Source organism: Pipistrellus hanaki (assembly GCF_964339955.1).
Source record: "Pipistrellus hanaki genome assembly, chromosome: 9".
Lineage (NCBI taxonomy): Eukaryota > Metazoa > Chordata > Mammalia > Chiroptera > Vespertilionidae > Pipistrellus > Pipistrellus hanaki.
In genome coordinates, this window is record NC_140511.1 from 40,479,925 (window position 1) to 40,550,046 (window position 70,122).

The window sequence follows — 70,122 nt, forward strand, 5'->3', positions numbered from 1 at the left end:
TGGATGATCCAGGATAAACTCCTCTCAAGATCTGTATCTGCATGGCCTATGTTGCCATTTCACCTCGTGCCAGATAACGTAATATCACAGGTTCCAGGGGGTTCTTAGACAGTGACTATGTTTGTGGGGAGAGGAATTCCGCCCCCCCCCCCCCGCCCCCTGCTACCACAGGGGCTGGGCAGTGGCCAAGAAAGCTGCCTGGAACTGAAGGGCAAGGCCTGAGCAGGCAGCACCCGCTGAGGACTAGCAGCCAGGGCTCAGACAAGCTGAGGGGAGGTCTCAGGGGACACCACTGTGGACAGATTGACGGCACTTGTAAGAACAGGACCGACCTGTAAGAACCAGGTAAAGGACATGGGGTGAGCTGTGTGGGTGGGTGGTGGTGGGGAAGCCACAAATGACTGAGATTAAGTTTTCATCTCATAAAATGGGGGTTCGCAGTAGACATTAAATTAGGGGAAATGAAGCAACCGCTTCGTTTTGCACTGCTGAGTCTGCGTGGCCTGCGATTGGAATTCACTCCGTGTACTCACCTACATGCATGATCACGCATGCACTCTCATGTATATATACCTAATTTTTAGGCTCTTATTTATTTATTTATTTATTAAATATTTTATTGATTTTGTACAGAGAGGAAGGGAGAGAGATAGAGAGTTAGAAACATCGATGAGAGAGCGTCATTGATCAGCTGCCTCCTGCGCACCCCCTACTGGGGATGTGCCCGCAACCAAGGTACATGCCCTTGACCGGAATCGAACCCGGGACCCTTCAGTCCCAAGCCGACGCTCTATCCATTGAGCCAAACCGGTCTCAGCTAGGCTCTTTTTTAAAACTTAAAATCCTGTAATCATTTCCCCCTGTCATCAAATTAAATATCCTTCTATATCACATGTGTCAAACACAAGGCCCGCGGGCCAAATCCAGCCAGCCAGGCCTTGCAATGTGGCCCGCACCGCGCTGTCATCACTGCACTCTGCTGTCAGTTTATGACATTGTCAGTTTATGACTGTTCAGTAAACCATTCGGCCTGCGATTTAGGCTGGATTTTAGATTTTGGCCCCTTCTCTGATTGAGTTCGACACCCCTATTCTACATCATCATTTTTACAATTGCCTTTAGCCTTCCATCGACGAGTATACAATCTGATGTAGACGCCATACAATTGTACAAGACTGGATTGAAACAGGTGCGCGAGGAAGCCTCCGGACCTGACTGTCTTCGGCTATGGCTGCACGGGAAAGTGGGTCCTTAGCCTCTGTTGAGAGGGGGAGGCCACCCAGAGTCCACAGCAGCCACGGACAATCCACATGCAGACAAGTGAGAGCTGACCCTGTGGCTCCGACTCAGGCAGGAAGGGTCTGAAGATGTATGCAAATCAGCATGGATGCCAACTAATCTCCCCACGTCTGTCTGACGATCTGACCAGAACAGCAAGCATGCCCATGTTGGAACACTGCCAATGTTGGGAGCTAAGTGAATAAAGGAGGGACTCGTGTGTATCATGAGACCAGGGGAGAAGGCAGCTGCCTGGAAACTGGTGACTTTCCCCAGCAGCCCCGTGACTCTCTCGGACTCTGCGGGCAACGCACTGCGTGGCCTTCAGCCAGAGCAGACCCTTCTGTGTCCTCTTACAGGAACAAATGTCGTTATATGCTCATTAGAGCAGTCGGTCAGCAGCCATTTCCTGGTGCCTGCTTTGTGCCCGGCCCTGGGCTGGGTCGTGGGACACACAGGTGCTTCAGGCATGATTCCTGCTCTCAGAGGGCTCACCCTCAGGGTGGCTGGGTGGGAGACAGAGTTTAGGCCTGCGGTGGAAGGCAGCATGGAGACCCTGAGTGGCTCGATGAGTCAAGATAGACTTCCTGCCGGGGTGAGGAACAGGATGGGTCTTGATGGGCGAATTGGAGTTTGCTGGCCAGGATCGATGTGGGGAGGAGGGGAGGAGGGCATTCCTTCTGCTCTGTTAGGGAGCACCTGCTCCACATGTCAGCCCCCCCTGTGAGGCAGTGGCTGTATGAAATGAGAAACACAGGAACGTGGTGTGAGGGACCTGAGTCCCAGAGCACAAAGTGGCATGCTCAGTCACATGGCACATCAGGGCTCAGACTCTCCAAGTCCCAGCCTCTCCCCACCCTTCCTGGGCATCACGCTGGAGGACAGCACCAGGCAGCTCCCGGGGTCAGGCTCCCTGCTCTGAGGGAACCCACACAGGCTGGCCCCGGGCCACCCTGTCCCCGACTCTGCAGCACAAATGGATGCTGACTATGCCTTTGATTTCTGTTTTCTGTGCCCGTGAGGTTGGAGGCTGTGAAAGTGTCTGCTCCCAGGTAAGACCGAAGTAGGTCTCCAGGCCAGGTGATCATGGGGGCAGTGGCAGGGGTGGGGGTGGGGGGTTTGTGCTGAGGCAGCTGGAGAAGTCAAGCTCAAGTAAACACTATCCCATTAGCTGAAACCGGTTTGGCTCAGTGGATAGAGCGTTGGTCTGCGGACTGAAAGGTCCCAGGTTCGATTCTGGTCAAGGGCATGGACCTTGGTTGCGGGCACATCCCCAGTAGGGGGTGTGCAAGAGGCAGCTGGTCGATGTTTCTCTCTCACCGATGTTTCTAGCTCTCTATCTCTCTCCCTTCATCTCTGTAAGAAAATCAATAAAATATATTAAAAAAACACAACAAAAAAAACACACTATCCCATTAGATGTGGTGAAGCCAGGGTCTGAACCAGAAAACAGCTGTGTCACCTGCCCAGTGCTAGGGGGTGGGCATGAGGTGGGGGAGAGAAGGCCAGAGCAGGGGATGGAGGCTGACCTGTTTGGCATTTTATGACCGAACCTTGGAAGTCCCATCGCATTGCTTTGGCTGTACCTTATTGGTCAAGGCAGTCACAGGGACCTGCTGGGTCCAGGGGGAAGAGGGTACAAACTCCACTTCCTGATGGGGCGTGGCCAGGTTCTGAAAGAGCCCTGGATGGAGGTGCTGGCGCCTCATCTTGGGGAAATGCGATTGGCTGCACACACCACTTTGCCGTTAGTGTTTTCACTTTCTTTATGGCACCTTTTGATGAAGAGAACTTCTAAACTCCATAGTAGTCACATTTAAAAAATATATATATATTATTGATTTTTTACAGAGAGGGACAGAGAGTTAGAAACATCGATGAGAGAGAATCATCGATCAGTTGCCTCTTGTACACCCTCCACTGGGGATGTGCCCGCAACCAAGGTACATGCCCTTGACCGGAATCGAACCCGGGACCTTCTAGTCCACAGGCTGATGCTCTATCCACTGAGCCAAACCGGTTTTGGCAATAGTAGTCACATTTATGGCACGTTTCTTTCCCTTTATGTTTGCATTTTTAAAAATATATTTTATTGAGTTTTTACAGAGAGGAATAGAGAGTTAGAAACATTGATGGGAGAGAAACATCGATCAGCTGCCTCTTGCACACCCCCCACTGGGGATGCGCCCGCAACCAAGGTACATGCTCTTGACCGGAATCGAACCTGGGACCCTTCAGTCTGCAGGCCGATGCTCTAGCCACTGAGCCAAACCGGTTTTGGCATATGTTTGCATTTTTTTAATGTATCTTTTAGGAAGTCCTTCTCAATCTTAAGTTCATAAAGGAATGTTCCTATATTTTCTCCTAATAGTCACAGAACATTGGCCTTCACGTTTCAGTCCTTATTCCTTCTGGAAGTGGCTTTTGTGTACCATGTAAGGTGCAGATCACATTTCATTTTTTTTTTTTTTTTTTAATAAGTTTTTATTTTTCATATTATTACAAATGTTCCTCCCCCCCACCACCACCATTGCTCTCCTCCACCAGGTTCCCACCCCACCCTCTGCCCTTTCCCCTCTCCCCATTGTCCTCATCCATAGGTGCACAGTTTATGTTCAGTCTCTTCCCACGCCCCCCTCTCCCCTTTTCCCCAAGAATCGTCAGTTCACTCCCCTTCCATACCTCTGATTCTATTATATTCAACAGTTAATATTGTTCATCAGATTTTTTTAATTTCCTTGGTTTTTAGATTCACTTGTTGATAATTACGTATTTGTTGTTCATAATTTTTATCTTTGTTTACTTTCTCTTCTGAAAGAACCCCCTTCAGCAATTCATATAATTCTGGTTTGGTGGTGATGAACTCCTTTAGCTTTTTTTTATTAGTGAAGCTCTTTATCTGGCCTTCGATTCTGAGTGATAGCTTTGCTGGGTAGCTTATTTTTGGCTGTAGGTTCTTGCTATTCATCACCTTGAATATTTCTTGCCATTCCCTTCTGGCCTGCATGGTTTCTGTTGAGAAGTCAGCTGACAATCGTATAGGTGCTCCTTTATAAGTTACTACCTTCTTTGCTCTTGCTTCTTTTAATATTCTCTCTTTATCTTTTGCTCTTGGAATTTTAATAATGATGTGTCTCGGTGTGGTCCTCTTTGGATTCCTTATGTTTGGAGTTCTGTGCGCTTCCTGGACTTGTAAGTCAAATTCTTTCACCAGGTGGGGGAAGTTTTCTGACACTATTTCTTTCAGTATGTTTTCGATATCTTGCCCTCTCTCATCTTCTGGAACCCCCATAATTCTGATGTTGGTTCGCTTGAAGTTGTCCCAGAGGTTTCTTACATTATCTTCAATTTTCTGGATTCTCTTGCCTTCTAGCTTCTGTGGAGGGGTGTCTTCTGGCTCTTTATGTTCCAAATCTTTGACTTGATTCTTGCGATCTTCCCTTCTGTTTTTAGGACTCTGTAGAATATTTTTTATTTCAGACAATGTATTCTTTATTTCTTGTTGATCCCTTATCATTTCTTGTTGACTCCTTATTAATTCTAGTTGATCTCTTTTCATATCCTCATAGGCCTTATCCATCTTTTCTAGGAAATTCTTGAAAAACCTTATAAGCGTAGATTTGAACTCTATATCCAGACGCTTTTTGTCCTCCATTTCTTTCGTTTGTGATCTATTTTGTTGTCGCATTTCGCAGTTACAGATGGGACGGGGTTTCAGGGTGGAGCCTGCAGCTTTGGCTTCCGTCAGCCCCGCCCTATGCGGGTCCTTCAGTGCTCGCTGCCGGCGCCTCTGAGAGAAAGGTGCCCTCGATTTTCGCCTGCTGCCAAACAGTCTATGCTCTCCCACAATGAGCCCGGTATTGGGGTTCAGTTCAGTTGGAAGTGGAGTTGGAGGTGGCGTTCACAGCAGTCTGGAGCCCCAGTCTCCTTCCCGTCAGGGCAATCCCGGGGCACAGCCGACCGTCCCTTCTCTGGGGGCAGTGTGCGCGCCTCCGGGACCTCCTTTCTCCGCTACCCCGGGGTTCCGACTTACAGCCCAGCTCCCTATGGCTGAGCCTGAGCCCCCGGGGTCTGGCCCAGAACTGGGGTTCAGAGCAGTCAGGGGCCCAGCACAGTCGGAGTTTTCTCTCCTTCCCGCTAGGGAACACCCGCCAGGAACTCGGCCTCCCTCCTCTCCGGCTCCGTCCTCTCCGCGCGCGCCGCGTGTCTCCGTACCTTAGGCTTTTACAGCTCCTCCGTGCTTCCTTCTGGTTTTCTCCTTGCTTCTTGTTGTAGGATTTCCAGTCAGTCGACTTTCCTGTAGTTCTGGGTAATGTCCATTTTATATTTTAGTTGTATTTTATTAAAATTGTTGTGTGCGGCTGCGGCTAGTTGCCTACCCGAGCAGCCATCTTGGATTCTCAGATCACATTTCATTTTTCCCCCCAGGATAACCAGAAGTGTTAGCACCGTTTTCAGTGAATTGTCCATTCTTCACCTGCAATGCAGCTCTCATATACCAAGGTTTTTTTTTTTTTTTTTTTTTTTTTTTTTTTTTTTTTTAAATCACAAATGAACATGGAAACTTATTGACTTTTTCTTTTTCACCTGAGAGAAAACTATGGCTTTTCTCCTTTGATCTACTATTGCTGGATATTAGTTAAGACAAGATTTGGCTGTGAATGGCAGAAACCCCCAAATAATAGTGGCTTAAACGTAAAAAGAGGAGTTTGTCTTTCTCCCACACAAGTCTGAAGAATGCAGTTCGGGGGTGGTTTGGCAACTGTGCCCCAGGAAGTCCTCAATTTTCCAAGCTTCTTCACAGGGAAAAACACTGCAGACAATTATTCATTTTTCTTATTTGTAATGAATGAGTATTATGTGGGGAAGTATTTTGAAACTACATAAACATTCCATTCCTCATCAAATCCTCCCTCGCTCCTCCTCCCTCCCTCCCTCCCTGGCAGTTTGGATTCACGGTCTCTTATTTTATTCAGTGAGTTATAATCTGTTGCTGTCACTATTTATTTCGATGCACACATCGTCCCAGATTTGACCAGAGACTTCTGTGTCCTCTTCCTATATCCCCATCGTTGTTTGAGCACTTCCTTACTTCCCTGACTGAGAGTCATGGCGACTTCTGGGATCTGTTGTCCACATTACGCCATTTCCTTCTTTGCCGTCAGCTCACATCTCTTACGCCTGCCAGCGTGCCCTCCTCCAGGATGCCTCCTCTGGATTTACTGTTTTACCTCAGGAGCCGAATCACGAGGATGGATAACAGCTTGCGGAAATGAAAATCACTGTGTTCATTTTCGTTCAGCCTACACCACACTTGCGCTGCTCTGCCTGTGGCCATGACCTGGATCAGGTAGAGGTTCTCGGGCCTGTGGCCATGCCAGGTCCCCAGCTGAGGGAGAAGCTAGGTGTTCTCTGCTCTGGGTGTCCTGGGTCTCCCTGCCACAGCACCCAGCCTCTGGGCCAGGTGCTGGCCCTCTTCCTCCTCCCTTCCGGCTCCTCTCCCCTTTGGGGCTTTCTTTCGGGCTCTCAACTTCTCGCCAAGTTTCTTTCTCCTTTCACTGTCTTTGTTGGCTGTCATCTAAGCCTGGTTCTGCTACTGATTTGCTGGGCCTCAGTTTTCTCACCTGTAAAATAGGAGAGGGATGACCGTGGTAGAGTCTAAAGCCCCTGCTGGCTCTGCGCTCTCCTAGCTCCTGAGTCTGACACATGGCCTTTTATTTGCCCCTCTCTTGTGCTCCTTGACTGACTTATCATATAGTCTTCCCCTCTGCCTCTGATTCTCTTTAGTCTCTCTCCTTCCTCTTTCTATGACTTTATTGCCCTTTCTGAACATCTACTTCCTATCTTAACTTTTCTTTCTTGAACCTATTTCTCTCTTTCTCTGTTTCCGTTGTTTCCAGCTCTACAGTCTCTGTCTCTTTCTGTCCTCTCCCCATCTTCCTACCTCTTCCCCATCTATGAGAAAGTTGTTCTGAATTCGGTGTCTCCTTCTTATCCCATTACTATTCGACAACTGCTCCTGGATTCCTTGCCCAGCACTGCTTTCTCAGCCTGTTCCTGAGTCAGTGTTTCTGGGTCCCCACCCTTTCCTATTCCTGCCCAGTGTCTCCTCTCTCATCCGTGCCCTGACCCGGGGCTGGGAGCCGGGAGCCCCTACCAGAGCCAGGTTCCTCCCTGTAATGGAAACAGCAGCTGGGAGACTGGCTCCAGGAGGCAGGTTGGGTCCCGTTTGGCTGCCTCTGTCTCAAGGGAGCTCAGAAAATCAGATGCGGCTCTCACTCAGACGCGGTGTCCCATTCTGCCAAAGCCCAAACCCAGGGAGCGGGCACCAGCTGCACAAGCAACCTCATCCCATGCTTGCATGCACCCGCACCTGTACACACACACACACACACACACACACACATGCACACAGAGCTAGGCCATGAGCACTGGCAATCGCCTCTCTGGGAAATGCTGCTGGCACTCAGGTTCATCTATTGTAAAAAGTGCTTCCTCTCTTTGAAAGCTACTCTGGCCGTAATTGCCAGTTTCCAGCCTTTGGAATGTTTTCCACGTGGACATGGATCAAGACTCAGTAGGAAGAGAGAATTCTGACCCATCCATGGATTAGGATCTGGCTTGGTTTCCAACAAACCCAGAGGTTCTGCACCTTGCACTCTGGCCCTATGCTTTGCAGAATCTAGATTTAACATTCATTTACTGAGCAACTCCCTACCAGTGCCAGGAGCCCCTGTCACACTACCCCCCCCCACTACCGCCCCCACACCTCACATCAACCCCGGAGGCAGGCACAAAGATCCTCCATTCCACAGTAAAAAGACTTAGGCTCCCAATGCCATAGGTTAGTCAGTCAAAGGCAGAATTTACAACCCACACACAGACTGAAAGGTCCCAGGTTCGATTCCAGTCAAGGACATGCACCTTGGTTGCAGGCACATCCCCAGTAGGAGGTGTACAGGAGGCAGCTGATCGATGATTCTCTCTCATCGATGTTTCTAACTCTCTATCCCTCTCCCTTCCTCTCTGTAAAAAAGCCAATAAAATATATAAAAAATAAAAATTAAAAAATAAAGTGTGTGGAACTGGGCCTAGCTTTCTGCAGGGTGCCGCCTGCCCACAAGCTCATTCTGAGGCAGTTTATCAGGCCTGGTCCCTGTGATGACTCCCTGGCAGAGATCAGGAATGACAGTAGCACATGACATAAACGCAGCAGGAAAAGCGCAGCCTCCTGAAACCCTCCGTTCAGACGGCAAATTCACACCTAGTGGCCGGAGGCGGTGAGCTCCCAGTTGCATCTTAAAAATGTTCATTTCCCACACGAAGAAGGGGCACTGCAGCTCCTGGGTGGGCTGTGAGGTGGGATTTGGTATGCACCCAAGGTGGCAGGATGAGCTCACTGGATTCTGTCTCCAAGAACCTTCCCTCCCCTGAGCAGCTGCTCCCACAAAACTCCCACACGGGCCCAGACCTGCCTTGGCTCCCCAGAACCACCTGTATCCTAACTCTCTCTATTCGCGTAGAGACCCCACTGGGGACTTTAGAGGCCCCTTTATTTCCCACCTTGCACTTGGAAGTCATACAAACCCGAATGAGCCACGAATGCCTCACCCACCGTGAGTGCTGCGGGCCTCCGGCGTATTGAGCATTGTGTGGGGTGTACCTCGTTTAATCCTCGTGACAAGAACAGGAGGTGCCCTTATTTCTCCATTTTACAGAAGGGAACTGGGATCTGGGCTATGAAGTGCCCTCCCCGAGGACCCCTTTTCCTGGAGGCAGGGCAGCTGGGTCTGTCTCTAAGCCTGTGCCTCCCCTGCTTTCCCTCTGCTCCTCACAGACTCTGACCCAGTCCTCTGTCTCTGATTCTTTCATCTGCCAGAGCTGCCAACAAGCTACAGCCAGGCCCGGTGCTGGCTGCAGGTGCGCCCTCCTGCAGGCAGCGTTCTGCTGCCAAGAAACTCTGGTCTAGGCCAGTTACTGGGGCCTTGGTGCCCTCTGCTGGATGAAGACTTCTTATGGCTCCATGCACACCTCGTGCTTCTACCAGGGCCTTCTCTGTGGAGGTGAGCGCCAGACCATGGCCCCCTCAGACACAGAAGCGTGTCTGACTGCAACTTGTCTGGCTGGGCCCCCAGGACAAGTTGGTTAAAGACTAGGTTTGGTCAGATGAGTCCTGGCAAGGCCCTGGCTACGGGGTGGATGGCAGGATAGAGTGAGTAGGGCTCCAGCTGGGGATGTCAGCCTGGATGGACCCTTGTGAGCCGAGTCTGCTGAGGTCTCCAGGTGCCAACGCGGGAGGCGCCACACCCGTAAGATGGACAGACTTCAGAAATAGGGTGTCTTCCAGGTGAAAGGGGACTTGGGCCCTGGTTTGACCCCAGGCCTGCCTGTCAGCTGCATGGGTTGACCCTGACCCTTTCCCTCCAGCACACAGCCAACGTCCGGATGTGCCTGGCACTCTCCGGTCTGCACATTAGCTTGTGTTACCCCTTTCTCCTTAGGTGACTTCCAGAGCTGCTGCTGGGAAAACCTCCTCTTTGTCGAAGGCCTGGACGGACGAAAGCTGCCCCCCATGGACTCTCTCAGGGAAATATTGTGCCAGTGTCTTCCATTTGCCCACCGGACCCCCTCCCTGCCTTTACTCACCCCTTCTGGGCCCCAGGACGCTGCTCTGCATAAGTGATATCCCCGGGGTCCTTGCTTCACTAAATGGTATTGAAATGCCAGAACGTCCTCGGGATGCTGGGAGGAGAGAGTCTGAGGCTCAGGAAAGTGGACACATTGGAGAGCATCTGTTACATGCAATCTGCTCACAGCCCTGGGAGAAGCCGAGGACCCCCCCTTCGCCAACACGCCCTTCGCCAACATTAGGGAACACATTCATGGCGGTGGGGGTACCTCAGCACCCTTGAAGGACTCTATGATGCTGGTCCTCTGTAAGCCAGAGGTGGCCGGGGAGAGGGAGGTTGTAATCCAAGTTCATGATCTCCGTGTGGATAACGGGAGCCAGATAGATGGCAGCACTTAACCGCCAGAAACAAGATGAACACAATGACCAAATAAGCCACAGATGTGGAGTGGTTCTTGATTCTTGGGGTGTGTTAGGGATCTGTGGGGGTGGCTGACTAACCGCAGGGTCCCCTGGGGGAAGTGCATGGAAGCCTTCCAAGGTGCTGCTAGACAAACACAGGAAGAAAACACCCAGGTCTGCTGGGTGGAGACCTGGAGTCATCACCATGTGGATGCATTGCCTGAGACCCAGGTCCCAGACTGAGCAGCTCGCAGGCTCAGAGCTCTGGACTGAGCGTCATCCTGGGTTTGAGGAAAGAGTATGCCATACATCTTCCTCCACGGGGTCCTGAGGTCATTTACCATTGACTGTTCTCTTGGAAAAGGGAGGCACCCGGCCCACCCAGGAGGTTATAGGTTCTGGCACTGTTGCTGGCGTTGATGAAGTGGGCTGCCAGGAATACCACTGCCAACACCCGAGGGGGTTTGGAGTGGATCCTTCCCTACTTGAACCTCCAGATGAGGACTTGCCCTGACTGGCGCCTGGATCGCAGCCTGTTAGACCACAACTAGAGGTTCCAATTAGGCTGTGCGCAGACTTCTGACCTACAGAGACTAAGACATACGTTGTTTAAGTCGCTAAGTATTGTGGTAAGTTGTTATACAACATGGAAAACTAATGCAACGCATGATAACTTAAAATGCTGGTTAAATTAGAAATGATCAGAATACTAAATGCTGAGGAGGATATGGTAAAATTTTATATTTAAAAATATATTTTTGATTGATTTCAGAAAGAGGAAGAGAGAGAGATAGAAACATCAATGACGAGAGAGAATCATCATTGGCTGTCTCTTGCACGATCCACACTGGGGATTGAACATGTAACCCAGGCATGTGCCCTGACCAGGAATTGAACTGTGACCTCCTGATTCATAGGTCAACATTCAACCACTGAGCCACGCTGGCTGGAGAAACTTGTACATTTTTAATGGGTATTAATGCTATTTTCTTTTATTATGAAAGTTTTCAAACAAACTCAAAAGTAGGATGAATAGTACAAGGAACCCAACTACAACCATGGTCTAGATTCTTTCCATACTTCATTTATTCCTCCCTCCTTTTTGTATAATAATTTCAAACAAACTCAAGACTTCTTGCCATTTTCCCTTACACACATTAAAGTATGCTTACTTCAAAAAATGTCTATTTTTTTTATATAACCACATTGCCATTATCATTCCCCAAAAGCTTAAAAGAAATCCATATAGCTAATGTTCAGCTCATATTAAAACATCTCCATTGCTGAAACCGGTTTGGCTCAATGGATAGAGCGTCGGCCTGCAGACTGAAAGGTCCCGGGTTTGATTCCAGTCAGGGGCATGTATCTGGGTTGCAGGCACATCCCCAGTGGGGGGTGTGTAAGAGGTAGCTGATCGATGATTCTTTCTCATCGATGTTTCTAACTCTCTATCCCTCTCTCTTCCTCTCTGTAAAAAATCAATAAAATATATTTTTAAAAAAATCTCCATTATTTAAAGAATATCTTGATCCAATAGATTTTTTTTGGAACTTGCAATATGAAACTATATGCAATAAAAGCCTTAATAACATTTCTATTCTTTGATCCAGTATGGCTATTTCTGAGGATTTATCCCAAGGAAAAAATTCAAAAGATTACAAAAACATGGTATCTATTAAAAAGTTGTTTACAATGGTGAGAAATTGCAAACAAATCAGATATGTAGGGTGTTAGTCAGGGTACATTCTGGAAAACAGTCCTCACCAGTAGTTGAATAGTGGGGAATTAGAATGGGGAAATGATGGCAAGGTGTTGGGATTAGAAGCCATTCAGAGATCAGTAACAGCAGGAAGCTTCTCTCACTCCTGCTGGGGAAGGACAAAGGGAGGAAGGAGGTGGTGGCACCTGATTCTAGACATTGGGGCCACATAGGAAGGGCTGAAGAGGCGAGCCCTTGTTGGAGAGGAGAGGAGACCCAGCCCATGTTGGCACATTGTCCAAGGTGCAGACACACACACACACACACACACACACACACACACAGAGGGGGGGGGGGAGTCTTCTGGCTTCTCCCTTTTTCTTGTCCTCCAATCTCCTGTGTGTCTCCAATTTGCTGAATCTGGTCAGAAGCCAGTGGCAGGGGGTACCAGGAAGTACTAGTAAAGTTTTCAGGGTTAGCACCTGCAGGACACAGGTCCCTTCCTAACTTCCTTTTTGGGAGCCCAGTAGGGTTTGTGAAGGTCAGAGAATAATCTGAGAGCGAACAGGCATATGTCTGGCACATCAACAGAGGCCCTAAAATCTTTCCAGCATAAACTAAGGGCTAAATAAAAATATCCAACAAAAATATAATTTCTAAATTATGATACATTCACTCAATGCATTTCTTGACCATTAAATTATAATTATAAAGCTTATGTAGAATGATGGGAAACACGTGAATTATAATATGACATTATTACCAGTCTTTTTTTTTTAGTGTCACCTATCATTTTCCAACATAAAAGATAAATCGACTTACTTATCATGTGTATTGCTTGTTGACACACACATCACTCTCTACTTCTGCTATAAAGCTCTGTATGGGACAAAAACTTGGGGTTTTTTGTTTTGCTGTTGATGTAGCTCAAGTGAACAGAGCCTGAAACATAGTTGGTGCTCAGTAAATATTGCTAAATGGATAAAGTGAGGTGAAGAAGGCAAAATACAACACTCAGGTCACAAGGTTGTTGTAAGGGTAAGGGAGAGGGGGCATGTATGAGCCTACCACTTGGTAGATGCTTATTGCACTTAGTGAAAGCTGATTTCACCGAAGTAGACGAGAGCAGGTGGGGGAGGAAGGGCTGACAGTCCACTGGAGAGTGGTGTCTATCTGCCCATAAGGTTCCACCCTAAAAGGGAAGATTGGAAAGCCTCCATGATAATTCCCAAAGGATCAGTGTGTGGTGATGAGCAGAAACCTGGATCTATCATCTCCCCTCCATTTACTAGCTCTGTGTCCTTGGTCAAATTACCTAACCTCTCTGAGTTGTACTCTCCTTATCTATAAAGTGGGAATACAGTAATATTAATACCTGTCTCATTGGGTTGTATAAATAGCGTTGGCACACAGTGGGTGTTCAATAATGCTGGGTTCTTTTAAAAATTATTTAATTTTATTGTTTAAGGTATTACAAATGGTAGTACATATGTCTCTTTTTCCCCCCCACTGACCTCCCCCTGGCCTCCCTTACCCCCCAGCACTTGCCCTCATCCCCCCACCCCCAGTGTCTTGAGTCTGTTGGTTGTGTTTATATGTATGCATACAAGTCCTTCGGCTGATCTCTTACCCCCCAACCCTCCCCTACCTTCCCGCTGTAGTTTGACAGTCTGTTCTATGCTTCTTTGCCTCTGTCAATTTTTGTTCAACTGTTTATAAGGTTCCTTATTATCCATAAATGAATGAGACCATGTGGTATAAGCGAAATGCTGGGTTCTTTGGTGCTGGCTCATCCTTCCTCCGGGGAGTCCCAGCCAGGCCTGGAGCTGTCCGGAGTGCTGAAGGCATCTCCCCTCCCTCCTTCTCTCCCTCCCTTCTCCCCTCCTTGCCTCCCTCAGGTCCTCTCTCCTTCATTCCCTCCTTCCTTTCTGGCTTGGTTCCCTGGAGCCCTGGAGTCTGTACAGATCAAATTTTCCAAATGGCTTCTTCAGGTTCCTGCGGGGGGACAGTGAGGGAATGAGCCATATATGAAGCCCTCAGGCAGGAGTCACTGGCAGCCTACGGCAGCAGGAATGGTGACACACAAGCTGTCGTGACAGCAGGGGCTCCCCAGCCCTGAGCCTGTTTGAAGAGCTTGACATCGAGGACCCTGGTGCGGGAGCCTAAGAGCCCCAAAGAGGCAGGGAGTCAGCCCCAACAGCGCAGTATGGCAGGTGGGTCTTCTTGTCCTGAAGGAAGGCAAGAAGGGCCAGGGTGGGGGGTCAGGAGGGTGACAGGAATCCCCCAGCCCCATTCCCTGATTCCTGTCACCTTCCCTATTGGGGGAGGGTGTTTTTCTGTTAATGTAGCTAAGGGCATCTTCATCTTTTTGGGTTATGATAGGATGGAGTTGACTAACTACTTGAACTTGATTCTATGAGCCAAGCAATCTGTGGTTAAAAATGCAAGTGACCGCCGAAACCGGTTTGGCTCAGTGGTAGAGCGTCGGTCTGCGGACTGAAAGGTCCCAGGTTCGATTCCGGTCAAGGGCATGTACCTTGGTTGCTGGCACATCCCCAGTAGGGGGTGTGCAAGAGGCAGCTGATCAATGTTTCTCTCTCATCGATGTTTCTAGCTCTCTATCCCTCTCTCCTCTTCTCTGTAAAAAATCAATAAAATATATTTTTTAAAAAATGCAAGTGACCTCTCTCCAGGAAGGTGTGTGTTAGCCCATTGTGCCAGAGGTGGGAGCACTGGCAGCCCACACACTCCTGGGAGAGGGGACGTAGCCAGCCTCAAAGACAAAAGTCATCTGTTTCTGATATTTATTAACAACCCGGACATCAGAGCTGAAGGGTCGCTGGAGACCTAAACATTTAAATTAAGCCCTTCCAGGACAAATGGAAAAGCAGAGGCATGGGTAGAAATATGAATTCCACCCCACAAACCAGCAGCAGAGCTGCCGCTAATGCTGGCTCCTGCTCTGACCCCTCTCTCCCCACCCCCCAGCCGGCTGACCCTGCTTCAGGCCTTGGCCTTCTCTGAGTGCCTGCAGGCCATCAGATGCAGAATTCCCAGATGCTGAGAGTGGCCAGCACGACAGTGGGGTCAGGGGAGCCTACTGCTGCTTTGTGGGACCTAGGGAAGGCCCTTCTTATTCCTTCTTTCTGTGCCTCAGTTTCCCCACCCGTACACAGAGGACTGGGTTTAGAAGTTTGGCTCTCCTAGGATATTTCAGTTTTGATGTTTGAGGTCATCAATAAAAGAGGTGATTTTTGCCTTTGCCTGGGCCATGGGAAGCTAAACCCTATTTCAGTTCAGCCCTAACTTTCGGAGAGACCTCAGTCACTGTCCCACTCAGTCATTTTGCCTCAACTCAGGGCCTCAGGGAATACAGGGACAGCAGTGGGTCACAAGTGCTTTGGAAAGTACAAATTGAGGGCAAGGTGGCTGTCATTAGGATCAGCCACGTACGCTTGCCTTCCCACCTGGGAATGACTAGCTCTCTGCGAGCCCAGAACAAGCCCGTCTCCTCCCAGGGACTCGTCCTGACGCCGGGATGCTAGGAGACCACGCGGAGCATCATGGCAGAAGAGGAGGGAGGGTGCAGAGGGCTCCCCAGAGGCTGCGGGGAGAGCAGCCACCCCCCCAAGTCACTTAGCCCTGAGCTGGGAGAACCCTGGTTTCACAGATCCGAAGGAGCCACAGTTGGCCAGATCTGCAAACTGGCTTCTTTACAGCTGAGGGGCAGAGGCAGGACTGGGCTGAAACTCAGATGCCCGCCTCCCAGCCAGCTCTCTGCACCGCAGTGCACCTGCCTCCCCGCAAAGACCCACAGAGAGTGATGTCTGTGATAACTGAGCTGTTTAGCATGGACCTACTCAGTACGTGCTGCTCACTTACCTACTTACGGCAGCGAGCAGCCCCACTGTGCTCTCCACACGGCAGTCTCCGCACACAGGACCGGGTGGCTGTTCTCAGCTCCCTGTTACAGATGAGGATGCCGAGGCTCAGAGAAGCCAGGCGTCTTGCCCAAGGTGAGGGGCTAGTGAGGGATGAAAGTAGGATGTGTTCACCGATGAGACTCCAAGGCCCTTCTTACTCCTCTGCTCTGAATGTCATCTCTAAGGAGCTGCTCTGCAGAAGCCATCCTCACTGTTGGCTTCAGGAGGGCTTACTCTTATTCTCTCAAGCTACACTCCCCAGGGTCAGCTAGTTCCCGTGCGGCCTCCCCAGGAGGCCCTCAGAGCCTCCTCACTGGCCCTGCCTGCAGCCCGCACTGTGGTCAGCTCTGCTCCTGGCTGGGGCCCGCCTCCCTACCAGCCTGGCAGCTTCTGAAGGGTGAGGAGGGATCTCACACCTTCCTGGGCGCCCACAGTGGAAGGCTGCTGGCTGCATGAGCGGTGTGGGAGGACTTGGTGGGGAAGGGCAATGCTAGGGGTGCAGGCAGAGGCCAGGCGGGAGTTGCAAAGCTGCAGGAGGGCATCGAGGTCCTGGCACAGTAGGACGGAGTGGGGAGTGTCCCAGTCCAGAAGCCCTCCCTCAGTTCCCCTGTGCTTCCTCACCTGTGCGGTAAGGACAGAAAGTCCTCTGTCTGCACAGGGCTGTGTGGGGGCCAGAGCGGGAATGGTGCACATGCATTGTAAGCCCCCCAGCCACAGACATGCGACGGGGGAGCTACCTGTCCCCAGGCCCTGCTTACACCGTGGGACCCCTGGGGTCCAGCGGGGTCAGGTACTGTGGAACGGTGCTGGGCTTGAGGTAAGGGCAGGGGAGGCACTGAGCACCAGGAGAACTCGACCCAGCTTGGAGGGCAAGTGCAGGGAGAAATAATAGCAATAGATGGACCAGGTAGGACTTACAGAACCCCTGAGCTCCAGGGACTGTGATGAGTGCTTCACATATTGTCCACAGTAACTCCACCAAGTGGCTTTCTTTTTTTTCTTTTTATTATTATTTTTTTGCATTTTAATTTCCTTATTGATTAAGGCAGTGGTCGGCAAACTCATTAGTCAACAGAGCGATATACTCGAGAGTACAACAATTGAAATTTCTTTCAAGAGCCACATTTTTAAAACTTAAACTATTAGGTAGGTACATTGTTATTAACTTAATCGGGGTACTCCTTCAATCGCACTGTATGTGTGTGTCCGCACGTGGTATTTTGTGGAAGAGCCACACTCAAGGGGCCAAAGAGCCTCATGTGGCTCGCGGGCCGTGGTTTGCCGACCACTGGATTAAGGTTACATATGTGTCCTCATCTCCCCCATTACCTTCCCAATAACCCTGCCCCCTATTCATGCCCTCACTCCCCTGTTGTCTGTGCCCATTGGTTAGGCTCATATGCATGCATACAAGTCCTTTGGTTGATCTCTCCCTTGTTCCCCCACCCTCTCCTACCTTTCAAGTAGCTTTCATCATCCAGGTTTTGCCAAAGAGAAAAATGGGGCTGGAAAACTTCAGACCCTGGTCTGGGCCACGGGGAGGGGAAGCAGTGAGCGAGTCTGGCCAGCTCCAGAGCCCAACGCTGAGCCACCGAGCGCCAGCCCAGGACCAGGCTTGGGCATCATGGGGGGCGGGTTGTCTCCCAACATCATGGGTCCAAATCTCTTGTTTACTAATGAGGAGGCTGAGTTTCTGGAAGTGGGGGGGGGGGGGGGGTGTTCCCTCCAAATTATGTTGAAAGTGCTGGCAGAAAATGCCAGAAACCTTGTCGTTATCCTCTTTCCCAGGACGGCAGGGGGGCTTGTACCCTGAAGGTTGGCACTGGAGGCTGCTGCCCGGGAGGACATGCCAGGGTCTGTGGGAATCCACATTCACCGGTCCGAGGGGCGCCCCCTCCCTGCCGCCTTTCTCTGTGGTTCTTTGGGGCGCCCTTCTGTGGGCCGGCTCCCTCCCCCACCTGGCCTGGGGGGTGGGGGCGTTTACCCTGGGGGTGCTGGGCCCCTGGGACTGCGACCCCATCTTTGCCCAGGCTCTCCCCAGAGAGGCCGCCCAGCTGGCCGTGGACCGGGCCAACCAGGACGCCTCGCTGACGCTGGGCTCGCGGCTGGCTTCCGTGGTCCTTCCCACGGGCTGTGACACCCCCCGCGCCCTGGCCGCGTTTCTGGCCCACCAGAACACCGTGGCTGCCTTTGTGGGCCCCGTCAACCCCGGTTACTGCCCCGCGGCAGCCCTGCTGGCCCAAGGCTGGGGCAAGACTCTCTTCTCCTGGGCGTGCGAGGCTCCTCCGGGCGGGGGTGAGCTGGTGCCCACGCTGCCGTCGGCCGCCCGCGTGCTGCTGTCCGTCATGAGACACTTCGGCTGGGCCCGCGTGGCCATCGTGTCCTCCCGCCAGGACGTCTGGGCGGCCACAGCCCGGCAGGTGGCCGTGGCTCTCAGGGCCCACGGGCTGCCTGTGGTGCTGGTGACGTCTCTGGGCCCCGGGGAGCAGGGGGCCGCGGAGGTGCTGGAGCAGCTGCGGGGCGTGGACGGTCTGAAAGGTAAGTGTACGCGGGGCCTCCCTCCCGTGGGCAGCCTGGACTCCATGTGGTCACTGATGGGGAGTTTCCTCCAAATCAGACACTGGGATTAGATCTTGACCCCGAGTTCAACACACCCCCCCTCCCCCCAGAAGCCCTGGGAGCTAGTCCTGCTGAGGCCTGCGCTTTGCAGCTCAGAGAGGGAAGTAACACGCCCGAGTCTCAGGGTTGGCAAGGAGTTTGGCGGAGTTTGAAATCTGGTTCAAACATCAGCGGTGGGGTGGGAGCCCGGGGCTATCTCAGGCCACTGTGCTGACTTTCAGGAGCCAGGATGCAGAGTGGTTAGGGGCACATTCTCTGGACTCAGATAGCCAGGATCCCACACTTGACCCACTTCCTGCCAGCTGTGTGACCTCAGGCAAGTCACTAAACCTCATCAATGGCATGAACTTAATAAAAGTACTTACTTCATGGGTTGTGAAGAGGAGATAAAGAGAGCATTGCTTACAAATCAATGCAGGCTTTTACCCATGAACCACCCCCAGTTTTGTGCATTCGCTCCCTCGTGTGGCCATATATAGAACAGCTCCAACTGCGAGTAAGAGAGGGGAGGTTTGGTGGGAAGTGGAAGGAAGCCAGGCAGAGGGAAAGGGACAAAGAAAGCCCTCGTTCCGTTTCCCTTCGTCCTGGTGGGTCGCTCTCCGAGGACCTTTCTTACTATTCTGAGGCCACGATGGGGTGGCTCCTGCCCATGTCCACTCAGCATGGCCACCCAGGGCTCAGCAGAGAGGGGCTGGGCTTCAGGCTCTGACTTCCACATGACAGGGGTCCCCAGGCCCCATCAGGGAGGCCATCAACCTTCCTCGGTGGCTCCATACTCCTGGATTTTTCAGAGAAAGGGATTGCAACAGGAACCTGGGGCCATTCCTTAACCTTTCTGGGCCTTGGTTTCCTGTCTGAAAGTAGAGATAATGATAAACATAGTTCTTAGCATGGTTGTAATAGCAAATGACTAAACGTTTGCAAAAGCACTTTAGGCTAACCCAGAGCAAGCTGTCAGCATACATGAGCAATGGCCAGAGACAGCAGGGCACAGGGAGGGTGGGAAGTGGGTCATGATGACTGGGTGTGCAGGCTAGAAGGGAGCTGTTCTCAGGTGAGACTGGGAGGTCCTGGATGTTGGGTTACAGAGGGAGCAGATGGAAGGGATATTTCTCCCCATCCCTCAGGGGGTGGAGCGGGGACGCTCGGCAGTGGCAGCAGAGGGTGGGGGTGGACCTCAGACTCTGGGCCACTGCCTTCCGGGCTTTAGGGAAGGCCTGCAAAAGTGAGCCTGCCATGTCTGCCTCCAGCCGTGGTGCTGTGCATGCACTCGGCGCTCCTGGGAGGCTCTGAGCAGGCGGCCCTTCTGAGACAAGCGCGGGCCCAGGGCCTGGCAGACGGGCGGCTGGTCTTCCTGCCCTACGACACCATGCTCTTCGCCCTGCCCTACCGAAACCGCTCCTACCCAGCACTCGGCCAGGGGGGGCCCCTGCGGGAGGTCTATGATGCAGTACTCAGCGTCACCCTGGAGTCTGGCCCCGTGGACAAGGTCGTCAGAGCTGCCGGGGCCAGTGAGGAGGGAGCCGCCCACCTGGATCCAGAGCAGGTAGGTCAGTGCAGCCCCTCACCGGGGTCAGAGCACGGGGCCAGGGGCAGGTGTGCCTGCTCTCCTCCCCCATGCAGGCTTCCTGGCCTGTCAGTCCCCCTCCCCTGTGGGCACAGGACCCATCCCTTACTTGACAAAGGGTCTTTGTCTGGTCCCTGGAATACTCTTTCTCTCGTAGTGTGTGTGTGTGTGTGTTCTTTCTCATATTATTCACTCTTTTGGCCTGCTGGGTCACTTCTCCTCTTGAGTCTCTTTTGCTTCTAATTTTTAAATCTCTGACTCAATTCTTCCATTTGTCATTTCTGGCCCAGCTGCTCTTTCTCTTACAGACGTTCTTCCTCTCCTTCCTCTGCATCTCTCTAGCAAGTTGTGCCGATGAGAAGGAGAGAGTGTTGGCAGGCTTTCTGGAGTCACCACGGTGAATCTGAGGAGTATGGGGTGGGGGATGTGACTGTGGCTCGACTTGGGTTCACAGGACTCAGGTGGCTCTGCTTCTTGATATAAGAAGGCAGTGGCGTCTAGAGGTGGTGACAGAGATTCAGAGGCTGATAAAGGGGCATTGAACCAGTGATTCATCTGACAAACGTGAAGTGAGTCCTTCTCATGTGCCACTGTGCCAGGTGGCAGGGACACAATGACGGACAAGACAGATTTTGCTTTCAAGCAGCTTCCATTCTGTTGGTGTGAGATGGACAATAACTGAGCAACCTGATAACAAAATTTTATAGTGATAATGTTGCCAATAAGGTAAAACAGGGTAACGTGACAGAGAGTGGCTGGCATGGATAGTGGGCAACAAGAGATAGGATGGGCAGGGAAGCCCGCAGAGGAGGTGGCACTTGAGCTGAGGGCCGAGTGATAAGGAGGCAGCCAGGTGAAGCTCTGGATGAAGAGCAGCCAGGCAGGGGGAACAGCAACTGCAAAGGCCCTGGGGCAGTGTGCACTTCAGAGCCAGAGGAGCAGGTAGAAGGAGTGGCTGGACTGTCCTGAGTGATGGGGAGAGGGATTCGAGGTGAGCTTGGGCCTCATCACGAGGGTCTTTCTGGACCAGGGTTAGGAGCCTGGACTTAACATAAGAAAAACCATCAGTGGGCTTTAGGTAAGAAATTATTTGATTTGTCTTTTTAAAAATCACTTTGGTTGCTTTATGGGAAATGGCCGGAAGAGGGCTAAAGGCAGGGAAGGCCCTTGGGAAGCTGCTGTGTGGTCCAGGTGAGCAGCGAGGGTAACACAGATCCAGGTGGCAGTCAGTTGAGTTTGGAATAAATTCTGAAACAAAGCCAAAAAGATGGGATGGTGAACTGGAAGCAAGAAAGAGAGGAGTCGGGAATCAAGGTGAGGTTTGAGACACCAGGCAGGAGGCAGTTCTATTTCCTAGAACAAGTGGGGGTGGGGGACACTTGGGGGATGGGTTTGGTGCGGTAGAACCAGGCAGGACCTTGCAGGACCGGGAGTTCTGTTTGGGGCATATTAGGTAGATTTAAGAAGCCTGGAGACGTCAGAGCCGGTGGTGTTGGTGGCCATGATGGTGGCAGTCATGGGGATTGTGAGGCTGCTGAGTGGGGACTGAGGTGATGGTGGGATCAAAGAGAGGAGTATGTTGGGGGTGATGGTTAGGGGGTGATAATCCTAGCGATGGCTGCTGGCTCAGACATTTCAGGGAGCCTGTGCCCGGGGCAATGGGGCTGAGGGACCTTCTCTTCCACAGGCGTCCCCGCTCTTTGGGACCATCTATGATGCTGTGGTCCTGCTGGCCCATGCCCTGAACCGCTCTGGGAGCCACGGGGCAGGGCCCTCGGGCCACCTAGGGGCCCACACAGGGGCTCTAGATGTGGCCGGCTTTAGCCAGAGGATCCGCACGGACGAGAAGGGCAGGAGGCTGGCTCAGTACGTCATTTTGGACTCAGATGGTCAGGAGAGCCAGCTGGTCCCCACCCACATCCTGGACACAGGCACGTGGCAGGTGCAGCCCCTCGGCAGGGCCATCCACTTTCCAGGAGGGGCCCCTCCGGCACGTGACTCCAGCTGCTGGTTTGACCCCAATGCACTCTGCATCAGAGGTAATTCATCTATCCATCCATCCATCCATCCATCTGTCCGTCACTTATTAAGGCTCCCCTGAGGTGCAGGAACAAGTACAAAGAAGAGACTTGGCACCTGTGTTGAGAAGATTGAACCACCAGTTGTGAGGTGCAGGGAAGGTTAGCAAGGCAGCTGCTCCACTGAGCAGGGCTAAAACACTCCCAGAGCATGTGGCCCCAGACAGCTGCTTCTCATTTGACTCCTGACATCAAGAGATTTGGATTTAGTGTAAGGAGGACTCTTCTGACAGTCAACGTGAAAGACAATGGCGCTGACTGCCAGAACAAGTAGTGAGCGGCCCATTGTGAAGGGCATGTGAGAAGACGTAGAATAACCATGGACAGGGAGACACAGCTTTATCCAGCACCTGCCGTGCCCAGGCCCTGTGTTAGCAGCCAGGGACGCTGAGATAACTGAGACACAGGCCCCGCTGTCCAGCTGCTCTCAGTCCAGGGAAAAGAGACCTGAATCTGGCAGACAAAGGGCCGTAGTGTGATCAGGACTCTGATGGGGTCTGAGCAGGGTCCTCCTGGCCAGGGCAGGGAGCCGGAGGTGAAAATCCAGGCAGCAGCCCTGGAATCAATATCTGTGTGTGATGATCTGGCCACAGATTGGAATTTCCTAACTGGGGGCCATTCTGAACCTCCCCCCTGGGGGGGGGGGTGGGCAGAGGTGGGTGTCCCCGTTTCCCAGAGGGGACCATGAAGAAGGTGCAGGGCTGAGTGGGGGGGCTGTACTCTTGGTGAGGTCGTTATTGTTAGGACTCACGTCTGCCCTCTCCTCCTCCCACGCCCCAGGTACCCGGCCCCCGGGCAGCTCCCTCGCTCTGGCCCTGGCCTGTGTCGTGGTGCTGGCGGGCGGGGCCCTCACTTGCCTCCTCAGGTGAGACTGTGTGCCTGAGCCGGCATCCCCTCTGTGCTCCTAGCCCCTCAGGGCCTCTCTCCTGAGGGCAGAGCCCTGGCGATCTGCAGGGGGCTTTCCCATAGTCTGTTCCCAGGACCTCAGGATGGTCCTGCCCTCCTGCCCATCCCAGGGCCTCTGTCAGAGCCTGTGAGACCCGGATGTCCCCTGAGGAGGCCCATGGGAGACTTGGGGAAGAAGCCTGGGCCTCACACGAGACCCCGTCCTCCCCGAGTTTCAGCCAAGCATCCGTGCAGTGGGCGTGGCCAGGGCCACCTTCAGCTTTGGAAACAGTTCTTTCTGGGTGTGAAAACGCCTGTTCCCTGAGCCTCAGCCACACCCAGGAAGGAGCAGGCCTCCTCCCCTCCCAGCCCTCCTCTCCCCTGGCTCTGGCTGCCCCCGAGGCCTCCAGGCGACATGGAAACACTGAGGCTGGGACCAGCAGGCACATCAGGCTGGGAGTCCAGCTCTGAGCCGGGCTGAGGGCCTCTGAGGCGGGCACTGCTTGCTGGTGCCCTCTCAGCCCGGCTGGGACTGCAGGAAAGGAAATGGAGAGAGGATAGGTGAGGGCTCTGGCCAGAGGCAGGAGTGACATTCGTGCCAGCCCCTCTGCCCTGCACTTCCTCTCCCCTCCAGACTGGGCGTCCGGCAGCTGCAGCTGGTGCGGGGGCCTCGCCGGATCCTGCTGACAGCCCAGGAGCTCGCCTTCGTCCACCCACCACTGAGCAGTCGGGTGGGTGGGCCAGGTGTGGGATGGGTGCGCAAGCAGGGGACTGAGGCCCCGTCTAAGCTTTTGACGGTGCCTGCCCCCTCCAGAGGCTGCAGTCGGATAGGGACAGTGCGAGTGAATCAAGAAGTGCGGCAGATGGAGGGAGCCTGAGGTCGGTGGCCCAGGGGTCAGCAAGGAGTTCCCAGGAGCCTACCAACGTGGCCCTGTACCAGGTGGGAGCCTCTGCCACCCCAATGCCCAGACCTGGGGAGCTGTGGTCGGGTTGGGACAGGCCTCCCGGGTCTCTGGGCCCCACCCTAATCACTGAATGGGAAACTGAGGCCTGAAGAAGGGCAGTGACTTTCCTGGGACCCTAGCAAGTGGGTGTCAGGGCCAGGACTGGGAAGCAGGACGCCCAGCTCCTGGTCCAGCATGGCTGGTGGTCTGACCAGCTAGCTCCTGGGCACTGTCAGTGGTGGGTCCACCCCAGGGCCCCGCTCAGCACCGGGGCCAGCCCAGATCACACACCTGCCTGCTCCAGGGACGGCCAGTGAGATCCTGGTCCCTGAGACCCTGTCTTGTCAGGGAAGCACCATCCCAGGACAGCCACTCCTTCTCCCAGCTGACAGGGAGGCTGGGGGGTCAGAGGTTAGACTGGGAGATTCGGAGGTCGCTGAGGACACTTGGATTTCTCAGGTGCTGTATCCTCACAGGTAGCAGTTCACCGAGGTTCCGCTTCCCTCCTCCCTGACTCACGCTAACGGTTCCTGCAGGAAGGAACATGCGGCTCTTGCTCCTTTTCTACCTTCTCCTCGGGGAATTCCATCTCTTTTTCTTTCCTGCTGAAAGGAGGCTTTAAAGAGTACAAAACACATTTTGTTTGCTTCTCCAAGTTGGCCCTCTGGCTGCCACTGAGGTTGAGGAGGCAGGAGCCCTCGCTGGGAGGGAGAGAGGGCTGAGGTGGCAGCTTTGGGCTGCAGGCCTCTGCCTCTGCCCCTGCCCTGGAGTCCCTGGGTCACACTCCAGGGTTTGGGGTGTCTGAGGCCCTGCCAGTAAAACTGACCTTGGAGCCAGGAGCTAATGCCTTGGTAGCCACCATCTTGTCAGCCTTGCATGGGGGTGGCATCAGAACTAAAAGGTGAAGCTCAGAGATCGGAAGCCACCTGCCCAAGGCCACAGAACTTGGAAGTGGTGGAGTTAGGACGGGAACTGGAGTCTGTCCGCCAAGCCGGGCCCCTGGCTCTTTCCCAGGGCCACGGCCCAAGTCCAGCTTTGTTCCCCTGGCCTCGGAGCACACAGAGAGAACTCATATATGGGGAAAAGCTGAGGCTGAGAGCGGCTGAGGGTCCGCCCAGGGTCACACACCTGGGAACCGGGAACCGGCCGCAGCTGAACTCGTGTTCCTTCCTGAGCAGGGGGAGTGGGTGCGGCTGAAGACGTTGGAAGCTGGCACGGCCCTGGAGCTACGGCCCAGCTGCCTCCGTCTCCTGAGACAGGTAGGGATGCAGAGGGCCTGGAGGGTGGGCTGGGGCAGAGTGCCATCAGGAGGCTCTGGTGGTCTGGATTGGTCCCTACTCAATGTGGCAGCTTCTTGCCTCCTATTACCACCATCGCCACCACCTGGCCACCACGTCCATCGCATATACATACACCCTCACTGTCACCATCACACACCAGCATCCCAAAGTCATGTCACCACCTTAATGTGATCGTCGCCATAACCACCAGAGCCACATTCCCATCAGTCTCACCACCTGTGTGTATTCAGCACCATCCAAGGGCCTCATCCTGCACTTGCCATCCCTCCATCCAGCCACCCACCCACCCACTATTTATTCGCTATTTATTGAGCATCCACTCTGCCAAACTGTGTTCTGGGTTTGGAGGATACGGCCATGGAGAAGAGACATCATCCCTTCCATTCACTTATCATCACGAATCATAGAAGTCCCTTCACCCCTGAGATTGACACCATCCTGAGAGGTGGGGGGATGGAGGAGGAGCCCAGGATGGGAGTCGGGAAGATCCCAAGTGGAGTCCTGCCCTCACAGGACACTTCGCTTCCTTGTAGAATGGAGCTAATAAAACCACCCCAGGGGAATGTTGAGGATGGGAGAAAATATACGAAAAAAACTAGCCATGCCCTGCCAAGTGGTACAGCTTTGATAAATTGTGAATTTTATTTTTATTCCCAACATCTGAAATTGGGTTTGCAGAGACTAAGTGACCGGAGGTTAGGCATTTCAGTAACCAATGTGTGTAGATGTTTCCTAGAAGGAAAGGCTCGACTGTGGCCAAATGAGTTTGGAAGTTGCTTGGGTTCGAGATAGGACTTCTCGGGATTTCTAACATGCTGTTCTTGCTATCTATGCCTGGGGGACAATTTAGCCCCAAATGTACTGGCTTAAAGCAACAACTAAAATAACCTCCAGGTTGCTTTATAGTGTCTTACAATCTTGTGGGTAGGAAATTTGGGCAGGGCTTGGCTAAACAATTTTCCTAGGGCCTCTCCCTGTGGTCTCTCTTGCATGGTGACTCTGGGTAGAGGGACTTCTTGTGGTCATTCAGGGCTCCCACAGACAGGAAATAGAAGCTGTCAGTCTTCTAAGACCCAGACCTGAAACTCTGGACCACTTCCACCATGGCCTGTTGGTCAGTGTCACAGAGCCTGCGCAGACTCAAGGGGAGGCCACAGAGGCCCCACCTCTCGACGGCAGGGGTGTCAAAGGATCTGAGGCCATTCTTACCTCCCCACATCTATAATAATAAAAGCATAACATGCTAATTAGACTGACAATGGAACCAACTTCTGGACAAAGCTGCGGCTGCAAGTGCTGAGCCCCTTGCATGAATTTCGTGCATCGGGCCTCTAGCATGTTAATATGCCTGTGAACCCCTAAGGGAGAGAGTGTTCAGCGCTCCGTCTCTTAGTTGACCCCTGAACTGTTTTTGTGAGGAGGGCCTTCCTAGGCAAGGGTTCCACCTTTTTTGCTTGAGCAAATGCTAGCATCGCAGGTTGGACTGCTGGGCAGCCATCAGGGAGGCTGCTTTCTGCTCGGCCCTGGTCCCTTCTGCACCTCTTCTCCTCCTTATCGATCACTGAGTCTTGGGGTTTTCAGGATCATGGTGCCACTTAGGTTGGGAAACAGGCTTAGGTCCCTGTACCATGGAACTGGTCACAGCTCATTCACTTATTCATCTATTGTGTTTTCACTCACTTACTCATTCATCCATCCATCTATCCATGCATCCACCCATCCATTTATCTTCCGCTTGTGCATCCATCATCCATCCATCCATCCACATGTCTGAAGCCTCTCTGTGCTCAGCCCTGTGCCGATGTGCTGAGAGTTGTGGATTTCACCTGGTCCAACCCCTGGGGGCCCCACGATGCTCATTGCCCTGGCAGATGCGAGAGCTGCGGCACGAGAACGTTGCCACCTGCCTGGGGCTCTTCGTGGCCCCTGGGGTGAGTGCCCTGGTGCTGGAGCACTGTGCCCGGGGCAGCCTGGAGGACCTGCTGCAGAATGAGGCTCTGCGGCTGGACTGGACCTTCCAGGCCTCCCTGCTGCTGGATTTGATCTGTGTGAGAACCTCCCCTGGGCCTGCAACTGGGGGGCAGGGAGTTTGGGTGGGGACTAACATACTGTTCTTGCTATCTATGCCTGGGGGACAATTTAGCCCCAAATGTACTGGCTTAAAGCAACAACTAAAATAACCTCCAGGTTACTTTATAGTATCTTACAATCTTGTGGGTAGGAAATTTGGGAGGGGAGGGAGACAAGATGCCCAGATCTCCCAGGCCCGGGCTCTCTTCCCTTTGTCTGAGACAAGTCCGAATGGTGTGGCAAAGGGTGAGGGAGGCAGGAAGGGTTTCTGGGGTGCGTGGGAATTCTGAGAGGACCAGGGTCCCCTTCACTCACCACAGGCGTGAAGGACCCCCGTTATGTCCACCCCTCCCAGGGCCTGCGGTACCTGCACCATCAGCGCTTCCCGCATGGCCGCCTCAAGTCCCGCAACTGTGTGGTGGACGAGCGCTTTGTGCTGAAGGTCACGGACCACGGCTACGCAGGGCTCCTGGGTGCTCGGCGGGCCCCCTGCCCACGGCCCGCCCCGGAAGGTCAGCTCAGGGTGGGCAGTTGGTTCTGAGGCCTCGAGTGCTTGTGAGGCAGGGGCAAAGGCGAGCTCTCCAGGCCTCCAGCACTCCAGGTCGGGTGACCTGGCGGCTGTCCTCCTGAGCCTCGGGCCCCTCACTGTGAACGGGGAGGAACCAGCTCCTCCCGGGGCTGAAGGGAGGAGGTGGTGACACCACGTGTGGGCAATGGCTGCCCTGCCCAGCCCAGCGTGGGTGGATGGAGGGCGACGTGGCGTGGCCCTGGCCTGTGATTGCAGACCTGCTGTGGACCGCTCCGGAGCTGCTGCGGGGGCCCGGGGGGCCCGGGCGGGGCACCCTCCGAGGAGACGTCTTCAGCCTCGGCATCATCCTGCAGGAGGTCCTGACCCGAGGCCCACCCTACGGGTCCTCGGGGCTCTCGGCGGAAGGTACAGCACCCCCCTGCCCCCCACGTGGCCGGGGAGCTCCGTGACATCACGGAATTCCGGCCTGAAAGTAACCACACGGACACACTGGCCTGTTGGATCACACGCTGCTGGGTTTCTCTGGCTCAAGCCAGGCAGCCTCCAGCAGCTCTGACAAAACGGCAGCTAAAGACACTGGTTTCTGGGGAGAGCCCCAACCCTCCCAGCCCCTCCCAGGGTCACTGCCGAGGGTGCAGACGCTCAGGCGGAGTGCTCAGCACACACTTTGTGTCCATGCAGACCTCGGTCCTTCCCCAGCATGTCCTTCCTGTGTGACCTGACACCGATCACTCGCCCTCTCTGAGCCTCCGATTTCTCCCCTTTAGAACAGGAATCAGACTTACGATGTGCCAGACACCCGGCCCATGTCTGATGCGGCAGGCTGCTCGGTCTTGGGGGCTTGGTTCTCTGCTGGGTAGGGCGCCTTCCAGAGCCTCTCTGTGCCCACACTTTGGGGTGGACAGGAGAATCTCACACCTTTCCCACTGTCACCCGGTCTGAGCCATTTTCTCACCTCTGACCCCAGGGCCAGGGCCCAACTTCAGAAATGTTTCCTCTCCTTCCGTGGTCTCTGCCAGGGCTTCCGGGCTCCAGGCTGCTCTTTCCACCCAGTCCCAGGACCCGTCCCCACAGGGGCCCTGGCATCTCAGCCTGAAGAGCTGGGCAGTGGTGGGGCCGAGCCCACCATCCCGTCCCCTCCGCCCCCCTCGCCGCCCCCCAGTGGATACTCTGCGACTCACAGGGAGGCCGGCCCACTTTCTCTCTCCACCAAAGCGCTGCTCAGTGACTAAGAAGCATTCCCGGCCCCACATTTATGAGGTGGAGAAGTGGGAAGGAGGAGGTTCATCAGGCCATTTGTTCAACATTCCCCAGCTGTCCCTCCTCCCCCGCCCCCTCTGCACTGATAGAGGGAAGACCAGCCAGATGGGACCCCCAAGCCATCTGTAGTCACACCTGCCTGCCAGTGCAGGACCCTTCAGCCGGGGCTCTGTCTGTCTGCCGTAGGTGCAGGGACCAGGCTTGGAACCCCGTGGTCACCCTGGGGTTGGGCTGTGAGACCAGAGTCTGCTACTGCCTGGGGTGCTTTTCCTGATCACAGGGAGTAAAATGCTAAGAGCACAGGCATAACATGTAGGGGTCACCCGCCTAAGTCAGCTCCACCCCACCTCACCTCACCTCGTGACTTTGAGTAAATCCCTTTCAGACTCCGAGCCTCAGTTTCCTCCTCTGTGAAATGGGGCCGTCACGCCTGCCTCCCAGAGTAGTTGTGAGGATTCAGGAACACCCTTCAGACAGAGTGCCTGGCTCCCTGTGGGCTCCCAGTAAAAACCCGCCTGGGCGGTTTTAGGGCTGTGTTAATGAGGCTCTCAGGTTCACTCCTGACTCCCCCCCTCAGACACAGACCCTGTTAGAAAGGGCATCTTTTTATTTTTATTTATTTATTTTTAAAAAATATATTTTATTGATTTTTTACAGAGAGGAAGGGAGAGAGATAGAGAGCTAGAAACGTCGATGAGAGAGAAACATCGACCAGCTGCCTCCTGCACACCCCCTACCGGGGATGTGCCCGCAACCAATGTACATGCCCTTGACCGGAATGGAACCTGGGACTTTTCAGTCTGCAGGCTGACGCTCTACCGCTGAGCCAAACCGGTTTCTGCAGAAAGGGCACCTTTTTAAGATCCTGTCTGTGCGGGGCACTTGGGAGGTGGGTGAGTTCGGTCCTTTCAGAGAGAGTTAAGTGAGGCTCAGAGAGGAGACTCCTCGGTGGGTCTGGGATTTGAGCAAATGTTCCCCGACCCACGCTCCGTGCTTTTGCCCTGAAATCTCGCCGTGCCTTCCACGGAGCATCTCCCCACGGGGCCGGGTGTGCAGCAGGCGCATCAGCCATGGTGAGGCGTGGGGTGAGGACAGCGGGCCGGGCCTGGGCCAGAGGTTCCAGCAGGTTCGCCTGGGAGGACTCCATTTCAAGGTCAGAAAAGGCTGGAGCCTCACATGCTCCTATCTGACTTTTAATATCCGCTGCCTGAGAGCCTACCCACAGACAAAATCTGCTCTGAACTCGGCGACACTTTGAACTGGATTTCTGTGTTAGTCATCGCGGCCCCCGCTGAGTGCTTTTGAAAACGTGTCGTGCATGTGTGCGCGGGATGGAATGATGGGTTCCATCTGCTCACACCCCTTTGTGAGCACATCCAGCTTCCAGACCCTCCCCTTGGAGGAGGCCCTCGGGTCTGGGCCGCAGGCTGGGAACCTCTGGGTGGATGGAGAAAATTGCCCAGGTCAGGAGGAGATGGGGCTCTGTACTGGGATCTATTTTTAGCGGCCCTCTGGCTGTGGGCGACTTCGGAACCTCAGTTTCCCTGTCTGTAAAATGGGACAGTGATGCAGGCACTCCCCCCAACCGGGAGGCCGACAAAGAGATGGGAAGGGGAGTGAAACCCAGAAAGACTCTTCTCCTCCCTGGCTCCCAGGATGCCCTCCTCCCACCAGGGGAGGAGGGTCTCCTCAGAGGGATTACTCAGAGCTGCCTGGAAACAGCCCTAGCAGGTCTGTGCAGTTATTCTGCCCCTTTTACCGGTGAGGAAACCGAGGCTCAGAGAGGTGATGCAGCTTGCAGAGAATGTAAACGGATAATGTCGAGGTTCCCCCCTGACCTGTTGAAAGCCTGAACGTCAGCCCCTCTCCCTCCCAGCATCCTAGTCTGGCCTTATCACATGGATGCAGGAAGGTCCACGGCAGGGTTGTCTTGGGGAAATGATGATGATGACGGTGATGATGATGATGGTGAAGATGTGGTTTTGCTTGGCACTTGTGGGGAGCTGGCACCAAAGAGTCTACAGGAGGCAGGGCTGGTGAAAAGAGCCGGTGGCCAGCACTGACAACAGAGCAGCAGCACTTGATTCAGCATCTAGGGGTGGGGAGAGCCTGCTGGGTGCCCGGCACCTCACCTCCACCATCTCCTTCCTCAGCACCCCTCTCAAGAGGGCAGTTCATTACACTCATTGCATATATGGGGTGACGGAGGCTCAGGCATGTCACTGCCCTGGCCACCCTCTCACAGGCAGGTGGTGGCAGACCGAGAATGTAAAGCCCACCCTGCAGCAGGCCCTGTCTCTGAGACCCTTTCCCTAGCCACACCCGGGCGGGCCCAGGGAAGTGAGAGTCCTGGGTCAGCTGACCACCATGCCTCGGGGCCCAGAGCAGGGGCTGAGGAGCACCTTCAAGGCCCCATTCACATCCCTGCACAGAAGCCCACTCTCCCCTCCCTCTCAGCCCCCCCCCGCCCCCCCCCCCCCGCAGCCCTCCGGGGGACCTCGGGCCACCACCACGTGGTGTTTGTTGCAGAAATCATCAGAAAGGTGGCATCGGCCCCTCCCCTGTGCCGGCCACGGGTGTCCCCTGACCACGGGCCGCCCGAGTGCATCCAGCTGATGGAGCAGTGCTGGGAGGAGGCTCCGGAGGACAGACCCAGCCTGGACCAGATCTACACGCAGGTCGGTGCTCCCAGGAGGAGCCGAGTGAGCGCTCACAAGAAATGGCTGATGAATGCACCTCACTTTGCCCAGGGGGAACCCCACACTATCCCTGGGGCCCTGAAAGGGGGCAACAGACCAGCACAGTAACCCTGAGGGGGGCCTGAGGCTCCGCCTCTGAGTGCCTCCCTGAGCGCCACGCCCCACACTGTGCTCCGCTGACTTCATTTAATTCTCGTTGTCATCTGGGCTTTCCAGAGAGAAACCCAGGCACAGAGAGGAGAGGGGACTTGCCCACGGTAACCGAGGGGGTGAAAGGTGGGGGCTGGAGGGCAAGCCCCGGTTCGTCTGTCTGCAGAGCTGGCACTGGGAACCCTGGCCCTATCCCGGGCCTCCTGGCACCGGGGCAGAGAGGCTGTTTGTGGCTGCGGTGGCAGCACTAGCTCCTGAGGAGTGAGTGGGGGATCTGAGGGGCACTGGGGCCCCCAGGCCTGCCCTGGGGACTGCAGAAGGGCGGGGGTGGGGGGTGAGGCACGTCTGTACGGGCCTGTGGGGCAGTGGCGTGTGTGGGCCTGCCTGAACCGGCTAATGGCTCCCACGGGGCCAACCCATCAAGCCTGAGGTGATACCTTCGTGCCTCCCCTTCCAGGCCCCAGGCCCCAGCCCAGCGGAACGCTGCCAGGGAGAGGCTGGGAGGTTGCTGACCGCCCGGTTTGTAACCACACAAGCTGTGCTCACAGGAGACCTCAGGGCGGTGTCTCTCTGCTCAGGGCCCGCAGTAGAAACCAGTTTAATGCCCCGTTGTCTCACAGACTCCACGGATCACGCCATCTCTATTTCCCTCTTTGCCTCGTTGCTAGGAAGCTCATATCTAAACTCGGGACCAAATTCTAGTGCGCACTTTGCACACAGACCTCAGTGCTAAATAGCTTTTTTTTTTTAAAAAAAAAAAAAAAAACTTCATTCTTCTTTGCTCCCAGTATCCTTATCTATTTATTATTTTATTTTGTGGCATTGTTTTGTTTTTCTTAGTACTTAAAAAATTTTGGAGGATAGAGGGAAATTGAGAGGTAGAAACAGATTATTATATAAATAATCTACATATATTCTTTCTACGTACGGTATTTATCTACCCATGTATTTATCCACTTATCCATTCGTACATCATATCCACCCATCCACCTAGTATCCATCCATCCATCTATCCATCTGTCCATCATCCATCTTTGAGAGGAACAAAGAGTGCCTTTTCCACAGGGTTGTTGTATTATAAGTACAATGCAGCAGGGCCAGGGTTTGCTAACGGCAATGCTGTGCTGAGCGTGGGCTCCTTTGCAAAGTCCGTTCTGCCCACCTCACACAGATCCAACCCAGCGTCTCCTGGCCGTCTGTGTTTTCCCTCAGCAGAGCTGCCACCCCATCTATTCCATGTCTGGTCCCCACCAGTCCATGCCCTCCAGGCAGGCACTGTGTCTGGCTCATTCCTGTGAACCAGACTGTGAACAAGCTGCGGGCTGAGTGTGCTGACCTTCAGGGATGAATTGGGAATTTCATTCCATCTTCAGTTCAAAAACATCAACCGAGGCCAGAAGACCAGCGTTGCCGAGTCTATGCTGCGGAGGCTGGAGAAGTATTCCCAGAACCTGGAGGACCTGGTCCGGGCGCGGACCGAGGAGCTGGAGCTGGAGCGGCAGAAGACGGAACGGCTGCTCTCTCAGATGCTCCCTCTGTGAGTGGCCCCGTGGGACCTGGTTGTGCTTGTAGCCTCGGTGGCTCTGAGCATGGGACTGGAACATAGCAGGCGCCCAGTAAATCTGGGTCCCATGAATTCATTCAGTTCACTCATTGTTTACCAGGTATTTATCCAACATATGTTCTTAGAGCCCTAACATGAGCGAAGCACTGTGCTGGGCACACGGGTTTGGAATTTTTGCTACCTCACTCTCTTGGGAGCCAAGGAGAGGGTACAGTGTCTCCTGACTCACTTTAGAGAAAGTCGTGTCCAGAGGGGACAGGCATTTGCTGGAGGGCAGCCAGAACATCAGCAGATCTGTCCCAGATCTTCTAACGTTCAACCCAGGATTTCCTCCAAAATATTCCCCCAGCCCTTACCTCCAAACTGTGGGATGGGGATCCTTCTACCTTGTGACTTCGATCTGTCCCATCTCTCCAGGTCTGTGGCCGAAGCTCTGAAAACTGGGGCGACGGTGGAGCCGGAGTACTTTGACCACGTCACCATATACTTCAGTGACATTGTGGGTTTCACCACCATCTCGGCCCTGAGTGAGCCCATGGAGGTGGTGGGCCTGCTCAATGACCTCTACACGCTGTTCGATGCCATTCTGGGCAGCCACGATGTGTACAAGGTGAGAGTACCAGGAGGCTGGAGTTCCATCTCTCCTTCCTTTACCACTCTGTTGATGTCACACGTTTGTTCCCAGTCATTTCTTCATGTATTTTTATCAGGATGCTAATGCTATGTAACAACCCCCAAACCTAGGTGTGTGAAATGATATGTATTACTAGAGGCCTGATGCATGAAGATTCATGGGCCTTCCGTCCCTTGGCTGCTGGCACCACCTTTGCACTGGCCGGAGCCGCCTTTTGGCTGGAGAAGCCTTTCCACCTTCCCGCACTGCCCAGAGGCCTGGAGTGGCTGGGGTGGTGCAAAACGCCTGCGTCATCGCCATGGCAATGACACAAGTGTCTCGCCCCCCACCTCAGCTGCTCAGTGCCTGCACATGCAAATTAACATGCCATCTTTGTTGGTTTAATTTGCATTCTCACTCCTGATTGGCTGGGGGGTGTCATGAAGGTACGGTCAATTAGCATGTTATTCTTTTACTAGGTAGATTGCTCATAAACCTATAGGTGAGCTGGAAAGTTCTCTGGACTCATATAGACTCAGTCATATATCTGTGGTCAAATGTGGATGAGACAGAAAGCTCTGTTGGTGTTGGTTGGGCTCTCTCGCATCTCTGGAGCCTTGGCTGGGAAAACTCAGTTCTGGTCCCCATGGTCTCTCAGCCTCCATCAGGCTAGGTGGGCAAGGGCAGACGAGGAGTCAGCTTCATGCCTGCCTTCAGGGAGCACTTGGTGATGTAGGTAAATGATGAAGGCAACCCAACCCACAGGGAAAGTGATGACCGGGGAGGCGGTGAAGGCCAGGAAGGCTGCCAGCCAGGGGTAGACATGCAGAATAAAGAGCAAGGAAGGCTTTGTGGAGGAAGGGCTGTCTTCCTACCTTTGCTCACTCTGGTGTGGTGGCTCCTGTCACAATGGGGGAATGAGTACTGCAGCGTGAGGCTTGAGAGAGTGGGCCTGGTGAGTGTGAAGGACGCTGAGTGGGTTGTGATGGCTGGACACAAAGGGAAGGGGGTCTGTGGCGGGAGTATGTGGGTGGGGGCCCCGGGGAGGGCAGCAGGGGCCTTGGCAGACCTGTCAAGACCCTTCATGATCTGTGCACCCCTTCATCCTGGCTTCACACCCCCGCCTGGCCCCCAGCTTCATGTGGCTTTGGGCAAATGGCTTCCTGCTCTGGGCCTCTGCTCTTTATCTGTAAAACAGAAATAATGACCTCAGTCCCAGAAAGGGGGGCGGGGACAGGGGTTTCCAGATAATGGCTGGATCCTACCGCCCTGTAGAAGGGCTCTGTAACCTGGGGAAAGCTTCCTGCCCTACTGGGCCTGCTTGGGGGACTCCCCCCCCCGCCCTGCAACCCTGCCCTTTGCTCTGATCCAGTTGCTGGGGGTCATGGGTCAGCTTCAGACAGGCAGCCAGCAGCCGGCAGAGGCGGTGGGGGGGGAGGTTCCAGGAAAGGGCCATACTCACTGGCCTTAGCCCTCGCTTGTGACTCCCCAGCCCCCTTCCAGCCATAGCTCTCCAAGGACACAGGGCCGGGGCAGGCGCGCCTTGGGGCTGAAGCCAGAGTGGACAGGCTGCTTGGACAGGAAGCTTCAGGGGGGAGAACTAAGTGCTTAGGGTGCCAGGCGTCTGCTGACAGCATCATGCACAGCATCCCAGACAACAATGACCGGTAATTATGGAGTGCTCACTGTATACCGGACACCATTGCAAGTACTTTATATGTATGAACCCACTTAACCATCACAATCATCTGTGAGGTAGGTACTGGTACCCTCTGAGGAGAATGAAATGATGGAATGGCTTGTCTAGTTACTTATTCCCAGTGGGATATGACGCTGAAATTTGAGCCTGGGTATTCTAGTCCCCAAACCCCCTTTTAGTGGGGCTCCCACCCCCGTGAGATGGATGTTCCTGGTGGCCCACAGGGTCCCCTGGGAGCTGATCCGGCTACCTTCCCAGCTGCATCTCTGGTCGCTCCACCTCCACCGCCCTCTATATTCCTCACGCACGCTTTGCTGTCTCTAGCCACAAGGCCTTCGCACATGCTGCCCCCTCGCCCGGGAACGCTGCTCTCCCTCCTCTTTGCCTGACACCCTCTGGTCATCCTGGTCTCCGGTTAGCTTCCTTGTCATTCCAGACGTGGTTAGGAGCGGCCTGTGTGATGCTCTCGTAACTACCCTTGTACAAAGCCATACTTCCAACCTAAACCCCTCTGTCCCAAGTGCCTGGCAATGTCCAGCACGTGCAGGCCCTCAGGAAGTGTGTGTTAGCGGGATGAGCTGCTCACTGAGGCCTGGAGGAGAAGTGACTTGCTCGAGGTCATGCAGCTGGTAGGTGGCAGAGCCAGAATAGGAATCTGCAATGTCCACCACCCCCACCCCCACCACCTGGCCCTGCCCACTGCACCACACTACCCAACCTGGTTACGGAGACCTGAGCCATGGGACATCCCGAGGATGCTGCTTCCCTCCTGTTCCCTGTTCAGCTGGATGCTGAGGTGTCATCTCCTGTGCTGGCTGAATTCCCCTCTTCCCTCCAGAGCTGCCCCGGCCCACGGCCCCAGGGAAAGATTCCTCATCTCATCTCGTCTGGCCTCGCTGAGCCCTGGCAGCTTTGATCTACCCTGAGTCACCCTCGCCTGTCTCTTCCTCCCCTGCTAATCTCATCTCACACATGTGTCCCTCCCAGCTCTGAATCATGCCTTCTGATCTGCTCTGAACTCTGGCCAAGAGGTCTGCGTCTTTCTGGCAGAGTGAGATGACATAAAACAAGGCCCGCACACCCCTCCAGATGTGGGGGAGCAGGAGGCCCATTCCTCACGATGTACGAGCCCGTCTCTCATCACTCACGCCATCTGCCTTGGTTTCCCCTCGTCGCCCCCAGCAGGATCTGGTTACTGCTCTTTAATCCGGTCTGGGTTGGGAGGCAGCCAGGCGATCATTTCCTGGTTCCACGGGGGTCTGTGATTCCCTCCCCGCACGCGCTGAGTGAGCGCTTTTACGGACAGAACTCCAGAGCAGAGCCCACGTGGGCTGCCCCAGGGGGTGAGTCTGGCCCCAGCCATACTGCCTGCCGAGTGACCCTGGACAAATCGCTTCACCACTCTGAACCTCACGCTCCCATTTACAAACAGACCTGAAAGTGTCTATGGCTTACAGTGGTTCTGCGACTAAGCCGTGTCATTCATTCACCAACACATGCGGCCTGTAGGCTGGAGGTGCAGCCACGAGGCCTCTCCCTGGAAGCACAGCCTGGGAACTGGGGCACCGGCACTAGCTAAGCACCTACAGAGGCTGGCCCAGCTGGGGACTGCCACAGGGCCTCTCATTTAATCTTTGCAGTGCTCCTCGGAGGGACGGATCATCCTCCCTACTGTCCTGATGAGAACACAGGCTCAGAGAGGCGAGTGACTTGCCCAAGGTCCCTCAGCAAGCCAGGGGTGGAGTTAGCATTCACATCTGTTTGTCAGTATGGAAACTTTTGCTCTCATCTTTCCCCCGGCTGTGTTCCGCCATCTTTAAAAGAACCACAACCCTCCCTTGCAGCCATGACCTGAGATCTAAGTCTTTGCGAGCTCATCTTTATGAGTCCGAGCCTGTGCCTGGTCATCGTTCTGCCGCTGGGGCTGGAGGGTGATTGCTGATTGCACCACACTCTCCCTTTCCGTCAGCCGCAGGCAGGTGGAGGGCAGGAGGTCAGCTTCAGCAGTTTGGAGAATGTGGTTTGGATGTGTGGCCAACATGGGGCTTTCTACTGCTCCTCTTCGCCAGTCAGGGCCTTGGCTCACCCCTCTGAGGCCATGCTGGGTGCCCAGAGCAGGGGCACTGTCCCTGAATTGCAGCTGCACACCTGGAGGGCTGGTGGGAGGTGGGGGGTGGGGGGTACATCAAGCAGCAGGTCTCCCGGGCTGCCTATGGGAGACAGGACCCAGGCCAGACACATGAGCTAACCAGGTGCAGGGCAGGACCAGAGGGAAATCACACAGCAGGCAATGCCTCACTAGACTTTAAAATCCCTCCCAATTCTGAGACTCTGTGATTCTATCTTCTCCAAGGAGGAGATGATGATGATGGAGACTGAAGTCTTCATTATTGAGCGTCCTTGATGCGCCTGATTCTTTGAATACTTTATCTTTAATACGCATTCCACACGAGAGGAAGCAGGCTCACAGAGGTGAAGGGGTCTGCTCAAGGTAAATAGCAGGACCAGGGTTTGAACCTACATCTGTCTGATTCCAAAATCAGCATCCTTTTCAGTCCATGTTGGAAGGCCAATGGGGTTTGGAAAATAGGATAATATTCAATGAACACGTGCTCTTCTCCAGACCAAGCCCTGATCTGCCACTGTGGCACTGTGCAGAGGGGCACCTTGCTCTGCCACCGAGGCACTCATGGCCTGGAGCCAGGGGAGATGGGACAGGCCTGGTGTCCTGCAACTCAGACAAAGGCGATCTGAAACATAGACCCAAGAGCGCTAGAGCGGCTGGAAGGAGAGGCAGGCAGAGATGGCCCAAGGACCACAGACCAGGGGGTAGTCGTGGGCTCCCAGTAGGCAGCCTGGTGTGGGATGTGGGCAGACCGGGGAGAGAGTGTGAAGGCTGTGATTTCTAGGTGGAGACCATCGGGGACGCCTACATGGTAGCATCGGGGCTGCCCCGGCGCAACGGGAGCCGGCACGCGGCCGAGATTGCCAACATGGCCCTGGACATCCTCAGCTCTGTGGGCGACTTCCGGATGAGGCATGCGCCCGATGTGCCCATTTGCATCAGGGCTGGCCTACACTCAGGTATGGGCTGGGGGCCGTGGGGGTGATGGGCCACACAGTCTCCCAACCCTGCCTGGGGCACTGGGTGAGGCAACCCCAATGAGGTGCTTCTGGAATTCGGAGATTCTAAAACTCTTTAATAGAGAACATTTATGTTCCTTTTTCCTCCCTCTATTATTTTAAGGTTCTAGAATGTTATAAATCACAGAATCCATGCTTAGAGTCACACTTTTTTTTTTTGTCTCAGCATCTGTCAAGAGCATCTAAGTCCATGCTGATGAGCTGGTAGTCTGATGGAAGAGGCAGGACAGGACAGGGACCTTCTGTGGTCATGCAAACATCTATCAGGGGTCCTCAAACTTTTTAAAGTGGGTAGGGGCCAGATCACAGTCCCTCAGAGAGCTGGAGGGCCGGACTATATGAACTACTAATTCCTACTGTAACACCTCGGCTGCGCTCACTGCCCAAAAAACCTGGCGGGCCGGATCAGACTCCTCTGCGGGCCGCATGTGGCCCGCAGGCCGTAGTTTGAAGACCCCTGATCTAAATGTTTGCTGGGATGGGTCTGGGAGAGACCTCAGCCTCTCTGACATCTCCTTCTCATGCCCCCATCCCTTCCTCCTTGGCACCTGCTGCTCCCTGCTGACTCATTCTCTCATCCGTCAAGACAGCTCGTGCACCACCTCCTCTAGGAAGCCCTCTGGCCCGGCTCAGGGTTCCCTCTCCGGGGTGGCAGTCCTGGTGCTTCCTTTTCACAGCATTGATCCCAGTTCACACATCTCCCCACACCGAGCTGGGAGCTCCCTGAGCGCAGAGTCTGGCTTCCACGTATCTGTGTCCACCTATCCCCGCCCCAGAGCTTGGCACAGATGTCACCTCCTCTCCGGATAGCTTCATCCCCCCCGGCCCTCCCCCAGCGGGAGTCCACAATGTGGGGTGGGGACGACGGTCGAGGAAGGAAGGGAAAGACTGTCGAAGGGACTTCTCTGAGGTCTGGGACCTGCTGAGCTCACTACGTGCGTTTGGGTTCCAGGGCCCTGCGTAGCGGGGGTTGTGGGCCTCACCATGCCGCGGTACTGCCTCTTTGGGGACACGGTGAACACCGCATCCCGGATGGAGTCCACGGGGCTACGTGAGTGTCCCCTGTCTCTCTCCTGCCCAGCAAGGCCCCCCGTCTCTGTGAACTGCAGCCGGGCTGCTGGAAACAGTGCTTAGGAGCCAGATCACCACCGGGTGGCAGCGTACCCTTGTGGTTTGTAAAGCCACTGTGAGGGGATGAGGCATGTCACTGGTTCTTTTTAATTTTCCACGAGGCTTTCGTGATGACCTCGTGAGAAAATGAGCAGATAAAACAGGGACTGAAGGGGCAGGAAACCCAGCCCTGACTGCAATGGGTTTGTTTCGGGTCCTTGAGCAAAAGGCTCTTCCTCTGGGTCTTGGTTTCCCCATCTTGACCACGAGGAGACCCCTTCTCGCTGTTAAAATGCCACTTCAGGTTCTTGCTGGCGGCAGGAGGCACTCTGCGGTTTGGTTAGAGCAGCGCTGGCCTCTGCTCCTGGCCACGCAGCTCCGTAGGACCACCAGCCGTGGCAGCCCCACTACGGAGTCCTGATTTTGAAAGAAAAACACCCCCCCCTCCCCAAACAAAACAAACAAACAAAAAAAACTGCTTATATGCTCTGCCCTCACTTCACAGACTTCCCTCCCTGTGGAAATGATGTTCTTAGAGGTTCTGACTGCATCTTGGGCTCCTCTTAACGCTCCATCTATGTAATGTGCTTTCCTTCGAGGCCTCTATTTTAGGGACCAACTACCCACTAAAGGGACAGAAGAGCCAGGCGAGGGGTATCACAGGAGTCAGAGCTGTGGGTGTTACTGGCTAGAACAGGCCCCACAGTGATTCCACCGGACACTGGGTGTGCTGCCGCCAGGTGGGGACATGGATTCCCACCTTTCTCCTCAGCTCACAGAATCCATGTCAGCGGAAGCACTGTCCAGACACTGCTCAGCCTGGACGAGGGCTACAAAATTGACATCAGAGGCCAGACCGAGCTGAAGGTAAGAAACTACTTCCACATATTGGTGAGAATCGTTCCCAACGGCCCCGTTTCTGTGGGCGGGGGTGGGGGGGGGGTGACGGGGACTCATCTCATGGATGTGGTGAAGGAAATGCCTGCCTGGTGCTGGGACAGGGCTGATCACCTTCACATGTTCTCTCCACTCCCCAAATTCTAAGGAAACATTTCTTTCTTGAGCTACTCCCTCATTTGTCTCCTTATGAGAAGGACGAGAGCAAAGACGTTAGTTCTATAAATGATCTACCTGGGTAGCATGCTGGTGCACAACATACATTTGCGTACTATTGCTCACAGCAATAATGAAAGGGGGATCAATGCCCCCATTTTGTAGTTGAGGAAATTAAATTAGAGAGCCAAAGTGACTTGTCCGAAGTCTCATAGCTTGGATCCCAGGTCTGGTGGCCCAAAGCCAGTGCTTTCTCCAGAGCACTGCTGGGCTCCTACTCATCCCTCAGAACCCTAACATAGACATCACCTCTCACGAAAGCCCCACCTGATCCAGGAACACTCTTCTTCCTTTCCCCCAGCAGTTACTATCAGTCTAAAGACCAGCACTCTGCTGTTGTAGGTGTGCTATTGTGTTGACCTTGCCCATGAGCACCTCAAAGGCAGAGACAACTCTGTAACCTCTGTATTCTTTTTTAATGTTAATGTTCATGAAATGGTACAGCATTCCTATGAATGATTTTTCTTCCTGCCTCCTCTCTTTTCCCCAATTCCTTGGCTACAGTCAGGCCTGGTGGGGAGACTAGAGCAGCCTAGGCATTTAAGCCCCCAGGGCTGCAGCTAGCCTCAGAAACGGGGTGCCCCAGGGGAGTCACTGCGTTCTGCTGTGGAAGGTTAGAGGAGGAGGGTGCAGCTCAGAGAGGCCCAGGGACGTGTCCACAGTCTCACAGCCCGGGAGGCTGACTATGCGGAATGCTTTGCCCTGGAGGCTGAGGTGATGGGAGAGTGAGCTGGCGTAAGCCGGGGCAGGTGTGTCTTGTTTGGCGGAATGGACACTGGTGTCCTGAGGAACAGAGGCACGGATGACAGAAGGGAATGCCACCCGCAGGTGCTTCGGGCTGGCCTGGGGGCTCCCAGGGGCAATATCCCTCTCCCTGCCAGGGCGGGGTATGGAACCTCTAGACCAGCTAGCCTTGACCCCAGTGCCCCTCATGCCCCCCTCCTAACCTCCAGGCAGCGACACCCCCACCCCAGGGGAGGCCACCAGGTCCGTGGGTAGTTGGGGGAGAATCCAGGTCATAGAAGCCTGGTGTCTTAGCATTCCAGATCTGCTGGGTCATGGAATTCACGACTTAGCATTTACTCTCTGACAGATAAATATTAACTCACTTCAGCCACACAGCAACTTTATGAGATGTTAGGGTAACCGAGGCACAGAGGGGTGAAGTCAGTCGGCCAAAGTCACACAGCTATTATAGCAAGTGAAAGAGCCAGGATGGGACCCAGACAGTCTGCCTCCCGGCTCCAGGCTCCCTCCACCGGGCGCTGGGAGTGGGGGCCTCCCTCTGCCTGGCTCTCCCGGGAGGAGGGCTCTCCCCGGAGGAGGGCTCTCCCCTGAGGAGGCGGCTCAGCCCTCTTTCCTGTCTCCTCCAGGGCAAGGGCGTGGAGGAGACCTATTGGCTGGCCGGGAAGGCAGGCTTCCCCAGGCCCCTCCCCGCACCTCTGGACATCAAACCTGAGTGAGTAAGAGGAATTTCCCCACCAATTTGCGTGCGAAATTTGGTATTTCTTGCTTTTCCGATGACCAAGGTCTTACCTGCGTAGTGTGTGGAACTTGGAAAACACAGAATTCTTTAACGATGACATAGTCCCATCTTCCCCGCCTGAGGGACTGCGCTGCTGGCACGTTGGCACAGTCCTGCGGCCTGTACCTGAGGCGCTCGTGCCCTTCGAGCTCACACTGCCTCAAGGATCCTCACTCGGATCTGTGCTGTGAGCCCATGTCCCCAGGTCCGCTGTGTGGTGCAGAGCATGGTACAAACTCCCTCGTAGTGACAGGGCGGGGCTGCCACACGTGGGGGCACCACAACTAGCTCAACCTTTCTCTTGTCGCTGAGCGGGTAGAACCTTCCGTCCTGAGCTGGGCACGGGCAATGCGGGGCACTTATGGCCATTCACGTGATTTCTGGGGAGACTGGAAGGCAAGCGTCACAGGGGTTGCCAGTTACTGAGAATTACAGGTTCCTATAAATAAGGAGGTCCCTGTGGGCCCACAGGTCATCCCGCCAGGGGGGGGCGGCTGGGCCTGGGGATGGGCAGAGCCTGCCAGGGTCCCAGCATGACCTCATCACAGCTCCCCGACCAGAGATTTCCCTTTGTCAGCACTTCCTGCTGGCTCCTCAGCTCTCCCAGGCTGCCCCTTCCATCGCTCAGAGGTGAGAAGGGTGTGGGACACACATGGGCTTCCTGGGCATGGACCCAGGCTGGGTGTCCTGCAAGTGGGCAGATGGATGTGGATGGACTGGCAGGGAGCCGCTTGCAGCAGCCATTTCCTTTCCACCTGCCATCAGGTGTGCCCCCCCTCCACCCCCTGCCTCAGGATCAAAGGACAGGAACTGACCCATCCAACTCCCAGCACCCTCCCCAGTGGGGTCCAGGGAGGCAGGGCGGGGCAGCGCATGGATGGGCACACACTGACGTACGCAGAAGCTGGCAGGTGTACAGAGCATAGATGTGCCCGCTTTACAAGGGCACGCCAGCCTCCTGCGTGCAGAGCCAGCTGGCGTTCACAGAAAGGCCTCCAAGCCCGGCCGTCAGGTCTGCAGGAGTCTGTGGGGCCGGGTGGCCGGGGCAGCAGCGTGGTGTGGGGATGGGTCCGGGGCTGGCCTGTCTGTGTGGCCTTGGGCGGGTCCCTGTCCTTGCTGTGCCTTCCCATGCGCCGCAGTAGCCATGGCCCGCCCACGCCCAGGAGCACGGAGTGGCCCCGTGTGCCCTTTGCCCACCATCTAGGTCCTCTGTCCCCACTCACCTCTCTGCCCCTCCTCGGGCAGGCAGTCCCCTGACCTCACAGGCCTCCGTTCCCTCCCCACTTCTCGCCTCCACTCGGAGCTGCGCTTCTCAGAAGGCCCGTCTGCTGATGCCGAGCTCAATTCCTCACCTCCCACTCCCCGCCCAGCCCCCGCAGTCTGACTTCCACCCCTGCCCCCGCCGGAGCTCCCTGAAGGTCACCTCCGCGATGTCACTAGATCGTGGGCAGTTTTCGTTCTCACTGACATTTCCCCTTTGCCCTCCCGCTTCCTAGAAACGGCTCCAGCCTCCTCCTCACTCCACTGTGCTCCGTCCTCTGCACCTCATCCTCCGGGGCTCGCACCTCTCCCTTCAATGCCGGGGTGCACAGGCGCTCCCTGGGGCTGTCTGTCCCGTCCAGATGACCAGTCCTCGTGGCCTCGGGCCCCAACGCCCCCTGAGCTCCAGGACCAGGCAGCTCACTGCCCCTCGATGGTTCCTTCCAGAGCCCTCATGGCCTCCCAGATCTCGGGGTTCACCTGGCAGCTGGGCCTCCTCCAGAATTCTCTTCTCCTGACGGCCCTGCCATCCCCGCCTCAGCAAGCCGGGCGAGGGCCCGCTGTCCAGAGTCCTCAGCAGCCCCACAGCTCTGCCTCCATCACACCCCCACCTGCCAGCTCCCCACTCCACGCCTCTCTTCTGGCCATGGCAGGGCTCCTTGCCATTCCCCCTCATCCACCGGGCCCCTCCATCCGTCTCCCGCAGTGATCTTCTACAGAGAAAACAAATACGATCGATGTGAGAGCTCCCTGTATAACCCTCTGGGGCCTCCTATGCCTCGGAGGCTCACACCCAGGCAGCTCCACTCCCTGTGGCCCGCGTCTCCCTCCCGTCGGCCTCACCTCACCGGCCACCTTCTGCTCCCAAGCCACCTGCTCGGGGCCTTCTCTGTTCCTTACACAGCCCTGAGCTCTTTCCACCCAGGACAGCTCTCTCTGTCCCCTGTCCCGGAAGGCCCGGGCCTGGCGCCTTCCCATCCCGCAGGTCTCGGCTCTGACGCTGCCTGCTGCCTGAGCCAGCTCTCCTCACACCCGGCACACCGATCCCTGCTGTCACCCTCTCCCTCCTCTCCCAGCATTGCCACCCGTAGCCCCCGGTGCTCCCTGGTGTTTGCTGTTGACATGTTTATGGAACTTTCCCCTGCATGGGCCAGCCCGGATCACCTGCCCCCATGTGCCGGCGCAGCCCTCAGTGCCCGGTGGTGTCCAGCTCTGCGGCTCCGGCCTTTCCCCTGGTCCCGCAGGCCGGGCAGCTGGCTCCCAGCCCTCCCCGCCCCACCCTGACCAGGAGCGGGAACCGGCAGGCCTGGCAGCCACTTGTCATTCCAAGCTCCCTCAGCTGATGGCTTTTCCATTCCCGGACAGAAACCTTAGAAAGTGCCAGGAACATTTCCATCTCCTTGGCTCCGGGAGGGAGGAGAGTAGAGATTCTCCCAGGCCTCCCGGCAGGCAGGGGGCAATGCCACACCAACCTGGGCCCACGGGCTCATACCCAGCACGTGGGCACCCAGAAGACTGTGCATACACACACACACACACACACACACACACACACACACACACACGTGCACACACATGTGCACACACAGGACACTCATCGTGGGCATCAGGCACATACACACATACAAACACCACCGCATGCCCATCAGCCTGCTTGGAGATGAGGTGGCAGACAGACGCACAGACACGGGATCTCTAAGGAAGGGCGAGGATGCCAGGGGGACGGGAACTTGCCTTAAGAGTTGCATTTAGAAGGGAGTTCCCAAATTGTACTTGAACTGCATGCTGTAGCTGGATTTTTTAAAAGTCAAATTTTCTAAAGGTGCTTTGATCTTCACTTTCTGTATTTGTCATATCTGCATACGTTGTAGATCCTCCTATTTGGGGGTGTTTGGGAGACTGGGGGGGCTTAGGGGGAGGGGGTGAAATGCCCCTGCTCGGCTTGGTGCAGCCACGCCCCAGGGAGCAGGGCCCACAAACATGCCTGCTGTAGTGTGACACAGGAACCGTCTGTACAGTGGCCCCTTCACTCCCCTCTGCTCCCCTCCGCTCCTGCTAACCAGGCTCAAAAGCGCCCCCTGCCAGGTGGCTGCGAGTCACTCAGAGCCTTGCTCGCTCTCTGTGAAGGCAATAACCCCGCTCTGCCCGCCTGTAGGCGCCTGCGGGAAGTGAACGAGAGAATGAGTGTGTGTGGGGTGGGGGTCCTGGGTCACAGAGCCCTCCCCTCTGGCCTCCCAAGGTCATGTCCCTACGTAAGGAGCAGAGCTGGGGCTGGGAGACCTCTGGTCTGAAGCCACATGTGCAGATGAGCCAGCAGCCCTGCCCCTCGCTGAGCCTTGGTCCCCTAGAGGCCCAATGGGGAGGGCACCGGTAGGTAAGCCAAGGCTGGACCAGCGCAGGGCCCAGGCGGCCCCAAGGAAGGGAGAGGGGCTCCTTGGAAGCCGTGTGGGAGCTTACTCCCTCACTGTTGTTCCGGACTTTTCTTATTCGTGTTTCTCCTGTTTCCCCAGGGATCCCTGGAAGGACCTCATAAACCAGGAAATCAGGGCGGCTTTTGCCAAAGTCCGCCAGTGCTCAGCCGGACCTTCGAGCTCAGGGGAGGCCTAGGCTGGGCCCCGAGGAGAGGGACAGCGTGGGACAGGGGCCTGCACCAGCCTGGACACCCCCAACCCCCCTCTCCGCTTCACTCCCCCCAAAGAATTCCCTTGCAGCCAGAGTGCTCATTAGTGAGTGCCCCAGAGCGACATTAATTGATGTGTTCCAGTGTGAATCCTATGGGTAAACTTGCCTCCTGACACCAAAGCAATGAAAATAGAAATATTCCCTTCCTTCCGGGCAGGGCTTCGTTCTCCACAAGTGGTTTTGAGTCTGAGAGCTCGTTATTAGGAGCTCGTTATCCCTCACACCAGGATCGCTGCCCCGCGGTGCAGCCGCTGGGCCCAGGCGCCCAGCGGGAAGGTCCTTTCCCCGGTGGCATGAGCAGAAGCAAGACAGGTGCCAGGGACTGGCGCCAGGCAGATGGGGCTCCAGGGCCAGCAGGGCCACCTACTCACGTTGCATCTCTTCTCGGAGCCTTTGCGCTGTCACCTCTCAAACGGGAGTGGACGGGGCCCACAGGAGCCTTGTTCCTGATGCAGGTTCCTGATGCTCCAACCATGCTTCCTCCTTCCCTGCCTGTCTTCCCCAGGCCCGTCTGGTCCTTAGGTCATCTGTGAGCACCGTGCGGGGGAGGAGTGTGGAGCGATAATGCCTTGGTTCTTAGGAAAATGAGACTTCTGTCATAGAGAAAAAACAAACAGACCCACAGCCAACTCATTACCCTGGCTTCCGACATCAAAGAGTGATCCCCCAAACCCTCAGGCAGCCCGGGCACATGTGGGATTCATTTCTCAGATGGGGAGGGGGGGCCAAGGAGAGGGCAGGGGGCAGGGGACAGGTTCAGCCCTAAACAAACTGGTCCTTCTTCCAAAGGCCCCTTGGGAGTTGTTGGGAACATGTTCTGCCCACAGGCTGGGCTCACAGAGACATGTGTGTGTGTGTGTGTGTGTGTGTGTGTGTGTGTAAGAGAATGGCAATGGGAAAGGGATGATGAGTTGGAGCCATGCGCTGCTGTGTGAAAGTGCTGGGCTTGGTTATGGGAGATGCCACTGCCCGTCCCTACCTGCAAAGCTTTGCTGTTAATTAATCTACACGAGAGAGACACATTGACCTGTTGTCTCCGGCATGTGCCTCTACCTGCATGAAGGGGTCGGGGACGGAGCTTGCAACGCAGGCACATGCCCTTGACAGGAATCGAACTCTTGACCCTACAGTCCATAGGTCAATGCCCTAACCATTGAGCAAATTGGCTAGGGCTAGACCTAACCTTTTCATGCCTCAGTTTTCTCAGGTGCCAAATTAGGCCTGTCACTCTTAGCTTCCATGCCACCGTGAGAGTTAAAGCAGAGGACCATAAGAACACCTGTGGGTCTGGCCTCTCTGAGACCTCAGCTCCTCACTGCACAAGGACCAGTCCCTGCCTGCCTGCCTCCTGTGCTGCGATTATGTTGAAGGCAGCAACAGCTGTGCATGCGTGCTCCCAACTGAGGAGTGTGCTGCAGCAGTGACTCACGGTGCATATACACTGAGTGGCCAGATTATTATGACCTCTGAATGCATAATAATATGGCCACACTCAGTGTATATCCTATATAATAAAAGGCTAATATGCAAATTGTCCCCTCAATCAAGAGTTCGACCAGCAGGCAGGCTGGCCAACCACCCATATCCCCTACCCCTGGCCAGACTGGCCAGACCCCACCTATGTACAAATTCATGCACCAGGCTATATATATATATATATATATATATATATATATATATATATATGCACTGAGTGGCCAGATTATTATGTGTTCAGAGATCATAATAATCTGGCCACTCAATGTATATGTGACAACCTGCATGAAGACCATGTGGATGTCAGAGCTCAAAGTGCCCTGAGCGACAAGTGACAGTGTACCTGTGCATAGCTGTGATTGTCTGTGTGCACATTGTCCGTCTGTGTATATGTGCATTTAAGTGTCTGGTGAGTCGTGTATATGCACTTGTGTATCTATGGGCTTTGTGTGTGCTGCTCTAGCTGTGTGTGTGTCAGTTATGTCTGGGCACCATTCCTGGAGCAGTGGTGGGTCTCCTTATCTTGGTGTCTGTGCACACCGTGTGTGCCTGCATGTGTGGTGTGTATCCAAGTGCATGCTTTGCCCATGTGTGGGTTGTATGTCGTGTGTCAGCATCCAGCCAAGGGTCTCCTGACTCTTGTGCCCTCTGAGAAGGACAGAGGCCGCTCTGTTCTCAGACGCCCTGCTCAGACCCCCAGGGCAGACCTTGGGCTCCGGGAGGGAGCTCTGGCTCCGCAGCTGGCACACTGAATGTGACTAGACCACCACACGCCAGGGCCCTCACCTCTCCCCAACCTCTATCAGCTGCGAACAAGTTCTCTGGAGAGCAAGGCCCACCTGGCTCCTGTGTTGTACCCTTGCCAGGGTCAGGGCTGGTTTCTTCTGTCCTGGGAGCTTTTGGCTCATTTACTGGTATTCCACATTACCCCCCTGCCTGCTGTGGGACACGCCCCTGCCTGGAGCTCCCACTCATATTACCTCAGCCACAGCACTCTCTGAGACAGAGTTATTTGCCCACTTTCTAGATGAGGAAATGGAGGCTCAGAGAGGGAAGGGACTGGTCCGTGCCGGCCTCTCTCTGCCTCCTGCCCCGAGGGGGCTGCCCGGTGCTACAACAGCCCAGAGAAATGGCAGCGGTCCCTGGAGGCTCCCAGAGGGCATGGCCTCGGGGGCACACAGCTTTCTCTTCTGCAAACCGGGGTGAGGTCAGGTGAGGCCGAGGGGCCCTCAGAGCTGGTTCCTCTCATGAGGAGCCAGCCCAGCATTTGCATGGGGCTTCCGGGCACATGCCCAGGTGGAGCCCCAGAGATGGGGCCCTCGTGTCATGACTTTCACGATGAGTCAGTGCCAGCTGGTCCCCATGAAGTCCCCCTGCCTTCCCCTGCCAGCCTGAGGTCACCCTCCTGTCCCTTTGGGATGGTCCCCAGCAACGAACACTCCTGGCATCTCGAGGGAATGGGGTTCTTGACAGAAGGGGCCACAGGGCTCCAGAAGGTCCACCCCGAGCCAGGTGATGGGGATTTGTTTGATCCGTGGCTCTTCAGGCACCATTGGGGATGGACTCCTTAGCAAAGTCCAAATACTGCAACGTGGCATTCCAAGCCCTACACACGCTGCCCTCCCCTGCCCCGCCCCCTGCACAGCCAGCTCTCTGGCCGGGACAGACTGCGCATTCTCCCCCAGGCCCCTCGTGGTGCCACACGTGGCTCCTGCTGTTTTCCCCTAAATGACCTTATCCCTTTTTCAACATTCTGTGAACTCCTACACATCCTTCAAAGTCCACCCAAAAAGGCCACCTCCTTCCGAAACCCCTTTCCAACGGCCCCTTGGAGGTACTTGTTGCACCACACGGGGCTCTCCCTTGATGGCAGCGGCCTTATCTAGGTCATTGCTTCATTCCCGTGCCCGTGAAGAAGTGAGCTTTGGGAGGGTGGAAGGATGAATGAACAAGCTAATGAACTAATTAACCCAAAGGCTTTTAACGAGCCACCTCTGCCCCTGAGGTCTCCCGCCTAGTTTCTCCTCCGCTGTGCTTTGCAGCTGGGCTTGCTTAACCTAATGCTCAGTTGGGATCCTGTTTGCCAGGTGTCAGCCTGTGGCTTTCCTGGCTGCTCTTTCTCTTCTTGCTGGCACCCTCTGGAGCTACGGACACTCTACCGCCAACACCCAACCCCTATGCCAGCCTGGGCACTCTTCCCCCCCCCCCCTGTGCTCCCCCCCCTTCCTGGCTAACTTCTCCTCACCCTACAGTCCCTCTGCTCCTTTGCTGCCTCCTCCAGGAAGCCTCCCCCGAAACCGTCTCTTCCTCTCCCAAGTGCTGTGGGAGGGGCAACTCCCTGTCCGGCTCCTCAGCCTCTTGGCCACCCTGAGTAGTGGACTTGGGCTTACGTGAGGGCAGGGCTGGGGGATCCTGGTGGAAGGAGAAATAAAATGGACAGGGGAGGTGAGGAAGGAAAGCATGAATGCATGGAAACTTCGTTTTGCTCCCAGACCTTTAGAGCTACATTATCTCTCTCACGGGGAAGGTGAAGTGACACAGAACAGGAGGGAAGTGACACAGAACAGGAGGAAAGGCCACACATGTACAGCCACACATGTACTGAGCATGCTGCATGGCTGTTGTCTTGGGGAGCCGTCTGCACAGCCCTAGGAAGTGGCGTCTCATCCATTGCTACTGAGCTTCTGGGGCAGTAGGACACCAAAGCCCTGGTTCTTTCCCAAGGGCTTGCCAAGCTGCCTCTTGTTGCTGCTCTTTCTCCTGCTCTGGGTTCCCATGAGTCCTCGAGGCTCTTCAGAAGTCCACTAGGGGGCAGGCAAGCTGTTCCAGAGAGAACCCTAAGTCCTCAGCAACCTTGAGATTCCTCGCTCCCCGTGTCCCACTAGCGAGGGAGGATGGTTCCGCCCACAGAGAAGTCTTGCTTGGGAATATCCCCGGTGACTGATGGACTAAGGGCAGCAGGTCTCAGTGCCCTGTCCCCATCCGCAAGGCCTGGCCCAGGTCGGATATGTCCAAGGTTTGTACAGTTTCCAGCAATTTGCATTTCTGATTAAACAGCACAGAGGTGACACTGTCTTATTCAGTGCTTTCCTCCTGTACCTTAGCTCCCATGGCCTCCCACACCTCCTCCTAGGAGGCAGGTGTAACGGTCCCGGGCACAGCCAGGGAAATGAGGCTCTTGCTGGCAGTTCTCCTCCATTGCTCCCTTAGATCTTCCTTCTGGGCTCCAGGCTCAGCGTCTGGCTGCCTGCGAAGCACCTCCCCAGTGAGCCACTGCTTACCTGACTGAACTCTGCCCTGTCCTGGCCAGAACCTGGAGTGATCATCCTCACTTCCCCGTCCTTCCTACAACCCTCTCCCCAGGCCCACCAATCAACCCCATGTCCATCCCACTCACCACCACAATCTCTGTCTTTGTCCATCCATCCCACTCACCACCACAGTCTCTGTCTTTGTCCAGGCCCCATCGCCCGGTGCTCAGTGACAGCACGGGCCCGGCCTCCATGCTGCTCTCCTGCCTCCATTCCCCATCTGGCCCATGCCATCCTGCCTACCTGCGGGGCAGACCTCACCATGCTGCCTTTCTACTTAACACGCTTTCAAGTGCTGGTGGCCAGGCCCGTCATGATGCTCCTGCCAACAGACCTTCCATTCCCCTTCTCCCTGACATCCAGCCCTTTCCCACCCCAGGCCTAGCCCCATTTTGTCCTCCCAAATTACTCAGACCCCCGGTATGAAAATATACCCATTAGCAGTTATAATACGCCCCCACCCCAACCTGGAACCAGTGACCTGAGACTGTATGTATAACCTTCCCGTCACCATGGTGAGCAGGTGCAGAATATTTGCAGCTGGAGGAAAATTGTAATACCCACTTGGCTCATTTCAGGAATTGCTGTTATGTTCATGGCCTGGAGGATGCTAAGTGGTGGGGCAATCTTTGCTCCCCGTGTGCCCACCTTGAGCCCACACACCAGACCCAACTTCCCGGCGGATCTATGAGAAATGGAGAGCTCGCTGGAGCTTCCCTGGGAAACTGAGAGGAGAGTGCAGCAAGCTTCATGGACTCCTCCAGCCCCCCAGTCCTCACTCACAGTCCCCTCCCTGGCAGCCCCCACCCCCTTCTCTTCCTCACCACTCGCTTACCTCCCAACTCCCTGTTGTCCCAAACCAACCAGACCCAGTCTCAGCTTCCTACTTCATTGGTAGTTACCCAAAGAGCAACTACAAGATCAAGTTAAGGCTCAGGCTGCCTTTAAAAGGCCAATTCAGGCTTTCCCAGGCTATTGTCTCCAAGGCTCCCCCTGCAGGCAACCCATGGAAGGGCTTTTATTACATTGAAAAGAGGGAACTGATGGATGGATGGATGAAATATCTGAACTTTAATCCTCACCACACGTATATGTGATAGATATTATTCTCTCACATTTTCAATGAAGCTACTGAGACTGAGTCCAAAGTTACTCAGCAAACCAGGGGCAGAACTGGACCTTCCCTCCCACGCCCCCACCACGTGCCACCCTGGCTGCCTTGTGGGCCACAGCCACATGCTACATGGAAAAAGATGACGCAGAGGCAGCAGCAGACTCAGGCACCAGACACAGGGTGGGACCAGCCAAAGGAAAAGGGGTGAGTTCCAGGGTGAGGTCCGGTGGAACAGGCAGGGGAGGCGGCGCCGGGGGAAAGCCAAGGCCAACGACCAGGTGTCCAGCTGGCGGATGGAGGAGCTGAATGGAGCAGACCTCAGAGTGTGTGGTGAACAGAGGTCAAGGTCATAACTTGCAGTGAAAGTAGGGCAGTGGGAGAGCAGGGAAGCCAATTAACTCTGGCCACCCAGGGCCTTTCAAAGAGCTTCATGGAGGTCTCTGAGGCACTGGACAGGATGCCTTTAGGGGTACTCTCCTATGGGAGTCTCATCAATTATTTCCTACAGCCCTCACCTCTAGCAACTCTAAACGAAGAGAGAGACAGACACAGAGAATGAGAGAGGAGAGGGAGCTTGACAGAGATAACTGAGTACAGTTGGGAGAGAGCAGGAAGGAGAGCGGGATGATGGAGGATGTATGTGGGTGCATGATATGGAGTCTGGCCCCCCTGAGTAGTGAAATAGACAGGAAAACGGGAAATGTGACATATGCTTGGACCCCCAGGGCCATCAAAGCGTTTTAAGCAGGGGAGTGACCTAGTCGGATCTGTTTGGAGAACGTCCATCTGGCTGCCATGTGGAGGATGAATGACTGGAGGGATGAACAGGAAAGGGAGACCCTGGGGCAGGAAGTTCTCCTGGGGGAGGGGGAGAAGAGAGAGGAGCCAAAACCAAGGGGGGAGGGAGAGCTTCCACATCAAAGATCAGGTGGAGAAAGAGGAGGAAGGGGGTGGGGGTGGGAGGCGGCGGGCAACACGAGGATCCAGGAGGAAATGCCGGAGAGATGGGAGGTGAACCAGGAGAGGGTATTACAGGTACCAAGAGAAGAAGACAATTCAGGAAGGAGGGAGGGAGCAGCTGTGAAGAAAGCAGCCGAGTGACCAAGGCAGCTGGGGTTGGGAGCGTGTCTGTCCATTGTCACTCCAGACACACAGGCCAGAGATGAGCTGGTTGAATGGCAGGGCTGGAGACAAGTGGACGAAGAAGTGAGGAGAGTGGAGGGGAATAGAGACAGAGGAGTAGGTGACAGCTTTGACAGGTCTGGCTAGGAGAAGACAGGAGGGCAGGGCAATAGCTGGCTGGGGACCTGGGAGGCCTGGGAGGATCATGTAAAATGGGAGTGTCCATGCTGATAGGAGGGCTTGTAGGGAGAGGGGCTGCCCAGAAACTTTCCCAAGAGGCACCTCTCCAGCAGGAAGCAAGCCCAACCCCAGGCCTGGTGGGCTCTGATGCAGGCAGAGGTGAAGTTGGGTTTAGGGGTCTGGTTCAGGCCTCAAACCCAGTTCTCCTCCACACAGAGGGGAGGGAAGGCAAGCAGGCAGAAGCCACACAGCCCAGAAGAGGCCAGAGAGCAGCAGTCTGGAAGGCTGAATGCACATTACCAAGCTTCCAGATGTGGAGACAGAGGCTGGCTATGGGGACACAGCTGGGCACCCAGTCCTCAGAAGACACGATCCAGCCCTCTGCGCCTGGGGCTCCTGCCCAGCCTGCAGGCTCCTGGGATTCTGAGCTCCCAGCATCCCATCAGGATCAATCATGGGATCCCTGGGAGGCACAGTGGTCTTTCAAACCCTTCCCCCTTCTCCCCTTCCACACCCCAGGAAATCAGCCCCAGTGAAAGCCTCCCGACTCATGTGTGTGGTTTGCTTCTGAGAAAGTCAGAGTCATGAGCAATGCAAGATCACAGCCTAGCTCCCATGGGCAAGCCACGTGTGCATGTGTGCCTGTGCATGTACACATCCACACACACACAGCACCCTGGCCTATGCACTATGTCTGATGTGTGTGTGCTGGGTTTGGGAGCCTGAACTTTTAAGTTGTTGCTGTATATATGCAATATGATGTGTTTGTCATGTGTGTGGAGTGTTTGTGACTGGGGTGTTTGGTGGGATATATATCCTATATAACAAAAGGCTAATATGCAAATCAACCAAATGGCAGAACAACCAGTCGCTACGATGCACACTGACCACCCGGGGGAAGACACTCAACATAGGAATTGTCCCCTCGTGATCAGCGCACTCCCATAGGGGGAGCACTGCTGGGCCAGAAGACAAAGCCAGGCTCATGGCTGGCGAGCACAGCAGCCATGGCGAGAGCCTCTCCTGCCTCCACAGCAGCGCTAAGGATGTCCGACTGCAGGGAGCAGGCCTACGCTGGCAGTCAGACATCCCCTGAGGGCTCTCAGACTGTAAGAGGGCACAAGCCAGACTGAGGGACCCCCCCTCAGTGCATGAATTTTGTTCTCTGGGCCTCCAGTGTGTGTGTGTGTGTGTGTGTGTGTGTGTGTGTGTGTGTACATTATAGTGCCCCCCAAAAATGTATGCACACTTTAACAGCTGATAGCTCAATTGGAATTGGAATTAATAATTATTCAAAGTATGCATACATTTTTTGGGACACAACATATATATATTCTGTGTGCACGTGTATGTTCAATGTGCATGCTGTGTTCTGTGCTTCATATATGAGAGTTGAATTTGTGAGGGCATGTGCATCTATGTCTGGCCACTTTGAGGGTGTCTCTGTGAGATGTTTGAAATGCTTGTGGATAGCATGTGTGCCTGTGTGAAATTTTTGTGTGAGGTTGATGCATGCTTGTTTTCATGAACTGTGCCCCTGTGTGGCCTGTGCTGTCTGAGGATATATATGAAGGGTGTGTGCATGTGTGTGTACTCGGGGGAGCACACTGTTGCAGGTGTATTGCGTCCATGGGGGAAGCCCCTGTGTGGAGGGACATCATGGGGGAGGCATGACAGCCTAACACAGCAGAGGGACAGAGCTGCAGCTCCCACTTGGACAGCTCCTGGCTGTGTGACCTGAGCTCGCTCCTGCCCCACTTAATTCCCCCAAAGGCCAGTATCTGACGTTTTCAGGAAAGGCCCCAGGCCAGGAGGAGGAAGGCAATATGAGTGGACATTGGGTCACAGTGGCCAGTGCTAAAGAGGATGGTCCTGTTAAGCTGGGTGTGCCAGGGCCTCTGCCCCCTCATCTATCCTCTGTCCCCTTGCAGCATGAGAATGCTGCCCACTCTCACTGGCTCTGAGAGGCAGCTACAGCAGGTCCCCTCCCCACATCCCCTGAGCACGGCCTTCACCAACCACCTCCCCCCCCCCACTCCCTGAACTAAATCAGCACGAAGAAGATGAAGCTGCTGCCAAAAATGCAAACAATAACCCCACCAGGAATCACACACCCTGCCACCCGACTGGGTGGGTGCCATGAGCAGGGGAAGGTGGTGGGGTGGGGGAGTGGGGGTGGGCGGGCACTTGACACAGAAGCTCACTCTTCAAGCAGCCCTAATCGTCCATCATTGCTCCACTCGACAGAGACAGAATGGGTTCAGAGAGGCCAGGCCACCAACTCAAAACCACACAGCAGTGGGCGGTACAGAGAGGATGGGAGCCAGGGTGGGCCCTCTCTGAAACCTGGGCTGCTTGTCTCCACTGACTCTGCCCTCCTCAGGCCCCTCCTCAGCCCACTCAACAAGGACGAAAATACAACTCCCAGCAGGCAGTGTGTCTCAACACCCTTGGGGTTCTCATACTCTCCAAAGCTGGAGAGGACCTGAGCTAGAACCTGGAGGAGCTTGCTGTGTGAGGCAAGTGAGAGAAAGTAGGGGGAGGGGATCCTCTGACACTTTGAGGGGTGACCATTGTCTGTGGGGATCACCTGGGTACACACATGCGACTGTTTCTGGAGGCTCTGCCAGCCCTCGGGGCTTTGACCACCCAGATGAAGACAGGAGCCCGTGGCTGGTTAGAAGCCCAACATAGCAAAGAGCCCGAAGTTTGGAAAGGTTAGGAAATTGGGAATGGACCTCCAGGGAACCTCCGGAGGCAAGGGCCACTCCACCATGGCCACCCCACCATGGGATGGCCTATCTGGACCACAACCGTTCCCCCCAAGGAGCCCGGGACCCACCTCTGCTCTGGGACCACTGAGCCCGCAGTGACAGAGTCCCTTCAACCCCGCCCCCTCTCAGTCATTGTCTCCCGTCACTGAGGGCTCCTTCTGTCCCCGCAGACAAGCCGCCTTCCACATGAGGACGACAATATCAGTACTCATACTGGCCCACCGCTATCCATTCAGGTTTCCAGTGTCATCATCTCAAAACCCCCCTGCAGTGGCAAAATGACTGCCTAGTTTTACAGATGAGAAACGGAGACTGCCAGCCTGAGGAAAGTGACTGGGGCAAGGCCACCAGCTCCCTGTGGCAGGCCTTCCTCCAACGAGTGCTGCCTCCAACCAGGGGCACTCACGCGTCCGCTGCTATCCCACCCTGCGCTTGTCTCTGTAGCTGTTGTTAACATGAAGATGACACTTTATGACATCACGGGCCTAACCAAAGCCCATCCCAACAGCTCTGAATCATCCAGAAAAGGGTATATCGGGTCTAACCATCAAATGGTTAACACGGAGGACTCACAGGGACAAGCCCTCCGGTTCCCAGCAGCCCGGGCGCTGCAGAGAGCTGTGGTTTCACGGTGCATGACATGGCACACTCAAAGTGTGGAAACGCTTCTGATCCTGCCCTGCCCGCTTCGCCCGTCTCGGGTTTTCTCACCTAACATCCCCTCTCTCCCTTGGGGCCTCTGGGAGCCTCCAGGCCCTCAGCCTCCGTTCTCACTGACCAGAGCCAGAGCTGAAAGCCTCTGATGTGGCAGCTGGGGCACACATGGGGCCTCACCAGCACCTGCTTCCCCTGCACTGGTCGCTCCGAGCGCCACAGGGAGAACAGAACACCAGCCAGGCCCATTGCTGGCCGTGCCCGAGGGCCTTGGAGCCCAAGGACTTGGATGGGCATGGCTGCCGTGTCCTGTCCTTCCCCATCTGGTGGCTGAGTGACTAGGCACAAGCCACTATCCCTCCGAGCCTCAGTCCCTCTTCCACAGAAGACAGGCCCTGAGAGTCCCCTCTTTGTGGACGGCCATGAGAAGGAGATGATTCAAGTGAAGTGCCTGGCAGCAGGCCCAGTCCTGAAAGCCCTCATTAATCCCATTTAACACTTCAGCTATTCTTCAGAGCAGGGGACGCACCACCTGCCCCCTGATGTTTGTTTCCCAAGCGCCCAGTGTTGGCTTTGGGCCCACAGACTCCCCACAGCTGACATTCAGCAGCGTTTGCTCTCCTTTCCTACGGCCCCTCCAGGAGGCGGCCCTCGCTGGTATGGCCCGAGCCCAGTGTCCCTCGGGAGCGAGGGCGGATGGGCAGAAGAGCTGGGGAACCCAGGGTTTTTGCCCCAAAAGGCAGGGCCGCCATAGGGGCTGAGGAGGGAACTTCCTGACTCCTGGGGGCCCTCAGAGGTGCTGGCAGGGGCACGGAGTGAGGACAGCCGCATCCGTGCACTGAGACCTGGACTGGGAGTCTGGAGACGTGGGCTCAATTCCTGCTTCCAAAGCTGACTTCTCTGAGCATACATTTCTTAGTAATTGAGAATAAAGACACTTAAAAGAATGCTGTCTGTGTCTGTCTTTACCCGATTTCCCGCAGGAGATGGACTGGCCCACGATGGGTATTCAGCAACGAGTCCTGGAAACTCACATCCTTCTCACTCCGGTTCTACAGTTAGCAACGTGTCCACGGCCGCACAGGATATGCACATCACTGCCTGCCCGGGCCACCCGATCCCACCTGGGATCCTTCTGTTTCATTCTGACCCGAGGTAAAACCCTCCCAGGAGGCTTTGCACCTGACTTGGTGCCTGAAAGGGTCTTCTCACCTCAGGACGGTACTCCTAAGGACACAGGAAAAGACGTGTCTCCTATGTGCACTGACAGATGCAGATGGGGCTGGCGGCATAGCTACAAAAACACCAATACGGGGAAGGCGGAGCGGCCCACTGGTGGGCGGTCCAGCAGAGCTCCCTGTTCTGGAGGGGTGTGAGCAGGAGCTAAGTAGGCAACAGTGGACGGAAGGCTGGACTTCCAGACTCTTTAAAGAAGCTAAACCAGACTCTTTAAAGAAAGCTACCTTTCACATGGCTACTGGGCAAATCCCACCTGCTCCGTTCCAACCTCTCTTCCTTCAGATCAAGCTCCTCTGCCTCCCATCTGGACGGGGTGCTCCACAGGGTGAGTCCACCAGTTCCCCGGGACAAGCCTGAGGAAGGACCGTGGGCCAGGCCCTCAGTGAACCACTTGACACACGTGGTTGCATTTGATCTTCACAGCAAGCTGGGACGCTGGGCGCTAATATTAGTGTCACTTTGCAGAACAGCAAATGGAGGTCAGAAAGTTCAGGCAACCTGCCAAAAATCACACAGCAACAGGACTGCTGAGAGTGAAGAGGCGAAGGGAGGGGTGCTGAGCACGCGGGGTTCCCAGCCTTTAGCTCCCCCTGGTCCCAAGGGGCATCTGCAGCAGGTGGGCGCACTTGGCTGCCCATCCGTGTCTAACTCTTGGGGAGCCCCATTTGGACACTGAGTGAGGCAGAAACCGGCGAACGAACCACAACCGCAGCCTTTGGGGTTGTGTGGGGAGGCAGGCAGGCTGCTCTCCCCAGCCAGCCATGGCCCCAGCCCTGCCCTACTCCGGCCCCATCAGAGTTGGTGCCAGCCCAGCATCTGCTGCTTGGCAGCAGCTCAGGAAAGGGTACGGCCGAGCTCAGCTGGCCTGGGGTCGGGGGGGGGGGGGGGGCGGGGGGCTCAGGTCAGGTGGGAGAGCCAGGAACTGCCTGAATCCAACTCAGCCATGTCCTGCCCATATTGAAGAACTGCTAGCAATCACTTCCTGGGCATTAGCTGGCCTCTTGGATAAGGATCTGGAAAAGGAAGCCTGCAGGGTATAGAAGAGACATCACCAATCACCATCAAGACAGTGAGAAGCGCCGAAACCGGTTTGGCTCAATGGATAGAGCATCGGCTTGGGGACTGAAGGGTCCCGGGTTCGATTGCGGTCAAGGGCATGTACCTTGGTTGCAGGCATATCCCCAGTAGGGGGTGTGCAAGAGGCAGCTGATCAATGACTCTCTCTCATTGATGTTTCTAACTCTATCTCTCTCCCTTCCTCTCTGTAAAAAAAAAAAAAATCAATAAAATATATTAAAAAAAAAAAAAAAAAAAGACAGTGAGAAGCTACCCAGCTCCCATGGGTGCAGGCCCCAGGCTGGGCCCACTACACTTAGTTCTGGCACCAACCCAGAGAGGTGGCTACTTTCTCCCCCGCTTTACAGACAGGGAAGCGGGGCTTCCATCTGGCCGGGTAGGCACTAGAGCCCAGAGAGAGAGCTGGGATCACCGGCTGGGACCTCCATGAGCACAAGTCTGAGGCCCCAGGTGGCTGGAGGGAAGGTGGAGGTCTGGACACTGCCCACAGCTGCAGCCTTCTATGCCCAGGCTTTCATTGCAGCTCATTGTCCGCCTTTGGAAACGTTCCCCATCTCCTCCTCGGAGGCTTGGGTAGGCCCTGGGCCACCAGCTGTCCTAGCTCATGTCCTCTGGGCTGTCCCCCTTCTGCCCAGGCCCATCCCCACAGGGAGCCACATGGGAAGGCAGCAGCCATCCGGCATGCAGGGAACCCAGCCCTGAGCCTGGCATCACCATGGTTTACCACACACGATGGGCGGCCGCTTTCCCACCTGTAAGACGGGCCCCTGCGCCACTCTATCAGGAGAGAGAAACAGTGCGGAAGAGGAATTCCCTTCTACCCTGGGCAACCAGACTCTAAGGAGAGCCCTGACCCTCCTCCCTCAACACCCTCACCCCGGAGTCCACCCCCAGCAGCACCACCATCCCCTGGACTTGGTAGGGTCAAGGCATCCGTGGAGAAGAGGGGTGGCTCGGGGAAGGTTTGCTTCCGTCTCTGATGTAAAGGTCAGTGATACCACCATGCCACTTTGCACAGCGTTTCACCCTGAGCAAAATGGTGCCTGCAGAGGGGCCCTCAGCTCGGCCGAATTTCGCTCTGTGCACACAGTGGACTCCCATCACTGCCTCTTACAGGCTGCATGCCTTTGGATATGCCATTGAACCTTTCTGAGACTCGGGTTTCCCAAAGATCAATGGGCTCTTAGCCATCGCAGACCACTGGTGTTTATTCATATTCGCTGTCCCCATGCCTAACCTCAGCCTCACAATCTGCAAGCTGGACACCTGGGTGGGACCGGCTCCCAGGGCTGCTTCAGGGTCGGTGCCAGGGTGACAGGCCTGGATACCAGACCGCATCCAGAGGGGGAAGTGACTTGCCTGGACTGTCCGGAGGAGATAGCCACGGCGGGGGAATCCCCTCGGTGGCCGCCCCAGGGCCAGCGCAGGGTCATTTCCTTCCTGGTTCAAACCCGCGGTCACTCCTCCTGTTCGCCCCCCGCCCCCCGCCCCATCCTAAGTGCCCGGCGCCGGCAGCGGGAACTCGGGACCAGGCAGGATTTCCTCTGCGGACCTGCGGCTCCTGGAGCCGCCCGGCCCCCAAAACCCCGCGGGGCCGCGAACTGCAAGTGCGGCCGCCCGGACCGGCCTCGCTGGCACGGGGCCTCCTCGGCGACCCCTCTCCCTCCGGCCCCTTTGATCCCGCCCCTGCAGCCCGCCGCCTCCTGGGGGATTTCAGCACCAAGAAGCTGATGCTTCGCTCCCTCTTGGCAACACCGGCGGCGCTAGGACCCCGCGGCCGGCCCGCAGGGAGGCGTGGTGGGGCGGGAGAGGTATTTAAATGGGAGCCCGAGCCGGCCCCTCGCGGGTTCGGCTCCCGCGGGGCGGAGGATCTGCCGGGCGCCTCCTCGGGCCGCGACCCCGGGGTCTGGCGCGGGGTGGGACCGGGGAGCGGGTTCGCGCAAAATGTGCCGGGGCTGCGCGGGCAAGGAGCGGCGGCCGCGCTGAGCCAGGTAGGAGCGAACGGGGGTGGGGGGTGGCCGGCCCGCCCTCGGGGGAACCGCCTGCCCCGCGCCTCTCGGGAGCAGAGGACCTGGAGCCGGGCTGGGTCCTCCTCCCGCCCCCGTCCTCCGCCTCACACGTGGAGCCAGGGTTGACCCTCCTGGGAGGTCTCCCAGGCTGCTAACTCAACAGATCTTTCCCCGCAAAAAAGTGAGACCTGTGCCCATTTGACAGCCCTTGGCGGGAACGTACGGTTAGTTAAGGGCAGACTAGGATTTGAATCCATCCAGAGCTCCTACGATCCGCTGCTCTGGGCTGGGCGGCCGGGCGTGGGGCTTTCCATCCCATCGCACCAGATAGCCTGCCTACCTGAGGTGAGGGACTAAGGGGGACCCTCACCTCTCTTCAGGGGTCCCTGGCACAGCCGTCTTCATGGGTGGTAAGATGTGAGGGACCCCTACCCCCACCCTGAGCTGCCTGAAATTCCGTCATCACAGCCGCATTCCTTTGGGTTAAGGTCTAATTCCTCCGTGGGATGCACATGTCTGCTCTTAATGATTCACTGCTGGTTTAGGGGCTCCCACAGCCGCTCTCTCGGGACCCCACTCTGCCAGTGGTCCCTGATGAGCAGAGGAGGAGGAGTCGCTGGGACCAGCCCTGTGAGCCTGTCCCCTTATGGATGTTGGGGGGAAGCTGTCATTAGAGGGGGTTAGAGAGGGAGATCTTGGCCTGGTGCAGTGGACCATTCGCTTTGGAAGTTAACAGATAGGATTCTTATCCTGTCTCTATTAACTGACTGTGTGACTTCGGGCCAGTCACCTCTCTGAGCTGCGTTTTCCTCATAGGCAAATTGGGGACAGCTATAAAGGGCCCAGGCAGTTCAGCACCTGCTGGAGAGAAAACAGCATTCGGGTCATGCAGACCTGGGATGAATCCCAACATACTCATGAGCTGGGTAACCTGTTGGGTAAATCATTTCATCTTTCTGAGCCTCAGTTTTTCTCACCTGTAAAATGGAAAATTATAGTAACTACTGGTTTGTTGTGAGAATTAAGTGAGATAATATAGGTCGGGTACTTAGGAGAATGTCTAGCATCCTTAAATGGTAAGGATGGGCTTATTTATGATAGTAGGTATTGTCCCACCTCATTCCCCCCACCCTCTCTCTTTCTACACACACACACACACACACACACACACACACACACACACTCTTTAACATTTCTCCTCCTGGTCAGAATCCTAAGATATCTTTTGCCTTGGCCTCTAAATCTACAAGCTTGCGGTCTCCATTCTCAGCATACCTCGCCTAAGCTGTTTAGCTCTGCCGGTCATTGTCCCAGCTAAACAGACAATCTGTCCGGGACATTATCACAGGCAGTATCAGCTTGCTCATCACATTAGCGGGAGAGACCAGCGGGAGAATGGGAACCAGGCTACTTGCCCTACTGATGGGGCACTGAGGCACTGGAGGGTTGAGGGACTTGCCCCAGAACGGGCTGGGGAGCAGTCGTCTAGATGTCAGTCTGGGTCTAAGTGACCCCAGCTTTCCCTCGTGAGAGTGAGTTGCCCTCAAATTCTACACATCCATCAGCAGTGCCCTTTGTTCTGGGCACTGCTGATGGATGCCCACTGCTGAGGGGCCCCCTTCTGTCAGATGCCAGGCTTGAGTTACGCTGGTACAGGGATTGTCCATGCTGGATGCCCTGATGCCCCCCTTGGGGGCAGGGTGAGATTTGGCAGGCAGAGGAGGGGAAAAGGAGGCCCCCTTTGGGCTGCAGTGCCTTCCAGTTCTGTCCTGCGCCAGGCCCTTCCTTGTCCTCACCTCACACTTACCCCTCAGCCCGTTTCAGTAGAGCTCGGCACCCCTCCCTCTGCCATTTGTTCAATCGATCGCTGGTGAGCACCCTTTGATAGACTCCTGTCCTCATAGAATAAAACATTGATGATCAGGAAGTGATCAATGTGATGAAAGCAGTAAGCCGTGGGGAAGAGGCTTCCGGGCGGAGGGAGCCGCGGGGCTTGCCCCTGGGGTGGGAATGCACTTGCGGTGGTTGAGGAATGGTGAGAAGAATGGCAAACACTAGGATTTGCTGAGGGAAGGGCAAATGGTAGATGGAGTCAGAGAGGAGGGGGATCAAGCCTGGATTATACCGCAGGTTTTCAGGCAGCGAGATTCATGATCTGATCTATGGTTTAATGACACCTCTGGCCGCTGTGTGAAGGACAGAATGAAAGGGGTCGGGGTGGACGTAAGGTGTTGCTGTGGTGGAGGCCCAGAGTCATGGTGGTGACTCTGTGGTGATGATGGAGGAGGGAGGTGGGCAGCTCTGGGGATTTCCTCAGAGAACAGACTGAACCCACTGACAGGGAGGAAGGCGTGTGGCAGGGAGGTCAAGGAGAGTCAAGCAGAGCAACTGCTCTCGCCACTGTCCCCGTGTCGCCCTGTCCCTGAGACTCCTCCTGTCAGTTCTCGGTGCCTTCCCTGGCCTGGCCTGTGAGCCCCCTCTGCCCCAGGGGCACTTCCCTTAGGAATGAGTGGGAGGGGTCAATCCCAGAGTGCCCAGTGCTGTGCTCACTGGAAGCTCAGGGGCTGTGGGAACCCGGAGGCAGAGCCAATCACATAGCCCAGACTTGGGAAACCAGAGAAGGCTCCTTGGAGGAGGTGACATCTAAGCTGAGACCCAAAGGACAAGGAGGTATTCAGCACAAGAGAGAGGCTGAGGGAAGGCTTGGAGCAGTGAAAGGCTTGGGCTCCGAGGCCTGAAGGAAATAGGAGGCTTCCAGAACGCAGAGTGGGAGAGGGGAGGATGAGAAACGAGGTTGGCCGCAAGGCACACTCCCCAAGGGCCTCAGAGGCCCCCTGAGGGGGTTCCACTCAATTCTGCGTTTACAGTTTTCAGTGATGTTCTGCTTTTTAAACAGCAGAACAAAATTTCCTGTAAAAGCCTGGCCCATGATGCAGGTGAGAAGAGCGAGCATTTGTGGGGGCAGAGGCCCATGGCCCAGGGGAACCCAGGGAACAGGGTTTAAAAGACCACATTTGAACAATAAAGGAACTCAGGGCAGCCACCTTCATTTAAAATTCATTGTAAGGACAGCCAATGGGTCTAATAGTAAAGACCCAGCCCTCAAAGATCCTATAAATACATCTTCTCCTAAAGCACCTTCAGAGTCTACAACTCAGCGCCCATTTATTGAGGCCTTTTGGAGACCATATAGTGTAGAGCAGTGTTTTTCAACCTTTTTTGGGCAAAGGCACACTTGTTTCATGAAAAAAATCATGAGGCACACCACCATTAGAAAATGTTAAAAAATTTAACTCTGTGCCTATATTGACTATATATAAAGTAATTCTCTTGAATAGGAATCAAATAAACACAAGAAAGTATTTTATAATTACTTTATTATGAAATATTAAGTAAACAAAATAGTGAAAAATTATAAAATTCTTGTCTTGTCTGCACCTACGGCACACCAGGCAACATCTTGCGGCACACTAGTGTGCCGCGGAACAGCGGTTGAAAAACGCTGGTGTAGAGGTTAAGAGCACAGACCTAGGAGCCAGACTTGTTGTCTGCGAGACCTTGAATCTGTTACTTAATCTCTCTGGGCCTCAGTTTTCCTGTTTGTAAAATGGGACTGCTAATCACGGAGCCAAGTCATTGAGTGATGGTGAGGATTAAATGAGTTAATACATGTGAAGTGTGGAGAAGCGTGCCTGGTGCATAGTAAGGGCTCCCTAAGTAGAATATATGTATCATTCGATCTTTAAGAAAACTTGAAGTCAGCATTAACCCCAGAAAAGGAAACTGAGCCTCAGGAGATGAAATGATCTGCACAAGGTGACACAGCAGGTTAGTGGAGGAATCAGAGGGAACAGTTGGATATGGGTGACTCTGAGTCCAGTGCTCTTAGAGGATTTTATGTATCCCTGCTTCTTAATGCTCTGTGTGTATTACGGCCACTTCTGTGCATTTATTTGTGTCCCCAGTTCCTAGCACAGAGCTAGATGTGAGGAGGCATTCAATAAAAGTGTGAATGAGTGAATGAATGAATGAATGAATGAAATGGATAGATTGAGCTGTGTATTCCTAGCCCCTGACCCAGGTCGCCAGTGAGTGAGCTCCTAGAAGCACCGAGGTTCCACCCTGCTGAGGGCACCCTGGCTGCTCACACAGGGCAGGGCAGGTCCCTCAGGTCTGCGTGTCCCTCTGCCCTGGCACGGTGGTGGCTTCAGTGAAAGTAAAGGGCCTGGCAGCCTGCTCCTGGGGAAGTTCACAGCCACAATGCCGGGCCGGGCAAGCCTCCGGTGGGGTTTCCTGACAGGACTCCAGGCCCAGCCATCAAACAATGGCAGGGACTCAAGAATCAGAAAATCAAAAGGAAAAGAGCAAAATAAAGGTCCGTGTGTGTGTGTGTGTGTGTGTGTGTGTGTGTGTGTGTAATTCCATTTGGGGTCTGAGGAGCTACGAAGGGGTGACCTGCTTGTGGCTTGGGTAGAAAGAGCCCAGCTCCCCACCTCCCCTCCCCCCAGCCCTGAGGTTGGCCCAGGGCAGCCCCTAGGGTCCCTCTGCCTCCTGCTGCCTCCTCCAGATTATCTTCCACCAGGTGGAGTCTTTTGAAACCCAAATCTGACCTTGTCGCCCACTGTTTAAACACTCTTTCCGGGGCATGGCCTCTCGCCTTGGCATAGCATTGAAGGCCCTCTGCGATGGGCTACACCTTAACGTCAGATACAGCTGTGGTCTGGGGTTCCCGGAGGGCAGGGTGGGAGCGTGCGGGCTGGCCGTGGGAAGGAGCCTGGGTTTTACAATGTCCCCTTTCCTCCCTGCCCCACGCAGAGCCATGAGCCACCAGATCCTGCTGCTCCTGGCCGTGCTGACCCTGGGCCTGGCTACCTCCCAGCAGGGAGACAAGGTGCCTTGTAAGATGGTAAGAAGCCCTGCCCTGGCAGGGTAAGCTCCCCCACCCTCACCCCACCCTGTCCTACGGGGTTCTAACGTCCCAGCTCCAGACGCCAAAACCAGAGGAGTCAGAAAAGGAAAAGGAATGCTAATTTAAACCTTGTATTTGATTAGCATCTGCTAGAATGTTTAAATACCTTCTTTACCATTAATCCTGCCAGGTAAGTACCACCATTCCCATTTTACAGAATTGGAAGCTAAGGCTTGGAGAGGTTAAGTGACTTGTCCAAGGTCATTCACCTGGGACCACTGGGGCCAATATTGGACGCCATTCCCTCTGCCTGCCGCCACAGGGTGATACAGAATTTGGGGTCAGTCAGCTGGGAAGGGCTCTTCTGTTTTGAGTCCTGGGCTCCTTGACGTGGGCCCATCGGCCACATCCCTGCTGGGAAGCCTTACTCATCACTGCCCGGGTCAAATGCTGCCCCCTTCAGGAAGCCTCTTCCGGTTCCCCCCAGGCTGACATGGTCCTGTGTGCTCCTTTCCCTAGTCTTCCCCAGCCCCAAGCTTCCCTCCATCTCAATAGTGAGCACATAGTATAGTTTGAAAGTGGGCCCAGGCTTGTCTCCCCGCCAGACCCAGAACTTCCCGCGGGCAGGGGCCCTGTTTGATTCACTTTGTTCCATTTTCCAGCCCCTTGCCGAGGGACTAGCCCTGAAGTTACTGTCACCCTGTGGGGAGCAGGGAAAGGAGACCACCCAGGTCCGCTTGTAAAGCTGGGCAGTCACTGGGCGCAAGGCAGGAGCTTGCCCTGGGGAAGGGACGGGCCCTGTGGCAGCCCACTGGACCTGGGACTGAAGCTTATGACACAGGACGGCCACCTGCTCCTGGAGGCGCAGGCGCTGGCAGCCAGGCCGGCAGCCCTTCCCTGGGGCTGCAGCGTCCTGGGGTGGTCACCTTCTCTCTTGCTCTTTAGAGCCCTCTGAGAACCCTTCCCAGAACCCGGAATCACAGGCAGGGGAGGCCTCAATGCCACCAAACGCAGCCCCACATTCTGCCGGGGAGACAGGCTCGGAGAAGGGAAGAACCTGGCCACCCAGCAGGAAGCAGAACTGGGTGAGCTTTGGATCGGGGAGAATGAGATAATAGGCAGAAAGGTGCTTTCTAGACTGCCATAGAAGGAGTCATGATGATTTTTAAGGTAAAATTTTTTTTTCACATGCCGAGGGCTCGCAGGGTGCCTGCTGCATGCTAAGAACTTTCCCTGTCTGCTGCTCAGATTCCTCTTTCAGCAGAGGAAACCGAGGCTGAGAGAAGAGCTGTGGCTACCAGGGTTATGCAGATAGGAAGCAGTAGAGCAGCATTCCAACCCAGCTCCCGGGCTTATGCTGCCCACTGCGAGTGACTCTTGCTGCCCTGCTTCCCTCTCTGTGCAGGTGGTAAAATGGAGTTGGGTGGCAAGTCTTCATCCCTCCTAAACACACACACACACACACACACACACACACAAAAAAAAAAAACCAAAACAAAACAAAACAAAAAAACAAAAACAAAACAAAAACAAAAAACAAACACACAAAAAACCCCCACATAAAACAAAAAAACTTGGGCAGTGACACCCTGTCACTCCAGAGAGAGCGGGTAGAGTGTTGCCAAGGGCAGCTCCGAATTTGGCTAAGGGCTGACTCCTCCAAGACCCTTTCCCAAGCAAGTCAGTGGTGCTGAGGGCTCAGAGCTCAGGCAGTAGGAGGCGGAGTGCTAAGAGCGGCACTGGCCTTCTAGTTCCTTCTGACTACACTGCAGAGCCGGGCGGCAGTGCAGCACTGCCTGCGGGCTCCGCCTCTGGGCCTCAGGCAGGGGGCCTGGGCACCCGGGCAGAAAGCAAGCCTTAGGCTCTGGGCTTGGCCAGCCTCTGTCCTGACTCACTCGCAGGGGCTGGTGGCCCCGGGAGCCTTTGAGAATTCAGAGGTGGAATGGGGTGTGGGCTTGCCTGTAGGATAACATGTGATGCATAGGACAGTGCCTTCCACATGGTAAACGCTCAGGCAGTGGTAACTGGTGTTCCTAGTGTTTACTCTGCTGAAGGACTCAACCTGGGTACTCGCTCAGCTGAGGGTGCCATGGCCAAACGTGGCTGGCAGTAGGAAAAGGAACTCCCAGTGGTAGCTTTGAGCCTCTGACAGTATGATTCGGGGAAGCCACCTCCCTCCTCCGAGCCTCAGTTTCCTCAGAGGGAGCAATGAGGTAAATATGCCTTAACAGCGGTTCTCAACCTGTGGGTCCGGACCCCTTTGGGGGTCGAACAGTCCTCTCACAGGGGTCGCCTAAGACATCCTGCATATCAGCTATTTACATTATGATTCATGACAGTAGCAAAATTACAGTTATGAAGTAGCAACAAAAATAATTGTATGGTTGGGGGGTCACCACAACATGAGGAACTGTATGAAAGGGTCGCGGCGTTAGGAAGGTTGAGAACCGCTGCCTTAGGAGATGGAACGAGGCACGGGATCTGTGCATCCAGTACAAGCCTGCCACAGCTGGCGCTGCGTGGTTGGTGGCAGTCATGGTGTTAATGTTCCTTTTCCTGAGACTTCCTTAATAAGGGTGGACGGTCCGGGAGCTGAGGACAAGATGAAGGGCCATGCCTGGTGGCCCCAGCAGGCCAAGAGGTAGGAAGGGAGAAAGGGGCAAGGAGCCAGGCAAGACTGGCCTGGTGGCCAGGATGGTTTCTGGTTCATCCCTGGGCCGCTGTGCAGGCCGGTGACTGTGCTGCATCATGTAGGAAGAGGCACACAGGGGCCTCCCCCTCCTCACCTTGGGATCTTGAGAGGAAGCTGACAGCTGGGCCAGACAGGGAGCCTCGGGGGCTGGTGTTCTGGCCCTGCTGGCTTAGCTACTGACTCACCGTGACCTCGGGAGGGTCCCTGCCATCTTCAAGCTCAGTCAACCCATCCTGGAATTGGGTGGGCTGGACCCTTGATGCTCTAACAGTCTTTGACTTCAGTCTGAATATATGGATCATCCCTTTTCTTTCTTTTTAGAAAGGAGATTGACTCAATCCCTCAGACCTTTACTAAACCAATGATGTCTACGACTCTTGCATTCATGAAAAAAAATTTAGTGAGCACCTTCTGAGCCAAGCCCAAGGCATCCACATTAATCAAAACAGGCCCTGTTTGCTCTGAGTTCACAGTCTGGCAGGTCCCCACACAGATAGCCACAATTCAGGGGCCAAAGCTATGACAGGAAGCACAGAAGCCGTAAGAAAACCCAGAGGAGGCCCCGGCCTGGTCCGGAATCAGAAGGCTTCCTGGCAGAGGAGACCCTGGGCTCAGCATGCGGAGTTCCCCGTGCAGACTTCGTTGGGAAGGACATAACCAGCACAGGGAACGGGAAGGAGGAGGCCAGAGCTGGGGCCTGGCGGGCACAATAGTCAGTGGTCAGATGCGGTCACTGTGGGCGGGGCTGGAGTGGGTTGGGAGGAGAGGGGACAGTGCCTTGGGGGCCACAAACAGCCTTGAACCTGCCGAGAGTCCCGGAGT

General features: G+C 55.1%; 2 protein-coding genes across 3 annotated transcripts in view; both read left to right on the top strand.

Annotated features, from left to right (window-relative positions):
- Nucleotides 1-16,650: 16,650 nt before the first annotated feature.
- On the top strand, nt 16,651-46,668 carry LOC311627523 (guanylate cyclase D-like; the record flags this gene model as incomplete). The annotated part of the gene is made up of 19 exons (XM_084894034.1): nt 16,651-16,748; nt 17,817-18,469; nt 19,801-20,096; nt 21,805-22,156; nt 22,976-23,060; nt 23,715-23,811; nt 23,895-24,020; nt 25,203-25,283; nt 27,197-27,373; nt 27,751-27,907; nt 28,180-28,329; nt 31,714-31,862; nt 33,407-33,570; nt 34,015-34,207; nt 38,819-38,993; nt 40,006-40,104; nt 40,936-41,030; nt 42,650-42,735; nt 46,572-46,668. 19 exons carry the CDS (start codon nt 16,651-16,653, stop codon nt 46,666-46,668), a joined length of 3,330 nt encoding a protein of 1,109 aa, XP_084750160.1.
- A 14,836-nt stretch (nt 46,669-61,504) lies between these two features.
- LRRC32 (leucine rich repeat containing 32) overlaps nt 61,505-70,122 on the top strand; it is a 14,583-nt gene continuing 5,965 nt past the window's right edge. Inside the window, exons 1-2 of one of the 2 annotated variants that reach the window (XM_084893386.1) lie at nt 61,505-61,681; nt 66,515-66,605. In XM_084893386.1, the coding sequence (XP_084749512.1) occupies nt 66,519-66,605 (87 nt within the window). In that variant the 5' untranslated portion in view covers nt 61,505-61,681; nt 66,515-66,518. Of the gene's footprint in view, nt 61,682-62,201; nt 62,638-66,514; nt 66,606-70,122 lie in introns of those variants that run through there. The other variant, XM_084893387.1, reaches the window with a different exon arrangement.